Source organism: Pan paniscus, chromosome Y (assembly GCF_029289425.2).
Source record: "Pan paniscus chromosome Y, NHGRI_mPanPan1-v2.0_pri, whole genome shotgun sequence".
In the NCBI taxonomy this organism is placed as follows: domain Eukaryota; kingdom Metazoa; phylum Chordata; class Mammalia; order Primates; family Hominidae; genus Pan; species Pan paniscus.
In genome coordinates this window covers 30,922,183-30,994,271 of record NC_073273.2, presented here as the reverse complement: position 1 = coordinate 30,994,271, position 72,089 = coordinate 30,922,183, and the positions used below count along the sequence as shown (strand labels likewise).

The 72,089-nt window shown below is 41.0% G+C and overlaps 2 long non-coding RNA genes and 2 pseudogenes across 2 annotated transcripts; 1 reads left to right on the top strand and 3 right to left on the bottom strand.

The window, feature by feature from the left end:
* Positions 1–12,763: 12,763 nt before the first annotated feature.
* Positions 12,764–34,046, bottom strand: LOC129395591 (uncharacterized). The gene is made up of 3 exons (XR_008622943.2): positions 33,949–34,046; positions 23,876–23,966; positions 12,764–16,028 (listed from the first exon to the last, which is right to left on the bottom strand). It is a non-coding gene; the product is annotated as an uncharacterized LOC129395591 (long non-coding RNA).
* A 572-nt stretch (positions 34,047–34,618) lies between these two features.
* On the top strand, positions 34,619–41,159 carry LOC129395592 (uncharacterized). The gene is made up of 2 exons (XR_008622944.2): positions 34,619–35,561; positions 37,161–41,159. It is a non-coding gene; the product is annotated as an uncharacterized LOC129395592 (long non-coding RNA).
* A 3,703-nt stretch (positions 41,160–44,862) lies between these two features.
* On the bottom strand, positions 44,863–47,995 carry LOC129395697 (C-terminal-binding protein 2-like; annotated as a pseudogene).
* Positions 47,996–51,053: 3,058 nt separating this feature from the next.
* Positions 51,054–51,996, bottom strand: LOC129395634 (keratin, type I cytoskeletal 18-like; annotated as a pseudogene).
* Between the last annotated feature and the right edge of the window lie 20,093 nt (positions 51,997–72,089).

Sequence of the window (72,089 nt, the reverse complement as noted above, 5' to 3'; positions counted from 1 at the left end):
AAAATTAAATAACTTGCTCCTGAACGACTTTTGTGTGAATAATGAAATTAAGCCATCAATCAAAAAGTTATTTGAAACTAATGAAAACAAAGACACAATCTACCAGAATCCCTGAGTCACAACTAAATCAATGTTGAGAAAAAAACTGACGGTGCTAAACACTCACCACAAAACGTAATAAAGATCTCAATTTAACCACTCAATATCACAACTAAAAGATCTAGAAAATGAAGAACTATCCAACTCCAAAGCTAGAAGAAGACAGAAATAACCAAAATCAGAGATAAACTGAGATTGGGACACACACACACAAAAACTAAAAGATTAATGAATCCAGGAGTAGGTTTTGTTTTAAAAGTGGAGTACTAGCTAGACTAATATAGAGGAAAAGGGAGAAGATCCAAATAAAGACAATCAGAAACAACAAAGGGGATATTACCACTGGCTCCTCAGAAATGCAAATAAACATCAGAGAATATTATGAACACCTTTATGCAAAAAAACTAGAACACCTAGAACAAATAGATAAATTCCTGGACATGTACACCTTTCCAAGACTGAACCAGGAAGAAATTGAATCCTTGAACAGACCAATAACATGCTCCGAAATTTAATCAGTAGTAAATAGACTATCAACTTTAAAAAGCCCAGGAAAAGACAAATTCCCAGCCAAATTCTACTGGATATGCAAAGAAGAATTTGGTACCATTCCTAATGAAACTCCTAAAAATTTGAGGAGGAGCATCTTCTTCCTTACTCATCCTATGAGGCCAGCACCCTTCTGATATCAAAACCTGGAAGAAAAGCAAAAGAATGAAAAATTTCATATCTTTGATGAATACTGATGCAAAATTTCTCCATAAAATACTGCCAAACCAAATCCAGCAGCACAGGAAAAAGCCTATCCACAACAATCAAGTAGGCTTTTTCCCTGGGATGCAAGTTTGGTTCAACATATGCGAATCAATAAATGTGATTCATAATACAAACAGAACTAAAGACAAAAACCTCATGATTATCATAATAGATGCAGAAAGAGCTTTTATTAAAATTCAAAACCCCTTTATGTTAAAACTCTCCATATACAAGGTATTCAGGAAACACGCTTTGAAATAATAAAAGCCATCTATGACAACCCCACAGCCAACATTTTACTGAATGGGTGAAAGTGGAAGCATTTTTCTTGGAAACTGGCACAGACAAAGATGCCCTCTCTTACCAGCCCTGTTCAATGTAGTAGTGAAAGTCCCGGCCAGAGCAATCAGACAAGAGAAAAAAATAAAGGGCATTCAAATAAGAAGAGAGGAAGTCAAACTGCCCACTTGCAGATTGTATTAGTCAGTGTTCCGTGTTTATGGATTGGAAGAATCAATATTAAAATGTCCATGCTACACAAAGCAAGCTACAGATTCAATGAAATTTCTGTAAAAATACCATTGACATTCCTCACACAAATAGATAGAACAGCTCTAAAAAATCTTAAATTTATATAAAATCACAAAAGACCTAGACTAGCCAAAGCTATCCTGAGCAAAAAGAATAAAACTGGAGGAATCCCATTACATAACATACATTATTACATTACATAAAATTATACTACCGATCTGTAGTAACCAAAACAGCATAGTACTGGCATAAAAACAGACACACAGAAAAATGGAGCAGAATAGAGAACCCAGAACCAAAACCGTCTATCTACAGTGAACTCATTTTTTACATAGATACCAAGAAAATACATTAAGAATAAAAAAATCAGTCTCTTCAATAAACAGTGATGGTAAATCTGGATATCCATATGCAGAAAAATAAAACTAGACCTCTACCTTTTGCCACATGCAAAAATTAAATCAAAATGGATTAAATATTTAAATGGAAAACCGCAAACTATAAAACTTTTGAAAGAAAACTTTGGGTAAACTCTAAAAAACCTTAGATTAAGAAAAGATTTCTTGAGTAACACCTCACAAGCACAGGTAACCAAAGCAAAATGGAAAATTTGTATCACACCAAATTATAAAATTTTGCACAGCACAGAAAAGAATCAACAAAGTGAAAAAAACAACCCACAGAATGAAAGAAAATATTTTCAAACTACCTATCTGAAAATGCATTTGTAACCAAAACATAGAAGGAGCTCAAATAACTCTATAGAAAATAAAATCTAATAATCCTATTTTTAAAAATAGGCAAAATATGTAAGCAGACATTACTCTCATAAAGACATGCAAATGGCAAATAGGTATATGAAAAGATGATTAACATCATGAATCATCAGAGAAATGCAAATCAAAATTACAATGAGCTATTACCTCACCCCAGTTAAAGTGGGTTTTATCTAAAAGGCAATAACAAATGCTGACAAGCATGTGGAGAAAAGGGAACCCTCGTATGCTGTTGGTGGGAATGTAAGTTGGTGGAACCGCTATGGAAAGCAGCTTGAAGGTTCCTCAGAAAACTAAAAATAGAGCTTCTATACAATCCAGCAATTTCACTGTTAGGTATATACCCAAAAGAGAGAAAAATCTGTGTATCAAAGTGATAGCTGTACTCCTGTGTTTTTTGCAACATTATTCGCAATAGCCAAGATTTGGAAGTAACATAGGTGTTTATCGACAGAAGAATAAACAAAAAAGTGGTACATATACACAATGTGGTGCTATTCAGCCACAAAAATGAATGAGATTCTGTCATTTATAACAACGTGGGTTAAACTGAAGGTCATTATATTAAGTGAAATAAGCCAGGTATAGAAAGACAAACTTCACACGTTCTCACTTATTTGTTAAAGTTAAAAATTAAAACAATAGAATTAATGGAGATAAAGAGTAGAATGATGGTCACCAGAGGCTGAGAGAAGTAGTAGAAGGTTGGGAGTGTGGAGGTGGGGAGGTGGGTATGGTTAATGGGTATAAAAATATAGTTAGAAAGAATGAATCAGTTCTAGCATTTGACAGCACAAGGTGACTCTAGTTAATAGTAATTTAAGTGTACATTTTAAAATAACAGAAATTGTATAATTTGGTTATTTGAAATCCAAAAGTAAATACCTCAGGTGACGAATACCCCATTAACTCTCATGTAATTATTACACATTGTATGCCTGTATCAAAATATTCTATATACTACATAAAGGTATACACCTACTATGCACCCAGAAAAACCAAAAATTAAAAAATTAGGATATACTTTAAGACAACAAATACTATTACTAGAGATGAAGATAAATTATAATTAGAAGGATAAATTAATGAGGAAAATAAATTAACATATATGAATGTAACAAAAGTTCACAGAAATACATGAAGCAAAACTGACAGAAATAAAGGCAGAAATGGTTGCAACAATAGTTGCAACAATAATAATTGCAAGCTTCACTTCCCCACTTACACTATTGGGTAGAAGAACTGGACATAAGAGAAACAAGGAAATAGAAGACATGAATAACATAAACCAAATAAAACTAGAGATATGTACAGAATTCTTCAGCCCAAATCAGAATATATGTTCTTCCCAAATGCCACAGAACATTCTCTAGAATGGAGAATATGCTGCATCATAAAACAAACATCAATAAAGTTGAAAGATTGAAATAATAAAATGAATGTTTTCTAATCACAAAAGAGAAAATTAGAGACCAAAAAAGCAAGAAATTTGGGAAACGCAAACAAGCGTACATTAAATGACACACTCCTAAATAATTAATGAATAAAAAAATTTACAAATAGTGTCAGAAAATATTTTAAGATAAATAGAAATTTAGACAAAACATAACAAAATTCATGAGACTTAGTGAAAGTTGAGCTCTGAGGGAAACAGCAGAATTACTTTATAAAAAACAAAGAAACCTTAAATTAATAGTTTAATGCTTATTGAAGCATTTAAATGAAAATGAACTACCTAGTTCACCTGGAGCAAATACTATCAGTGGGGTCAAAAGATAGTCATGCTGACAATCGTAGGAGGAAATACTTGGAAACAAGACACTAAGAATTAGCATTGTGATAGTACTCCTTGGAATCTAGAAAAAAAATGGGGATGCTCTAGGCTAGACAGATGCTCAGGAAAAACGCTAAAACCCTAAGCTCCCACCTGTTTGTCTTTTAATCTCTGCATGAGCAGAAAGTATAGGCACAAGCAGAGTTAGGACTTTATGGCACACATACAGATTCCAGATGAAAGGATCAGAAGATTCATATTTTGAGAGGGCTACAATATCTGGAGTCTTGCTGTCCTATTAAAGTTTAGTGAAACTATGTTGCAGATTCGCATTGCTCACTTCTTCCAGCAATCCAGTAATCTAGTAAAGCTTGATTTTGCCATTTGAATCCTCTGATAAATGAAGTCAGCCTCTACCTTGAGGGACTTTTTGGGATGTTGGAGTTATGGCCACCATGACATGACTATTGGTTACAGTAATTTGTAAGTCAACAATGAGCTTGCTACAGAGCTGTGAAACTGAATTCTGACCCCTGTGGGAGGTCGTTAGCTTGATCTTTCTGTTTTGAGATGGGTCAATTTGAACTCTATGAAAGACGTCAGGAGGCCACTTGGTAAATAGAAATAACATATTCTAGAAGGAAATTAGACTAAAATAGAAACAACACTAAAGTAAAAATTAAAATTCATATTTGGTAGAAATTTTATGCCACCTTCCACTATCTCAAGCAAAGTTTCTGACTGTGGGACTCCCCAGTTTACTGAATATTTTCTAAATGTCTGTTCCTGGTTCACTAATGGGCCACGGAAGATGACACCTCATGGTGTTCACTGGGGTGGTGTGGGTGTTTTGATCTCATTGTCAGCCAGTGAAGAACCTGAATCAGGGGTGATTACTTCACTCAATTGTCAGAACTGAGAGTTCTGGGTTATTGCCACATTCTACGTGTTTAGGCTTCCACATTGAAAATGATTAACTGTCTAATTAAGAACATCTTCTTTGGGGCTGCAAACTGAAATTTATCTTAGCTGCTGATCTAATTGTCAGACCATTAATTTAGAAGTTCACAATTAGCGTTATGTCTCCAAAGAGATGAACAACAATCAAGCCTAAATCAATGTCCACTGCAGAGCTCTTCACTGCATGCCAGGTTGGTGGTTCTTGGTGAAAGATGATCTATGTGTCCCATGGTTGGGGAAGTCCCAGACCATTTCCAGCAGAATGACTGCCTTAGACTTTTGACCCGTTATCTGAAGTATTGGTCACTACTGTTGACACCTTTAGCATAAAGATCAGCTGACTCCAGCCACATTATGTGTTACTTGAAGCTAATCCATGTCATCTTTTAGATATTTAAGACCACTTAAATTATCTCTCTCTTTTTTTTTCTTTCATCACCAAATCTATTAAAATGAGCCAATAGTCTCATTTTAACTTATTTTTCTCATCTGTGTCCACCGCTGTTGGTTAGGTAATGTGTTGATTAAATGGTTTATTAGTCACCTTCTTTGGTCCCAGAAGAGATTATCTCCTGCTGACTTCGTCTACGATATAGATAACATTGTTATTGAGTAAAAGGAGCTCACTTCTTGAAGTGCTAGAAGCCAATACTATGACACCAGGTTTTTAAGAGAAAGCAATTTTATAATGAAACGTGACTCTCAAGCTCAAATCTGTCTCTCTGTGTTGGCTTTATGGTAATAATATTATTAAAAAAGACTTATGGGGTGAATTCTGAGATTAGTCGGTGATTAGTGGAAGGAAAGGGACAGTGGAAAGTTCTCAGGCGAGGACTGATCTCTTGTTGCCTCCTCGTGGATCTCATGTGCAAACTGAAGGGGAGTTGTGATGAAACACGTAGTGAAAATTCAGACTGTGACCTCAGCAAGGTGATTCTGCTGAAACACCATTTGGCCATATTGATTCCACCAATTTAAGCCAGTTTGTTTATTTCATAAGTAGAGGGAGTTTCAGTGTTTTGGCAAGTTCAGTTTTTCTTTTTTTTCTTGTCTGTTATTCTGCAAGCTCAAGATTTTCTGTTAGATACTGGCTTTCTTTTAACTCTGCAGAAGAGTTGCAAAATGATTGGGGCTATAGGAATCTATTTTCCAAATTTGAGGTTCCACACTGACATTCCTGGGCAAGATGTGTTTTCTCCTAACTGCAACCTCCAGGCAGCCTGGTTTGTATGACATCTGATTAGCAGCGCAGTCAAAAAGGGGGTTATGGAACTCTAATTTAGTTCTGATTATGTTGTATATAAACATTCTTGTCTCCATTACAACTGACTCTACTACATAAAATGTCTACAACAAAATAGAAGGGGATCAGATAAAGGTACAATTATAATTATTGGAATGGATCACATTAATTCTGAGGATATAGAAGGGGAGCAACAACCTGAAACCAGGGGAGTGAACGACTTAGACCTCAGGAGCTATGGGAAATGGATAGGCATGAATAACCTCTTTTCTTTCTGAATTACCCCTGGCACACTCCAGAAAAGAGTCTAGCAATAATTTTGGGATATGATGAGAGTAGGGTTAGTTAGACCAGATGGAAATGCAAAGACTAGGTTTATTTTTTCCATTCCGTCCCCCATATCACCCTTAAGAATCCTTTGGGCTGGGCATGCAGCTAACACCTCTAATCCTAGCACTTTAGGTGACCAAGGCAGGTGGATAATGAGGTCAGGAAATCGAGACCATCTGGCCAACATGGTGGAACCCAGCCTGTACTAAAAAATACAAAAATTAGCCAGGCATGGTAGCACATGCCTGTAGTCCCAGCTATTTGGGAGGCTGAGGCAGGAGAATTGCTTCAACCTGAGAGGCAAGGTTGCTGTGAGCTGAGATCATGTCACTGCACTCCATCTTGGATGACAGAGGAAGACTCCATCTCAAAAAAAAAAAAAAAAATCCTTTGGAATTATTCCATTTCTCTGCAATGTAGTAATGAAATTCTAGTGAGAAGCATGCGTTCTCAGTGCCCAGTTGTCTGAGGCCACAGTTGAGTTGCTTCAGGGAAAAAAAAAAAACACACACACACAAAAGCAAAAGCAAAAACAAAAACAACAAACCCTATTGCTTTTGATTTTTCTAAAAAGATTAAATGCCCCATGGTTTAGATTAAGCTGGATCTACAAAAAATTGAATTCATCTTTTATTTTCTCTGTGAACAGAGGCTCCTCCTTCTGTTTTTCTACCATCTAGGGGTGAATCTATATTTGTCAATATTGACATAAATCGGAGACATAAATCATGTAAAAACCCTAAACAAGCCTTCAAGATAATCTGAGTCTTTCTCATTTCTCTTCTCAATTGTGTCATCAGAGAGAACTACCTGAGATGAAGTCTCTCAGGAATAGTTAGAACATTGCACTTCTAGAGAAGACGGTGAGACAGGGCAAGACTAACAGTGAGAATCAAAGCTTCTTCTCAATCTTTCAGTGTATCTGTTTCTGGTAGATGAATCCAGAAAAGATTCCAGAGCCAGGGAAGAGCTATTTGAGAGGGTAGAATCACTGTAGATCAGAGTACTAGGTCATATGTTTATTAGTCACCTTCTTTGGTCATATTCTCAGTGCTAAGCCTCTGATAGGGTTTCAGAGTAATGTATGCCTGTGAAAACCTCTAATTCCATTTGAAAGATGAAGCTCTGGCTCTAGGAGAAGTCTCCTATCTGATAGAACATCATGCTTCTGTGGGCATGAGATTCTGTGCCCTTCCTCAGCAGACACCACTGACTCAATAACTGTTGAAGAATCATGCATAAGGCCGGGCGCGGTGGCTCACGCCTGTAATCCCAGCACTTTGGGATGCTGAGGCGGGCGGATCACGAGGTCAGGAGATCGAGACCATCCTGGCTAGCACGGTGAAACCCCGTCTCTACTAAAAATACAAAAAATTAGCCGGGCGTGATGGCGGGCGCCTGTAGTCCCAGCTATTCGGGAGGCTGAGGCAGGAGAATGGCGTGAACCCGGGAGGCGGAGCTTGCAGTGAGCCGAGATCGCGCCACTGCACTCCAGCCTGGGCGACAGAGCGAGACTCCGTCTCAAAAAAAAAAAAAAAAAGAATCATGCATAAATTGGCCTTCTTTATCATGAATGTCTTAAATAATAAAACAGAGAAAACCTATTTATCCATGTTCAAATTGAGTAAGAGTGTAAGAAACTTCACAGAAATTGTTACAGAAGGAAACTCTTGGGCTCTGTCCATCCCCAGAAATCTCAAAATTCTGGCAAAATCTATTATAATTAACCTTATCAGAGCTTGATTTTTTTTTTGCTCTATATATTTACCTTTAATTGGACTTTAATTTTGTTATGTGTTTTAATTATTATTTTTTTTGATGGAGTCTTGCTTTGTCGCTCAGGCTGGAGTGCAGTGGTGTGATCTCAGCTCACTGCAACCTCCATCTCCTGGGTTCACACCTTTTTCCTGCCTCAGCTTCCCGAGTAGCTGGGACTACAGGCGCCTGCCACCACACCCAGCAAATTTTTTGTATTTTTAGTAGAGACTGGGTTTCACCGTATTAACCAGGATAGTCTTCATCTCCTGACCTTGTGATCCACCCGCCTTGACATCCCAAAGTACTTGGATTACAGGCTTGAGCCATCATGCCCGGCCAAGATAAACCATTTTTTAACCTTTGTTAAAAACATCAAATTCCCATACCCCAAGTATTAATAATACTGTCCACTGCAATTGTTATTGCTTAGTAACTTTTTGCTATGGTCTGGATATTTGTGTTCCTCACTCTCCACATTCATATTTAAAAACTTAATCCACATGTGGATTCAGTGTGATACTATTAGTTATTGGAACTTTGAGAAAGTTATTAAGTCAGGAGGGCTGCATGCTAATGAAAAAATAATAGTGCCCACGTGAAAGAGGTTGAAAGGAATATTCATGCCCCTTCTGCTGTGTGAAGACATAGCTAGAAGGTACTACTTGTGATGAACAGAACTTCACAAGCAAGAGCCTCAGAAAGTTGTTATACAGCAGAACATCTTTCTCTCTTGAGAGATTCTGGCCAACAGTGCTGTATAGTGGACTGTTTTTAGAATGGGAGTGTTTGGTTACCAGAGTTCTTAGTACTGTTAGGGCCTTTCACCAAAGAAATGAGGTCACTTCTTGAAGGTATTATTCTTCTTTCAATAACACCTACCTTCCTTCGATAAGACCTACTCAAAGGCTTTTCTGCACTGATGACTGCTCACCAATCTCTCCCAAGTCATCTGATTACTTGTGCACAATTATGCAAATAAAGCACCTCCTGCACCAGTCCCTGAGGAAATGGAATGTGGCCAGAGCCACAGGCTTGAGGATACAAGCTGAGTTAAAGTCTTTATGTTTAATGTATTAATTCTGTGATCCCAAGTATGTCATTGTGCCTCTCAGGGGCTCCATAGTCTCACATCCTGCACAGTGGGGATTATGGTGGCATCCAGCTGCAAGGGATCTCATGAGATATGTATAAAATGATATGCATGACTCTTGGGGGTTGATATTAAACACAGCTACTGCATAAACTTAGAGAAAGAAACCACAAGGGATGGGACGTTGCGTGAATACCTCTCAAACACGCCTGGGTTTCATAACTTGAATCTTGAGAAAGTCATGTCTCCTCTTGAATTTATTTTTCAAACTCCACCATGAAAACATCGAAATTGAATACAATTTAGATGTTGTTATTCTTTGGCCAGAACAACAACAATAACAACAACACACATTGTAATACCTTCTCGTTATATTTAGAATCATGCCCATTTGTCTCACCTTAGCATACGTCGTGAACAGCCTTCATGACGGCTCATAACAATTTTTATTTCCAACTATACATACACATGTGTAAACAGTAAGTTGTTACTGACTCACCTCATGTCAGTAGAATACATTTGAAAATAGGGAATGTCACTTCCAATATTTAATTATGAAAAGACTGTCACTTGCCTCTTACTTTCTCTCTCTTGTGTTTTTGTTTCCTTCCTTTTTTCCTGTCTTTCTCTCTGTCTGTCGCATACTTTGCTCTGGAGAAGCGAGCTTCAATGTTTTGAGCTTTCATTTTCACAGGCTTGTGTGACAGAGAATGGAGAGAGTGCCCTGAGCAAAGACAGAAAGAAACTAAGACCTCAGTCAAAACAATAATGCCACAACTAACCAGATTGAGCTCAGAAGTGCATCCTTCCCAGTCCAGCTTTAGTTGACACACAGCTTCAGTCTCATGAGTGAGAGGTGACAGCATGCTGGCAGCCCTCACAGCCCTCGCTCACTCTTGGAGCCTCCTCGGCCTTGGCGCCCACTCTGGACGCGTTTGAGGAGCCCTTCAGCCCACCGCGGCACTGTGGGAGCCCCTTTCTCAGCAGGCCAAGGCCGGAGCCGGCTCCCTTAGCTTGCGGGGAGGTGTGGAGGGAAACGCGCGGGCGGGAACCGAGGCTGAGCTCGGTGCTTGCGAGCCCTCGGGAGTTCCAGGTGGGCGTGGCCTCGGCGGGCCCCGCACTTGGAGCGGCCAGCTCCAGGCAGTGAGGGGCTTAGCACCTGGCCCCGCCAGCCCCAGGCAGTGAGGGGCTTAGCACCTGGGCCAGCAGCTGCTGTGCTCGACTTCTCGCCAGGCCTTAGCTGCCTCCCCGCGGGGCAGGGCTCGGGACCTGCAGCCCGCCTTGCTTGAGCCTCCCCTCTGCCAAGGGCTCCTGTGCGGCCCGAGCTTCCCCGACGAGCTCCACCCCCTTGCTCCATGGCGTTCAGTCCCATCGACAACCCAAGGGTTGAGGAGTGCCGGCACACAGCGTGCGACTGGCAGGCAGCTCCACCTGCGGCCCTGGTGCGGGATCCACTGGGTGAAGGCAGCTGCGCTCCTGAGTCTGGTGGGGACTTGGAGAACCTTTATGTCTAGCTCAGGGTTTGTAAATACACCAATGGACACTCTGTATCTAACTAATCTAGTGGGGACGTGGTGAACTTTTGTGTCTAGCTCAGGAATTGTAAATGCATCAATCAGCACCCTGTCAAAACGGACCAATCAGCTCTCTGTAAAACAGACCAATCGGCTCTCTGTAAAATGGACCAATCAGCAGGATGTGGGTGGGGTCAGATAAGAGAATAAAAGCAGGATGCCCGAGCCAGCGGTGGCAACTGCCTTGGGTCCCCTTCCACACTGTGGAAGCTTTGTTCTTTTGCTCTTTGCAATAAATCCTGCTACTGCTCACTCTTTGTGTCCACACTGCTTTTATGAGCTGTATCACTCACCATGAAGGTCTGCAGCTTCACTTCTGAGCCAGCAAGACCACGAACCCACCAGAAGGAAGAAACTCCAAACACATACGGACATCAGAAGGAACAAACTCCAGGCATGCCGCCTTTAAGAACTGTAACACTCACCGTGAGGGTCCGTGGCTTCATTCTTGAAGTCAGTGAGACCAAGAACCCACCAATTCCGGACACATGAGGACATTGTGGTAGACCCATTCAACTAAGCTGTGTCAGTATTTGTGGCCAACAGAAAATATGACATAATGCATATTTGGAATTTTAAGCCACTACACATTGAGCTAATGAGTAGAATTAATTTTTCGAATTTTATTGACAGATTGCTCCTAGTGTATAAAAGTGCAATTTAATACTGTGCATTTATCTTGTATCTTGTGACTTACTGAACTCATTTATTAGTTCCAGTTGATTTTTGTAAACTCTTTAAAAATCGTTGCATATAAGTTGATGCCATTTACAATAAGTTTATTTTATAAATTTAGAATTGTTTTATTTGTTTTTATTATATAATTTCTCTGCCTAACACCTTTAGTTCAATTTAGTACAGTAGCAAAAGTAGCCATGCTTATCTGTTTCCCAGACTGTGAGGCAAAGCTCCTAGTCTTTCATCAGCAAGTTTAATATTAGTGGGAAACTTTTATGAATCCTTTTTAGTAGTTCTAGTGAGTTTTTTCTTCCTAGCATGTTAAGGATTTTATAATGAATCAGTGTTATTTGTATCACAAGCTTTCCTGTTTTTATTAAAAGGATCATTTTATGTTCTTCAGCTTATCAATGTTGTGTATTAAATTTTTGGTTTTTAGATATTAAGCCATTTCATTTGTAAAAAGATTGTACTTGGCCACGGTGTATAATTACTTTTATGTGTTTCTGTATTTAATTTACTAGTACTTTTTTAGAATTATGTGTCTTTATTCATCAGCCGTATGTACCCATATTATTCCTAACACATGTTGGGTTTGTCTGTCTTTGGTATAGTAATATTGGCCTCATAAAGTAATTAAGGGTTGTTTATCTCTTATCTATGTATGGTGTGTATTTGTAAAGGATTGGTATTTTGTTAAATATTTTGTATAATTTAATAGTTAAAATATTTGACTCTGATTTTTCTTTGTGGTAAGATTTTTACAATAATTTAATCTTTTATTATAGGTCTTATATCTTCCACTTCTTGAGCTTCATTTGTTAAATTGGGCCTATCAAGTTATTTACTTCTAATTTGTAACAATCCATGTTTCCAGATCTAGGCAGCTGGCATGCCTGTTATGTGGGATAATGTAGATTTGTGAAAGTTTTATGTATTATGTGGGATAATGTAGCTTTGTTACAATCAATAAATAGCCACGTTTTTCCTCTGCTTAAGGATTAAGACTATAATTTTTATACTTCATACTTGCATGCATTGCCTGAGTCAAAAAAGCTATTACATCTAAAAGAAAACAGTGAAGCATATCATTTGACATGAAGTTTTATCAAAATGACACATTAGCCTACCCCCTTTTTCACAAATATTTAGAAAAGAATAAATTTAAATAAGATTACAAAATAATTTAGTAAATAAAGAATAGTACAACCAATAAAATTTTAATGAATCAGGGTTATTAGTACTTAGTAGCCCCTACAATGTTTTAGAAACTATTCACAGTCATTTACACACATATAATTAATAGCTGAGTCTAAAATATATAACACAGAAATTTGTTAATAATGACAAATTGAAATATTTACAATTATATTAAATGACATTAAGACCATCAGAAATCAAATGTTTAACATACAGTAACTAAATAAAGACAAGTAATGATAACTTTATTCAAAAGTTTGATTACTAGCAAGAGAGAAAAATTAATAAAATTTTTCAGCAGTGAACCAAAGATACACACTGTATGACAGAGGGGGAAAATAAATGGCAAGGGTTTAGGCCTAACGATATCATTCATTTTATGAGAGCAGAAATTCAACAGGTCATATCTTTTAGGACACTAAAATGACAGTAGAAATTCTAAATTGTACTCAACAAGTAATATTTAGCCATGCACAAATTTTGTTTCTTTAAATTAATTTATAAAATAAATAGAAGATTCCACGAATTATTTTTGTGAGGTCAAGGACATACTAAAAGGAAGCACAGTGACTAGAGTCAAAAGACTTGAAATAAGATAAGTCATTCTATCAACTTAATGTTTTACAAAAACAGTAGTTCTCTTTGTATCTAGGTCAGTTCTGTTCACTGCAGTTAAGTATATATTTTCAAAAAGGCACATAAAATTTTAAGTATCAAAAGAACTACCCTTTACAAGTGACTATTACTACATATTTGAGAGAGTTGTTTTGATGAAGAAACGGAATATCTCATAAGATGTGGTTGTATGCTGCCCAATGCCTATGAAATATTCTACTCATGTGTGCACTGCATATTTGTGCTTTAAGAAGAAAAGGCTACATATTTTTTAAATATTTTAGTGTAGACAAGTAAAAGTTCTCAAGAAGTTACAAGAACCATGAAAATAATGAATACAGTTTAAAAATATATAAGCACTTGATGAAAGCTAAAGTAAATCAAGAGAATAAGCCAGAGAAGTAATCAAACTGAAAAAAAGTGGTCCCTTCAGATACTGATAGATTACAAGGATGTCAAGTCTGTGTGCTGTCCACCTTCCTCCAAGGGAAAATGGAATAAGCACAGAAATAACATGACTACAGACATCTCAAATGTGATATTTCCCAAATATTGGAACCAAGTTAAAAACAGAAGAACACAAGTAAATAAAAAGAAATTTCTGAAGAAAAACTAGGCCACCATTTTCCATATTAAAATAGCATATTTGAATCACAGCTCGGTAGAATGTAAAGAATAAAAAAATTAAGAAAATGTATAGGTGAAACACTAAACAGAGATAAAAAGATTAGTAAAGCTGAATAATGAATAGAATGAATATAACCAAATATAGTAAAGAGAGATGACATATTATAAGATATAGTTTTAACAAGATAAAAGCTGGGATGAGACGCTAAACATGTTAATTATTTCATTAGAACAAAAAGTATGAATGAGGCAGAGTAAATAAGCCCAGCCAGATCCAAGATTTGGGAAAAGAAAATCTTTCCCTCTATGGAAGCAGCCACAAGTATACATTGCAGAGGGCCCAGATCAGAGAGGAATGAGAAGTGGTTGCCATTCTTGCAATCAGTGTTATGTGTTTTCTTGCAGCTGAGGTTTATATAACTGTTCTAAGTCCAGTAAATTGTCTATAGTTGCACAGCTATTAAGAGGCTGAGACGGCAGTCAGGACCAACTCTGCTAAATGTTCATAAACTACTCTATCTCGTGGAACTTCTCTGGATCTTGGAGACTCTGGAGAGTGACACTTCTGCAAAAAGAGGCATAATTTATTTGAGATTTTTATCCATCTGTTATTATCCTTTACCATTAGGAACAATCTCCTCTGAAAAATGCTTCTGAACCACCTTAGAAGGTCTTTTAATAGTTTGGGAAAGTGGGGCAGGGCAAGGTGGCTCACGCCTGTAATCCCAGCACTTTGGGAGGCTGAGATGGGTGAATCATGAAGTCAGGAGATCAAGACCATCCTGGATAATACGGTGAAACCTCGTCTCTACTAAAAATACAAAACAGTAGTCGGGCGTGGTGGCAGGTGCCTGTAGTCCAGCTACTTGGGAGCCTGAGGCAGGAGAATGGCATGAACATGGGAGGTGGAGCTTGCAGTGAGCCAAGATAGCACCACTGCACTCCAGCTGGGAGACAGAGCAAGACTCCATCTCAAAAAAAAAAAAAAAAGTTTGGGAAAATGGCTGAGGGTTGAGGTTAGAAATCCAAGGTAAAACATTATGTTATTTATTTTACATCATAGAAGAAATCTGAAAACACATAGAATGCATTCCACTATTCATAATTTTTTGAGTAATTTCAGGCTATGTTTTTGACATAGACTAAGTTAAATTACTGTGCCAGAGACAATTTCATCTCTAAAAGAAAGTGACATAAAAATAGATCTGCAAAGATACATTTTCTCCTGCTGCAATTTAACTAAACAGCTGAGTGCATCTTCAAGTTGTACTTTGAGTTCAGTAAGATAAATCTGTTTTTTAAGACTCCAAATCTAGCACTAACAATGGGTCAAATCCCTGCAACAGACATGAAAATCACAGAGCTAATGCGTTCCTCATCCTGAAATTCTCGCTGCCAGCACAGCAGTCTGAAGTTGACCTGGGTCAATTGAGCTCAGTTGCGGGGAGTGGAGTCCACCATTACTGAGGCTTTAGTAGACAGTTTTCCCCTGACAATGCCAAGGAGGCTGGGAGGTCTGGGTCAGGTGCAGCAAAGTGGCTGTGGCAGACTGCTTCTTTAGATTCCTCCTCACTGGGCAGGACATATTTGAAGGAAAGGTAACAGCCCTAGTTAGAGGCTTACACAGAAAACCTCCATCTCCCTGGGACAGAGCACATGGGGGAAGGGGCGGCTGTGGGTGCAGCTTCAGTGGATTTCATCATTCCTGCCTCCCGGCTCTGAAGAGAGCAGCTGATCTTGACTAGAGGGATTCTGCCAGCACAGTGCACCAGCTCTGCTAAGAGGCAGACTGTCTTCTCAAGTGGGTTCCCCATGACTCCTGACTGGGAGAAACCTCCTAACAGGGGTGGACAGACACCTCATACAAAAGTGCTCCAGCTGGCATTGGGCGGGTATCCTCTTGGGATGAAGTTTCCACAGGAAGGAGAAGGCAGCAATCTTTGCTGTTCTGCAGCCTTTACTGGTGATACCCAGGTGAACAGGGTCTGGATTGGACCTCCAGCAAACTGCATTGGACCTGCAGAAGAACGTTGCTGTTAGAAGAAAAACTGACAAACAACAGCAACATCAACAGGAAGGACCCACCGCCAAAAAAAACCCCATCCAAAGGTCATCAGCCCCAAAGTAGATAAATCCATGAAGATGAGGAAAAATCAGCACAAAAATGCTAAAATTTCCAGAAACCAGAATGCCTTTTCTCCTCCAAATGATCACAACCCCTCTCCAGCAGTGGCACAAAACTGGATGGAGAATGAGATTGAAGAATTGACAGAAGTAGGCTTCAGAAGGTGGGTAATAATAAACTACTCTGAGCTAAAGAAGCATGTTCTAACCCAATGCAAAGAAGCTAAGTATCTTGATAAAAGGTTATAGGAACTGCTAATTAGAATAACCAGCTTAGAGATAAACATAAATGGCCTGATGGAGCTAAACAAAGGCTTTAAGATATATGGGACTATATGAAAAGACCAAACCCACGATTGGTTGGTATACCTCAAAGTGACGGGAAGAATGGATTCAAGCTAGAAAACAAACTTCTGGATATTATCCAAGAGAACTTCCTCAACCTAGCAAGACAAACCAACATTCAAATTCAGGAAATACAGAGAACATCACTAAGATACTCCTTGAGAAGAGCAACTCCAAGACACATAATCCCCAGACTCTCCAAGGTTGAAATGGAGGAAATAATGTTAAGGGCAGACAGAGAGAGAGGTCAGGTTACCTACAAATGGAGGCCCATGAGACTAACAGCAGATCTCTCTGCAGAAACCCTACAAGCCAGAAGAGAGTGGGGGCCAATATTCAACATTCTTAAATAAAAGAATTTTCAACTCAGAATTTCATGTCCAGCCAAACTAATCTTCAAAAGCAAAGGGGAAATAAAATCCTTCACAGACAAGCAAATGCTGAGGGATTATGTCACCACCAGGCATGCCTTACAGAAGCTCCTGAAGGAAGCACTAAATATGGAAAGGAAAATATGGTACACCACTGCAAAAGTACACCAAAATATAAAGACCAATCGATACTATGAAAAAACTGCATCAACGAATGTGCAAAATAACCAGCTAGCATCATGATAACAGGATCAAATTCACACATAACAGTATTAACCATAAATGTAAATGGGCTAAATGCCTCAATTAAGAGACACAGACTGGCAAACTGGTTAAACAGTCAAGACCCTTTGTTGTGCTGTATTCAGGAGTCACATCTCACATGCAAAGACACACATAGGCTCAAAATAAAGGGAAGCAGAAATGGCATATGAAAAGCAAAAAAAAAAGCAAAAAAAAAAACAAAAAAACAAGACAAGGTTTCAATCCTAGTTTCTTATAAAACAGACTTTAAACCAAGATGAAAAAAGACAAAGAAGGGCACTGCATAAAGGTAAAGGGATCGATGCAACAAGAAGAGCTAACTATCCTAAATATATACCTACCCAACAGAGGAGCACTGAGATTCATAAAACAAGTTCTTAGAGACCTATAAAGAGACTTCGACTCCCACACAATAATACTGGGAAGTTTTAACACCCCACTCCCAATATTAGACAGATCAATGAGACAGAAAATTAACAAGGATATTCAGGATTTGAAATCAGCTCTGGACTAAGTGGACCTAATAGACAACTACAGAACTCTCCATGCCAGACAAACAGAATATACATTCTTCTCCAGGCCACATAGCACATATTCTAAAATTGACCACATAATTGGAAGCAAAACACTCCTCAACAAATGCAAAATGATGGAAATCATAACAAACTGTCTCTCAGACCACAGTGCAATCAAATCAGAACTCAGGATTAAGAAACTTACTCAAAACCGCATAAATACATGGAAATTGAACAACCTGCTCCTGAATGACTACTGAGTAAATAACAAAATTAAGGGAGAAATTAAGTTTTTTTTGAAACAAATGAGAACAAAGAGACCATGTACAAGAATCTCTGGGACACAGATAAAGCAGTTTTAAGGGGGGATATGCTGGCACTAAATGCCCACAACAGAAAGCTGGAATGATCTAAAATCGACACCCTAACATCACAATTAAAATAACTAGAGAATCAAGAGGAAACAAATTCAAAAACTAGCCGAAGAAAAGAAACAACTAAGATCGGAGCAGAACTGAAGGAGATAGAGACAAGAAAAACTGTTCAAAATCAATGATTCCACTAGCTGGTTTTTTGAAAAGATTAACAAAATACATGGACCACTAGCTAGACTAATAAAAAAGAAAAGAGAGAAGAATCAAATAGACACATTAAAAAATGATAAATGGGATATCACCACTGATTCCACAGAAATAAAAACTACCATGAGAGAATACTATAAACATCTCTACACAAATAAACTAGAAAATATCGAAGAAATGGATAAATTTCTGGACATGTACACTTTCCCAACACTAAACCAGGAAGAAGTTGAATCCCTGAATAGACCAATAACAAGTTCTGAAATTGAGGAAGTAATTAATAGCCTACCAATAAAAAAACACTGAGAACCAGATGGATTCACAGCCGAATTTTACCAGAAGTGTAAAGAGAAGCTGGTAACATTCCTTCTTAAACTATTCCAAACAATTGAAAAGGAGGGACTCCTCCCTAATTCATTTTATGAGGTCAGCATCATTCTGATACCAAAACCTGGCAAAGACACAACCGCAACAAAAATCTCAGGCCAATATCCCTGAGGAACATCGATGTAAAAATCCTCAATAAAATACTGGCAAACCAAATCCAGCAGCACATCGAAAATGTTATCCACCATGATCATGTCAGCTTCATCCCTGGGATTCAAGGCTGGTTCCACATATGCAAATCAATAAATGTAATCCATCACATAAACAGAACCAGTGACAGAAACCACAGGATTTTCTCAATAGATGCAGAAAAGGCCTTTGATAAAACTTAATATCCCTTCATGTTAAAACCTCTAAATAAACTATGTGTTGACGGAAAAAATCCCAAAATAATCAGAGCTGTTTATAACAAACCCCTAGCCAATATCATACTTAATAGGTAAGTGCCAGAAGAATTCCTTTTGAAAACCAGCACAAGACAAGGATGTCCTCTCTCAGCACTCCTATTCAAGATAGTATTGGAAGTTCTGGCCAGGGTAATCAGGCAAGAGAAAGAAATAAAGGGTATGCAAATAGGAAGAGAGGAAGTCGTACTGGTACCAAAACAGATATATAGACCGAAGGAACAGAACAGAGACCTTAGATTGCAGGGATATGGAGGAAGCTGGAAGCCATCATTCTCAGCAAAATAACAGGAACAGAAAACCAAACACCACATGTTCTCACTCATAAGTGAAAGCTGAACAATGAAAACACATGGACACACGGAGGGGAACATCACACATCGGGGCTTGTCAGGGGGCATAGTGAAGGAGAGCATTAGGACAAATACCTAATATATGTGGGGCTTAAAACCTAGCTGACAGTTTGACAGGTGCAGCAAGCCACCATGGCAAATGTAAACCTATGTAACAAACCTGCACATTCTGTGCATGTATCCCAGAACTTAAATTATAAATAAATAAATAAATCTCCAGCAAGGAAGGAAACCAGAGAACAGGTTAGAGTCCTGCTATTCACATCTGAGTACACAGACTCAGTCCCCAACTCTCTTATTTTTATTCTGCCAGCTATGACCTGAATATGAACATAACAGACACACAAGAGTTCCAACACCTGACAATCTGCTTCTGCCCAAGAAGAGTGCCCTCCCTTTTGTCCATACGGCAACTCATGGTACTGAGAAGTGGCATGGGGCTGCCCAGATGAGATGATGAGAGAGGCCTGCCCTGGATGGACCTGTCCTGGGCTGCTCTGTGTTATCTGTAGGTGCACCTGGCCAATGGCCAGGGGTATCAGGAATGAGGGCTGAGTTGATATCTGTGTTATCAGACAAGGTTTTTACACTGAGCCTTTGTAAGGCTAGAACTCAGAATTATCAGGGCACAATGAAAGGACATCTCACTCTCTTGAGCATCTCTCACCAACAGAGGTGAATACAGAGCTGTCTCAAGAATGTGGGTTCCTGGTTTCTTAACTGCTGTGGGGTTCTGTCACCAGGAAAGTGTGTTAAACTCTTCAAGGTTCCATCCACTGGGCCCCTTCTTTCTGTAAGACCTACCCAAAGGCCCTACTATGCTACTGATTGCTCAGTCTCCTCTTCCATGTGAACTCTTTATTTGTACACAGTTATGCAAACACAACTTCCCCTTAATTCCCTGGAAAGGCCTACATGCAGCCTGGGTTCCAGGATATGAGACAGCTGGAACATAACCTTGTTTTTCTTATCATCTCTAGGACCTAATAAAAGTCACTCTGTATTTGAGGCTTCCCCAGCCTCCTAGCGTGCACAGTGGGGATAATGTTATCTACTTCCTAGGGAATGTATCAGAGGTATATAAGATAAAACATAAAAATCGTTGTGTGGTTTCACCTGTAAATAACACACACACTTAGAGGTGGAAGCATTAGGAGAATAGGTGTGAGGTAGCATGGGCCACAACTCAAGTAGGCCTGGGGTCTAGCAGTGTAATCTTGGGAAAGTCACTTCCCCACTGGGCTTCAGTTTCATTCTGAAACTGAAGTATGAGGTTGAAATTAAATGTAGATATCATCCTCTGGCATTGATATTGTTTAGCTGTCTGCCCCCACACAAACCTTATTTTGTATTATAACCTCCAGGTGTTAAGGGAGAGAACTGAGGGGAGTTGATTGGATTATGGGGACGGGTTTTACTCATGCTGCTCTTGTGATAGTGAGTTCTCACGAGATCTGATGGTTTCATAAGGATCTGGTATATCCCCTGCTCTCACTCACTTCACCTGTTGGCCACCATAATTGGAAGTTTTCTGAGCCTCTCCCACCCAATCTTGAGGAACTGTGAGTCAATTATCCTCTTTTCTTTATAAATTACCCAGTCTCAGGTATTCCATCATTGCGGTATAAGAATGGACTAATACAAGCATTAAACTTTCTAGTGCCTTCTTATTATATATAGAATTATATCCATGTGCCTTATCTCACCTATGTTGGGGAAAGCCTTCACAAAGTCTCCCAGCACTAGGTGGTTAGTGACTCAGTTTGTAATTAAACAAAATGGCCTACTGCTTGATGTCAGTAGTATGGCACTTGGGTTTTGAGAAAAATGGCATCTTGTTGTAGGTTGGCCAACAGGAGATAGAAGTCCAGCTCAAATCGGTTTTCTTACATAGGCTTTAAGGTGTTGATTAAAAAAAGCTTAAGAAGTGGGCTCTGGATTAGGAGGGGATTGCTGGAAGAAAAGTAGTAATATGGAAAGTCATGAGACATGCACAGTCAGCTCCTCTTGCTTCCTCACAGGTCACATGAATATTCAGGGAGAGTTAGTATGAAACATGCAGTGGAAATTTGGGCTCTAACATCAGCAAACTCATTCTCCATGGACTTCAGTTGACCATATTGGTTCCAACAAATTCCAGCCAATTTTTAAAAATCTTATAAGCAGAGGAAACGTAAGTGTTTCAACAAGCTGTTTCTTATCTTTCATTCTAAATATCCAATTTTTAAAGTCTTTTTTATTTTTTTTTTTGATAGTTTGGAGGCACAAATTCAGCTTTTGTCGAATGGAATACACAATAGTGTATGACTTTTGTATTAGTTCAGGCTGCTATACCAAAGAACCATGAACTAGACAGCTTATAGACAACAGGATTTAATTTCTCACACTCCTAGGGGTTAGAAACTTGAGATCAGGGTATTAGCATGGTTGAGCTCTGGTGATGACTCTTCTGAATTTCAGACTGCACACATCAAGTTTTATTCTCATTTGGTAGGAGACAGACATCCCCCTGGGGTTTCTTGTATAAAGCCAATAATCTCAATCATCATGGCCTCAACCTCAGGAGTTAATTACAACCTATCTCCTTATAGCATTACACGGGGGGTTACAATTTTAATACAAATTATTGTAACTCTCAAGATTTTTTTTAAAGCTGTCATTATTCCTCCTACTGGGTTTTTCCTATTTGCTTCCTCAGTCTTTCCCTTTCTTTCTGTCTCTTTTTGTGTGAACCTGTTTGCCTAATTCTGTCTCTCAATTGTATTCCTCGAACAGAGGAAGCAAGCTCCAATGCTATGAGATGCTCTATGTACAGACGCACATAACAAAGAACGGAGAGAGTGCTCAGGCCAGTAGACAGAAGTAAGGTCATGCTCTCAGTCTACACTTAACCCTGCCAATTTTCACAAGCATGAGCTTAAAGTCTGATGCTTTCCTGGTCCACCTTCAGTTGAGATCACTTCCGCAATCTCATAAGGGACGTGAAGGCAGAGGCAGCTAACTAAACTGTGTCCAGATTCTGGTCCACACAAATTGTGATATAGTATATACTATTGAAAGGTGCTAAGTTTTAGGGCCATGTTGTCAGAAGGAGCAGATATCTAGCCTCATCTCCCGAGCCCCAGGATTCTCCATGCCTCTGCTTATCTCTTCCTCAGGCTGTCTGTACCATATTGGTCCCTTTCTAATCTCTGCCAAACTCACACCTGTAAGACTCTTCACCAAGGGTGGCTTCTCGCTGACACATTCTTGTGCAGAGATGCCTCCCTGTTGTCATTCTCATCATGGATTAAAGATCACCTCAGTGAGGCCTTTGGGTACCCACATGCAATGACTTTGCAGCTCTTCTCAACATTCTACTTTATATGATAGTCCTTGCTCTTTTCTTTTATATATACTTGCTTTAGTGCTTTTGTCGAGCTGTCTTCAGACTGTTCTGTCCTCAGAGGGGCATGCAGCCATGATGTAATCATTTTCTGTGCTACATGTTGGGCCCACCAAGGTAGCTGGCAAAGGGTGAGTGCAAGGGAAAAGAGATTGGCTAAGTGGGCAATGTGGAAACTGTCGATAATAACATGAGGTGTGTGACTCTTACTTGCTCCAGCTGCTCCGGCAAATCTCAATAGGCACCAGAAACACAGCAGGCTGTAACCACCTCAAGGCCATCACTAACACTGCAGCCCCATGCAGGAACATTATGGAAAAAAATCAGGTACCATTTTTTTGCGTCCTCAAGACACTGACTCTTTAGAGTTCCAGGGGACAAAGGAGCAGGATCAGAAGGCTCCAAGTACAATGAGTGACCTTGGAATCCTCCATTGCCCTCTCTTTGCCTCCACCATTTGGGGTGTGCTATTTACTCATGAGGCACCCTCCCCTTATCCAGGGAAATTATTTAAAACGACTTTCAAATGAGGAGCTCGAAAACCCAACAGGAACTGGCATTTTCCCGTGACTTCAGAGTCAGGGTCCAGTGCTGTGGCACGTTTAGCTCTATCCCATCTTTATCTACCCAAAATCCCTCTGGAGTGGCCATGCCTCTGCGTGATTTGAAGGGCCTCAGGGAGTAGAAGCATTTTTGCAGAGTCTCAGAGCAAAGAGTCTTAGTTCACCAATGAAGAACCAAGGCTGGCAGACACTTATGAGTATGTGAAACAATCGAGGTTACCCACTTCGAGCACCCCTATTTATGAGGAAGAAAACAGTCTTTTCTGTAGCCATTGTCTACATTAGGCTGAGGTGGAGCATAGCTCGTTTTACTTCCAGCTCTCCACAGAGGTGGATGCAGAACCACAGTCCTGTCCTCTTGAAACCGACCTGGAGAGGACCTCAGGTGAAGCACAACCCTGGAACTGCTCATTCTCTGTGCCCCTGGATATGTATCTAGGGAAGCGGATGCCCTTGCCTTATGGCACATCTGTCCACCCAGCTATTCATTTGTAATACATGGCCTTTAATACTTTGAAGTGAATTTATTTTCACCTAATTTGTTGAGAATTTTTATCATAAAGCGATGTTACCTTTTGGAAAAAAGTTTTCTTCATCTATTTAAATGTTATGCTTGATCCTGGGTCTGTCATTCTGATCAGAAGCTGACAGGTGCATCCATTCCTAGAGAAGAGCATGAGAACGTCAGATCTCACGTTCCGTGAACATGACCTGCTTATGATGTCCACTCTCAGTGTCTGACTCCCTGAAGTAAATTGTGGCCCAGGAACTGTCATCTGCTGTCTTCACTGAATTATGCCAAATGTCTGAAAACTGCATTATATATACGTGATGAATAAATAAGCCCTAACTACAACCTCTTTAGCTATGTCTGAGTGTGCCTGGGGCACACTCAGAGAGATAACAGGATCTCTCTGTTTCAAGGACAAAGTTCAGCTAACAGGAAGCTCAAACGCCCTTTACAAATGTAAGAACATGTTTGTTTTCTATATAATTGTCCAATTATAGAGGGACATGAGTCATTGTGACATGAAAGACCTTCTGGGGTGAAAGAAGAGAAAAAAAATAATAAATACAAACAATCAGAGCATGCCCCAGCAGCCTTTCCACAAAGCCAAGCATTAGGGATCCACTTTTCATGTTTTATGCCATTCATTTCTCACAAAAACCATATAAGGTTGTGGGGGAAAGTTAAATATTCAATTTGAATTCAATTGAACATGGACAAAAGCAATGGTCACTAAGTCCCAGAACAGGTTGCATGAGCCGCTTGAAGCATTCGTCCAGCACTGTTTTGGAGAAGTATCTGTTTCAATCTATTCCTATATGTTATTGAAAAACAACAGACAATTGCAAAAACAAGTTAACCTTTTCATGTTCCTTGAGCCCAGTTGTGAAGAGCCCTCGTGACTGGGCCTCATGCCAAACAACTCATTCCAAAAAGAGCTAGGGCCCTAGGCCACGCCGAAAGTTCATAAGACCTCTTCTTGTCTGTGCACGGATGGGTGACCTACTCTGGAGTCGAGGCTATTGCTTCCCCGTCTGGTAATGAATCCTCTGCAGTCTGGTAAACGTAAATATGTATATATGTTTCCCTTCTCCCCTTCCCATTGCAATTTGCTTATTATAGCTGCACTGCCATTTGCATGAGATAAGGCTTGTTTACCCTTAAAGGTTTTTTTGTGTGTGTGTTTTCTTCTCCCCTTGCACGTCTCTCGTACAGAACAGAGGCTCATTTTACAATTCTCTATAGAGAATTGCAACTGCAAATTGAGGCTGATAAAGATGCACTGGTATCCTAAGACACAGTTAGTAGCTGGCAGAGTCACCACTGTGCCTTGGAGAAGACATATGCTCAACTACTACACAGCTGGTCCAGAAACTATAGAGTGGTGGGGAAGTCCTGGTAAAAGTTGAGAAAAATGTTAAAGAAGAAGAGAGTTTGACCCTGGAAGGTGCTGTCAGGGACTTTGTCAGCTTCTCCGTTGTGCCTGGTTTGGCGCATTGGCATCATTCACACCTCTAGGTTCAGAATAGACTCATTTCCTCTTGGGGAGGGGACAAGACCTTTCATGGCAAGACCATGAAACACCAGAGGCCTGGAATGTGGAGCTCAGATCAGGAAATCCCCATCCTTCAGAGATTTGGGCATGTGGAGGACATGGGTGTTTATGGTGAAAAAGATTTTAGGCCTCTGATATCAAACTTAATGTGCAGGTAGAGAATAATTAAACCATGAATACATTCAAGGCCTTCACGATATCATATCAGCTGTAAGATAACAGCACCCACTTGTATTAATAATCTTTATGAAGAACATTATCCCAGAGAATTCTCAAAAAAACATTCTCAGTCTACAAATGAGAAAACAAGGCTCTGTGATGTCAAATGGCTGCTCAGAAAAACACAGGTAAGAATGAGAATCTTCCACGGTGAGGGTTGCATGAAATTCCCTTTAAGCTACCTGAGGCTCTATGTCTGTCCCTGACATAGAGGAAAGGGCATGGGGAAGCCTCACTTTCTTTCTATTTTAGAGACAGGGCACAGGACAAGATACCCTAAGACAACCCTTTTGACTTAAAGCAACTTAACTGGGTCTTTTAAAACCTTAAAAGGAGTCTTGAGAAACAACTACAGCAACCCCACACCTGACAAAGGTGTCAGTGCTCGGGGACTCCAAGGTGAGAGAAACCCCTCAGAGGGCCAAGGAATTGAGCAGGTTAACTGAGGGAACAGAAAATCCAAATAGGTATAAATCAACTGAAAGGTAACTCAAATATATCAGTTGAAAAATTGAAATAGAAACATAATTTTTTGCCACATAGATAGCAGATTGACAAAAAAATTAAAAGAATGTTAACATCCAAGGGGGTCTGGATACACAAAAGTAGATAAATTCAGAAACTACTATTTACAGTATACCTTTCACAACCCTTTTGGAATATATTCCGGCTTTACCTATTAAAACTTTACACTTTCCCACTCTTTCACTGAGTAATCATTTTCCTGGGAGACTATAATCTACAAGGGATTAGTAAATGTTGTGAGCTAGATTGCATTCCCTTCCTAAAAATTATATGTTCATGTCCTAACACCTAGTGCCTCAGAACGTGACTATATTTGAACATATAGCCTCTGCAAATGTAGTTAAGTGAATTAATTGGGGTGCATCCTAATTCCAGATGACTGGAGCCCTTATTAGAAGAGGCAGGAAGGACAGAAAAGCACAAGAGAAGATCTTGTGAACACAGAGATAGAAGATGATCATCTACAAGCCAAGGATGGAGACCTCAGAGAAACCACACAGCCAGTAGCTTGAGGTTGGATTTCTAACTTCCAGAATTGTGAGACATTCCATTTTTGTCGTTAAAGAACTTCAGCCTGTGGTACTGTATTACGGAAGTCATAGCAAACTGTTACAGCCTATTAGGACACAGATAAGATATTCCCTGTAGCGGCCAGGCATGGTGGCTTACACCTGTAATCCCAGCACTTTGGGAGGCCAAGGCGAGTGGATCATGAGGTCAGGAGATGGAGACCATTCTAGCTAACATGGTGAAACTCTGTCCCTACCAAAAAAAAAAAAAACACACACACACACAGAAAAAAAATTATCTGGGCATGGCGACAGGCGCCTGTAGTCCCAGCTACTCAGGAGGCTGAAGGAGGAGAACGGTGTGAACCCAGGAGGCGGAGTGCAGTGAGCAGAGGCTGTGCCACTGCACTCCAACCTGGGCAACAGAGCAAGACTCCGTATCAAAAAAAAAAAACAACAAAAAGTATATTCCCTGTAACATGGCTAAAGTGGAAATAGAATTTACTATGTCAGGCTCAACCAGTATTAAAAGGCTAAATTACTGAGGGAAAGGCTCCACTTATGGAATCTTATGAAGACATATGAGGGCAAATCTCCTGTCCTGATGAGGCTATAGAGGTGGGCTCTGGGAGACACATGTATAGAGTCTCATAAGACCTTTTTGCATAACTCCCACTTTTTGGGTAAAACCTCTCTCTGGTAACAGTGTGAACTTCTAAGACTTAGAGAAGGTCTGGCAAGGCAATGAAGCTGCCTGCTACAGGAAGTATCTGGGGTGGGTAGATATAACAATAAAAATAATAGCAACATGCAAAGATACTCACAACCTAATGTAAAGTAAAAACAACACAGAAGTGTTTCTTTTGACATTCCTGCAAGCATATGACTGGTTACTGTGCACCTAAGTTGCCATTATGGACTAATGGAGGCCAGATTCCTCTGGGAAGGAACTGTGGGTACTTAATGGAGAAAGCCCTAAACGGTTTCTGGGGAATCCTCACATTTGGGTCATGGTCCTGGGCTTCCCTGGTCTTTTCCATTTGGAGACCTCTCTGTGCCCACCTTGACTCCAGACTAGCACGGGCCATGGTTGTTGGCATGGTGCACCTGCCTTTTGTTCAATGAGATAGAGTAGTTGGACTCATCAAACAGCTCCTCAGGGATCTCCTGAATAGAGTTCTGCAAAGAGAGTGCCTGGAAGCCTGGCCAAGAGGCATCAATGGCATCCTGGCTTTCCCCGCAGAGGAAATTCCAGTTAGAAAGTCTACTCCCCATATCAGGCACATAGGAGCATTTGCATAGACCTCCAGCCAGGGAGAAAACAAGATGACAGCTTGAAGCCTTAGAATAAACATCTGAACAGACAAAGGTGATCCCCAGCACTCACCTTCCCCTCCTGCCAGCTGTAACCTGTGGTGTAAATTTGACAGGATTTTAGCCTCCCAATATATGGAAACCTGCTCCTGTCAAGAAAGGACCCATTATCTCTTTCTTTCCCACGAGACGTGGCGATGAGGAGGGGTGTGTGGCTACCGAGATGATATCAAAGGTGAGGCCTGGCCTGGATAGGCCTGCCATGGATGGCCTTGTGTTATCCATGGGTAACCCCTTCCAAATGGCCAGAAGAGCCAGTGGTGCAGAATGAGCACTGTCTCCATCATAAAAATAAGTTTCTCAGTTCAAGCCTTCCTGAGATGAGAGCCTCAGAAATTCAAGACATAGTAGGAGAACATCTTGCTGTCTTCACACTCTCCTTAGTAAATACAAGGTTGTCTCTAGAATGAGGGCTCCAGGTTACCAGAGTTCTCAACTTCCTTTGAGTTTGTAACTAAGGAAGTGAGGTCACTTCGAGATTCCATCACCTGCGCTCCTGTGTGGGAAAGGCACGAGGGGAAAAGAAAAGGCACCCACAATAGTTTTAAGGATAAACAGCCTTTATCCCAAGTGTATGGCAATGCAGACATGATAAGCAAATAATATAATAAGCAAATTGCAATGGGAAAGAGAGAAAGAAAATATATATATGTATATTTATATGTATATTTTATATATATATACATATATATGCATCTATATATGTATATATACACATTTATATACATATATATATGTATATTTACACTCACCAGACTATGGAGGATTCATTACCAGATTGGGAAGCAAAAGCCTGGGCTCCAGAGTCGGCCACCTGTCCATGTACAGAAAAGGAGAGGTCTCATGAAACCTCGGCACAGTCTGGAACCCTAGCTCTTTTCGTAATGAGTTGTTTGGCATGAGGCGCAGTCACAGGTGCCCTTCACAACTGGGCTCAAGGAACACAAAAGATCGACTTGTTTTTGCAATTATCTGTTGTTTTTTCAATCACTAACGTATAGGAATGGATTGAAAGGTTTCTCTGAAACAGCGCTGGATGAATACCTCAAGGGGCTCATACAACCTGTTCCAGGACTTGGTGACCATTGTTTGTGCCCATGTTCAATTGAGTTCATATTAAATATTTAACTTTTCCTCCACCTTAGATTCCCAATTCTCAGAACCATGTCCACCACCACAGGGCCTGGCTGGGAATATTGTCACTCATAGAGTTTAGAAGATGCAATGCTGGTCAGTGGTGATGCTAGGGTGTTGGATGAGGACAGCTGGGACAGTCCCTCCAGGTTGAGGGAGGAGTTGGCCTCTCTTGCGGGGTCCTTGGCATGTCATTGCCCCTTTGGGCCTCTGTTTTCTTATGTGGAAAATGTAGGAATGATGAGCCTGTTGGGCAGGCCTCACAAGGCGATCATGGGGCTCAGGGAGAAAGAGAATCTGAGGGTGCTTGTGTCTGGCTCATCCTGAGAGGGATGACGGTGACAGCAATCATGACAGCCACATGAAACCGAGGTGTTAAGAGGCCTTGTGAGGTAGTTGGTTCCCACCACACTTTCCAGTTGAGGAAAGAGCTCAGGGAAACCCGACTGCATGCCCAAAATGACACATCCAGGGAGTGTTGGACCTGGGAGGGAGTCTAGAGTCAGAGCTCACTGGAGGTGGTCAGAGCACTAGACAAGCTGACTCAGGCCACTTATCCGTGTCCAAGGTTAGTGTGGCTGAGGCACAACTGAAAGAAGCATATTTTCACTGACCTTGTCCCTCATCCTAGCAGATGGAGACCTATAAGTTGTCTACCCTGTAGCGGAGCCCCAGAGAGCCCAGATGAAGCTGTGACAGCAGAAGGTGAATGTACCTGTAGTGGGGAAGGGCTCCAGGGTTTCAGAGAACAGAGCTTATTTCTCCCAGCTGGAGACCTCCAAATCAAAAAAGCAGAGGGGCTTTCTACTCCAGCCCTTTTCTCCTGGGGCTGCAGTGCCTAAAACACCTTCATTAGACAGACCAGAGGAAGGCCTGGGAGAGCTGGGCTCCCTGTGGCTTTTAAAACAGGTGGAGCCAGGGACCACATGACCTTGTGGCTTATTAAAATCCCACCAAGGAGGTAATTATGGTGAGGTTAATGGCCATAGAGGACAGCTAATGGAAAGACATAGAGAATTGGGAAAAGAGAGCTGAGGGTTTTCAGCTACTCCAAGTGGGTAACCTAGGTAGAGGGCGCCAGGAGGCAGGGGTTTATAAGATTTCAGGGGACAGGACTTGGGTGGGCACCTGAGAGCAGGTGCTCCTCACCACTACCACTCTGATGGTGCAGGTGTCATGCCCTCTCTGGAGACATTCCTCACTGACCTGGTGATGCTGGACATTGCCATGAAGGAGTGTGTGGATGTGAGTGAGCCTGGAGCAGACGGGTCAGGGACCAGGATCCTGAGGTCTGGGAGAAGAGAGTCTTGAACTGAGTTCCTAGATCTCAGTCCTTGCCAAAATTTCTTGCAAGGGCCTCACAGCCCTCCCCACCCCGTAAACAGGGTATTTTACTCATGAGTGATGGAGGCTGAACAGCAGCCATCAGTCCCACTCCCTGAGTAGTGAAGCTGCAGAGCTGCAAGGCCTCTTTTGTGCACATTCTCTGACCCTGGTGGCTCTGTTGGTGGTGAAGCTTGGAAATCCCAGGAAATGGAGGCTACTCATGGACCAGCGGACCTTTCTGATGGTCTTTGGCTTTCTGTCTTCCAGAGAAATATGATCAAAACCCAGAAAAACACAAAGGTGAGCAGTAGCTGAAGTCCTCACTTTGCGGGAGGGTGGAGGTGGAAATCAGAAATCACCCTGGGCAGGACATTCCCTGGTCCCGTCTTCCACATCTAAGATTTATTGAAAGGGAGTAATACACAGAGAAGGAGGAGACCTATCCTAATGCAGGGTGCAGTCCGGGGAGTGAAGTTGATGACAAGTTCCTAGAGGGAGGGCTGTTTACATTCAACTCTGAGAACAAGTTAGGGCTGCATGATATTGGAGGAGAGGTGACAGCCTCTTAAAAGAAACACCCCATAGACCAGCCCTGCTCCCTTCTTCTTTTATAAGGCCCCTACAGAGTCTCTCACCCAGGCCCTGTCAGCATCCTGTCTTTCCCTCTGTCTCCAGAAGATTAAAGTCCTCCAGGAGATGCAGCGGTTCCAGATAGCTGGAAACAATCATCATCTTCAGACTCAAGAGGAATTTCTGGCTTGGTTCCAAGCCTGGAGCAGCACAATCAGAATAAAAGGCAAAGACCTAGCAGATGAGCAGAGGGCAGGAGGGGAGCCTGTCTTGCCGCCAGCCTCACACAGCCTGTGGCCATGGTTCCCTGGCCGGCATCAGGCCCTGTTGCAGCTGGACCCCAGCTGCTGGGGAGGAACTGGGGGACCTGAGGTGTGGCTTCTGGAACCTCACAGCTGTCACTCTTCTCTGAAGTTGCTATCCATGAAGAACAGGCTGTGATAAAATCTCAGAGCCCTTAAGTGCCTGTTGTTGGAATTGCTTTCATGGTTCACTGAAGTTTGTACTAAGCATGGGCTCTGGAAGTCAGGCTGCTCGAATAGGGTCCCAGCCGCACCATTGACCAGCCCTGCGAGTGGGGCAGAAAGCTCACTGCTCTGGCACTTGAGGCATCACGTCGTAAATTTAATGCACCCAATCCCCTTTTCACTGTTACCTACCTTTCTCTATAATCACCATGACCTGATCTCTGCTAGCATTTTTCTTAAAATGGATAAACATATGTTATATAGTATACATTATTCTTCCTCATGATTTTTTTGCTATATTGTATGTTTCCACTCATAAGAGATATTTAGAGCAGTTAAGTTCATAGAAACACAAAGTAGAAGAGTAGTTCCCAGGGACTACACAAAGGGCAATGGGAAGGGAGTGCTGTTTACTGGGTACAGATCTTCAGTTTTAAAAGATTGAAAAAAAGTTCCTTATGAACGTGGACAATCGTTGCAAAACAATGTGAATGTATTTAATTTCTTTAAACTGCACACACACAAAACAATACTAAAATGGTTAATTTTATGTATTTTCATATTTTACTAAAATGTAAAAACTACTTTCTAAAATGAACAGACTATAGCTGCTTGCAAATGGTGGGTGAATATCACAAATGTAATGTTGCATAAAAGACAGTAGACATGCCAGCTTGGGCAACATGGTGAAACCCTGTCTCTACCAAAAACACAAAACAATTAGCCGGGCATGGTGGTGCAAGGCTGCGGTCCCAGTGACTCAACAGGCTGAAGTGGAAGGATATCTTAAGCCTGGTAGGCAGAGGTTGCAGTCAGATCATGCCACTGCACACCAACCTGCAGAAAAGAAAGAAAAAAGAAGAGAGAAAGAAAGAAGGAAGGAAAAAGAAAGAAAGAAAGAAGAAAGAAAGAGAAAAAGAAAGAGAAAGAAAAGAGATAAAGAAAGACAGAAAGAAGAAAAGGAAAGAAAGAAGATAGAAAAGGAAAGAAAGAAAATAGATGTACAAGTATACATACTATATAATTTCGTTTATATAAAATACTACAATCAAATAAAACTGAGGTTCTGACTTCCACTAACTGTGGAGTAGCTTGTTCAACTCTCACAAATAACGATGATGAAACTTGAATAAAATATATTATTTTAGAAAAACGCCTATGCATAATACATATATGACATATGTGTTTAACAAGTGAATGAAGATTTCAGCTATGCCCACTGTAGCGGAGATAAGCATTGGTTTGACACTAGCCCAATGAACCCTGTTTATAAAACAAAAGTCTTCAAGGTAAAACAACAAAATCCAGAGTTTCTATCTATAATTGTCATTTATAGTTTCTAGTACACAATTTTAAAATCCATAAGACTTGTAAAGAAACGTGAAAATGTAATCCATACACAATATCAAAAGCAGGCAGTAGAAGCTATCCTAGGATGTTGCAATCAGCAGACAAGAATTTGAAGGCAGTTTTTATGAATATGTTCATGGGGAAAAAAGAAAATATTCTGTTCATAAACAAACAGATGTGGAACTTCAGCAAAGAAATGAACTTATATATAAAAAAAAAATAGATAAGGAAATGAAAAAAAATTTTGAGTTTGTCCACAGATTTAAAACAGAAGACACAGCAATAGAAATTATCAGTCTGGGGATAAAAAAGTACAAAAAGTTTAAAGGAAATGAACAGAGTTCTCGAGACCTGTGGAATGATTGAGTCTAAGGAGAAGGGAGAGACAAAAAAAAAAAAAAAATTAAATAGGGAACAAAAGCAAATCAAAAACTAATAGCGGAATACTTCCAAAAACTATCCAAATACCTAAATATTTATATCCAAAAGGTCAATAAATACAAAACAAAATACAAATAAAACCACAGCAAGGCCATATCGTGGTTTATGAAACAGTCAAGGCAGGAATTTTGCTTGACTTGCTATGATTTCTAATTGCTACTATTTATGGATACTATGGAAATAAATAGTAAATAGAATGGAAGATAGGTTATTCTCAGAGTTTTTTTTTTTTCTTTTTTTGCAAAGATGACTGTTATTAAAGGTAGATGACTTTCCAGCTGTCGAAAGGGGCGTGGCAGGGGAGGGGCGAGGAGAAGGGTCGGGGCTGAGGGAGGGGCCCTGCAAAGGTCTGGGCGCGCCCAGCTCTCCGCGAGCAAGCGTTATGGCAATGCTGGGCAGGCTGTCGGAAGCTCCCGGGCTCTATCTTGTCAGAGAAAAATCAAACTTCAGGCACACAGTCGTGCAACTGGCACGTGGGGAGACTGTGTCACAATTACAAGTGAGACCACCTGCCCTGGCCATGCTGTCTCCTCGCACGCAGAAGTTTGGGAACAGATAGGCTCCCCACAGCAGGGAGGAATTGCACTGGAAACATGGAGGGGCGGAGGAGAAGATGAAATTTTCCCCGTAGTGTTGGAACTGTAGTCTCAGAGAAGATGAAACTTACCCCGTAGTGTTGGCACTGTAGTCTCAGATCCACTCCCAGCCTTTTTGTCGCGACAGTCGGACTATAATCCCAGCATGCGCTGGGCTTAGGGGCGGTGCCCAGCCCTGGAGGAAAGGTCAACAGGGTGGGTTCCCTGGCATGGCATCCTGGGAGTCATAGTCCTTAAACGGTTTCCAGCACGTCGATCGCAAGGCTACCGAACTACAATCCCGGGATGCACAGGGATTGGGGCGGTGTTTAACGCGCCGGGTGGGGGGGGGCGGGGGGAAGGATAGAGAGGCGCGTCCCTGGCCAGGCATGCTGGGAGTTATGGTCTCTTAACGGTTTCCAGCGATTGGGCCCCGGCCTGCACACTACAATCCCAGCAGCCACCGGGCTTCGAGGCGGTGTGTAGCACTGGAGGGAAGGATAGGGAGGTGCGTCCTTAGCCAGGCGTGCTGGGAGTTATGGTCTCTTAACAGTTTCCAGTCCGTTGGTCTCAGGCCTACCTGACTACAATCCCAGCATGCGTTGGGCTTGGGGGCGGTGCGCAGCCCTAGAGGAAGGATCGGGACGGCGGGTACCTCGCAAGGCATCCTGGGAGTCATAGTACTTTAAGTATTTCCGGCCCATTGGTTGCGAGGCCAACGGACTACAATCCCAGCATGCGCTGGGTTTGGGGGTGGTGTGTAGTATGGCAGCGAAGGATAGGGAGGCGCGTCCCTAGCTAGGAGTGCTGGGAGTTATGGTGTCTTAACGGTTTGCAGCCCATTGGTCGCCGACCTGAGAACTACAATCCCAGCATGCGCTGTCTGTCCTCCCCCGTGGTGCGCAGCTCTGGAGGAAGGGACAGGGCGGTGTGGGCCTCCGCCTTTCCTAAGCGGTGCCACCCCATCGCCAAGGGAGTCCGGAGAAGGACTTGAGGGGCAGGTCTGGCTGGGCGATGAGGACGGTGTGACGCTGCGAAGTGCACCTCCCTTGCTCAAATCGGAGGGGTCTGGTCCTCACTGAACAGCCCGCTGAACATCTCGGTGTCCTCTCACATACACACCCGCGGGGGGTTTCCAGAGCATCGCACCTCTTCCAGCCCAGGGAGCCGCCTGCTGTGCTAAACTCTATGGGAACTGAGACATCCATCTGCTGCGTGGCCCACCCGTGCGCAACTTCAGAGCTTTCAGGGGGTGATGCAGGCTGTGGCTCCTTCGCGAAAATGTCACCCTCTACAGCGCCTTTCCTGTGATATAGAAGTTGACGCGTGAGAGAGAGTATTTATTGGGTTACCCAGGATCTGCTAACAGCAGAGGAGAAAACCACAATTTCCAGGCATCATAATCTACCTAAAGATGATGGTTTAGATGTTTTACAGTTGAAATCACCAGCCTCACCTCAACTGAGTCCTGACTGACGAGTGTCTCAAAAACACAGTTGGTGACCTGATCCCTCAGGAACAAGTGGTGCTGCAGCTTTGAGGGGATGCCTTTCAAGGTGCAGAGCACTTGGGCAGCATTGGAAGTCATTCATGTTTTACATCTCTGCTTTGGATGGAAAGTTGATCACCCACAGCCGTTGGGGATGTACCTTAATATGCTGGGGCTTATCCGTTAAATTTTTCTGTCTAGACAATGAAAACCCAGGTAACCTCTTAATAATTGACGTCCCTAAGTTCCTTATGTCCTCAGGATGGTTCCTTTTGTTCCCAGATGTTACCAACTTTCATGATGCATCTAATCTGTACAAACCTGTGTATTACTCTATGTGAAAAGATACTTTGTTCAAATTACATGTTCTTATAATTTTCACTTGTGATTAGTGAGTATGGGACACTATTTAAAAAACCTGAAAAACCTCATCATAGCAATTGAATCGTGTTACTGTACTTTATGAGGAATTAACCGCTTTAGGATTAATTACACATGGGTTCATCAGCACATTTGTAAAGAAAGGAAGAAAAACTGTATGGCCTTTATGAAATTGGAAAAATAAAGAACTATATATAGGGAGACCACAGCACAATACTAGGGCCCTTCTCTTATTTTAAATAGACTCTATGGGGTCGAATGCCTGCATTCCTAACCTGTCCTGCAGTATTGTCATTCTACTCTTCACTGTGTATTTATGTGGGGGTTTCTGAATTCACTGGTCCACAGCGTGGGGATGTTGTAACATGAGCGTATCCGTCATCTGTCACCTTAATAATTAATGAAGAGAAGAGCCTTGAGATCTGTGTTCAGATGCACTGCTGCTGAGTATGTGCCTGCAAAGACACTGCCCACAGCGGTGGTCTCAGAAAGCTGAACCTGATGCCACCACAAGCTGCTGTTCACAGATCTCGGTCCTCCTTGTGATTTGAGTCTCCTGCTTAGATTTATGGTTGTGAGCCTGCTATGCTCACCCCATTTATGGTAGTATCTTTTGTGTTGCCTTTTCCATTCCATTTGTTTCCTGGGAACTCACTGTGTAGCTGCAATTCGGAGAATATGTCGGATTCCACCCCCCACTACCTAAGTCACTGTACACTGGTCACATTTGTGTCATGTTGTCAGACTCCACGCTCTTCCTCTCTAATGGAATTTGTTGAAGAAGTATAGTTACCTGTAGATCTCCTCAGTGTAATGTGGCTGGGATTCATTATGAAGCTGGGCATGTTGTCCTTGGCCTCGTTGACATTATTCAAAATACCTTTCCCATATTTTGAAGTTTGATACTATTTTGTTAATGTGAACACTTGCCATAGCAGGCTTTATTAAATATCTTTGTGAATTTAACTGTCAAAACAACTTATGAAGTAGGCACATGATCCCCATTTTACAGGTGAGGAAACTAATGTTCCAAGATTTTGCGTAATTTAATTAACTTTACACAACTTTCTGGTGCATTTTGAATCTTAAGTTGGATCTCTGCCTCCACAGTGTGTGGGCTTACCTCCTTTTCTATTTTGTGCCTCTCTGCTAGCATCTGCAAGGGTACATGTTTTATTTTTAGTACATCTTTTACTTGATGGTAGGAAACTTGACAAACAGGTCCTCAGTGGGAGAGAAAACTCACTGGAATTTGTCCTTCTCTCTGCTTCTTCTTACCCTGGCAGGTGAGAGAGTTATCAAGTGAGATGGAGCAGTGGTAGATCCTGAACAGTCCTCACCTGGAATATTGGTTATTATAAAAAAAATAGTCCTCTCACTTTTTACAAGTGTAATTTCTTTGCCTTAAAGTTTTGTCTGGGCTTTCTCTTACAGGTTCCTGTGAATGAAGTTGCAAATATTGATGAAGATAATACTACTGCCTTGCTGTCAAACAGTAACAGTCGCCTTTTTTTTGTATCTCCAATTATAAATGCAATACATACTGTAAAAAGAAAAGAACACATCATAAATATCTTTATAAAGCAAAAGTCTTGGCTGGTGGCCAGGAGCAGTGACTCATGCCTATAATCTCAGCACTTTGTGAGGCCGAGGTGGGTGGATCATGAGGTCAGGAATTTGAGACCAGCCTAGCTGACATGGTGGAACCCCGTCTCTACTAAAAAATACAAAAATTAGCTGGTCTCGGTGGCGGGTGCCTGTAATCCCAACTACCCACGAGGCTGAGGCAGGAGAATCACTTGAACCCAGGAGGCGAATGGTGCAGTGAGCCAGGATCATGCCACTGCACTCTAGCCTGGGCAACAGAGTAAGACTCCATCTCAAAAACAAAACAAAACAAAAAACTTGGTTGGCATAGTGGCTCAATCCCAGCACTTTGGGAGCCCAAGGCAGGTGAAATGTTTGAACCCAGAAGCTCAACTCTAGTGTGGGCGACATGGTAAAACCCTCTCTCTACAAAAATACAAAAATTAACCAGTTGTGGTGATGTACACCTGTATTCCCAGCTACTAGGGAGGCTGAGGTGGGAGGATTGTTTGAGCCTGGGAGGCCAAGCTTGCAGTGAGCTGTAATCACACCACTGTGCTTCCATGTGGGCAACAAAGTGAGACCCTGACCCAAAAAATAAAAATATAATAAACTGAAAGTCCCCTTTATTCCCTTCTCTTCAAACTCATTTTTTTTTAATTTGAAAAAACTGTTAAGAGGTTGTTTTTTATTCTTCTGGCTAAGTTGTATAAATTTCTTTTTTTTTTTTTTTTTTTTGAGACAGAGTCTCACTCTGTCACCCAGGCTGGAGTGGTGTGGCACGATCTCGGCTCACTGCAAGCTCTGCCTCCCGGTTTCATGTCATTCTCCTGCCTCAGCCTCCCGAGTAGCTGAGACTAGAGGTGCCCGCCACCACACCCGGCTTATTTTTTGTATTTTTAGTAGAGACAGGGTTCCACCGTGTTAGCCAGGATGGTCTTGGTCTCGATATCTGGCCCATTGATCTGCCCACTTCGTCTTCCCAGAGTGCTGGGATTGCAGGCATGAGCCACCACGCCTGGCCTGTTCTATAAATTTCTAAGTGATACACATAAAGTTTATTTTTAAAATTACACTATATTTTTTAAAATTTACTTTTTCTCCAGGTGTATTCTATCTATCTATCTATCTATCTATCTATCTATCTATCTATCTATCTATCTATGAAAAGGCCTTGTTCTGTCACCCAGACTGGAGTTCAGTAGCTCAATTATGGCTCACTGCAGACTCAAACTCTCAGGCTCAAATGATTTTCTAACTTCAGCTTCTGAAGTAGCTGGGAGTACAGGTGCATGCCACTATTCCTGGTTAATTTGTAGTTGTTTTTTGTTTTTTTTGTTTTTTTTCTTTAAGCAGGGTCTCACTCTGTCACCTGGGCTGGAATGCAATGCACAATCACAGCTCACTCTAGCCTTGACCACTCAGGCTCAGGCAATTCTCCTGCCTCAGCCTCCTGAGCAGCTGGGACCACAAATGTGTATTAGCACACTTGGCTGTTTATTATTATTTGTAGAGACAGGGTCTCCCTATGCTGCCCAGGCATGTTGTGAACTCTTGTGCTAAAGCAGTCTGCTACCTCGGCCTCCCAAAGTGCTGGAATTACAGGTGTGAGCCACCACAACTTACCCAGCCTTTTTACTTTATGTAAGAATAGCATCAGTGTATTAAAAACATAATGGAAATTATTTATGGTGTCTTTTCAATTCTTATGCATTAAAGTTCTCTTATTAGAGCCTTTTATTAACGGTTATAGTGTATTTTCTGTAAAATTTTACTGTCATACACTACATGCCAATGATTCAAGATACCGGAACTTCATGAATGCACAGTCACAGTAGAATATTTTAGTTATCTAAGAAATATTTTTATAAATGATATATCAAGTTTATATGCAAGATAGCTGGGTCTAGTAGCAGGTGCTTGCAATCTCAGTGAAGGCTGAGGCAGGAGAATGGTTTGAACTCAGGAGGCGGAGGTTGAAATGAGCTGACATCTCGCCACTGCACTTCAGCCTGGGTGACAGAGCGAGACTCTGTCTCAAAAAAAGAAAAAAAACTTTGCCTGCAAGATTTTATGAGTAAGTATGTTTCTTACTTTTCTTTACAATTCCATATTACTGTCTCGATTATTTAGAATAGGTTCCAGGGAAGCAGTTGATTTCATTTTGCGTTTTACGTATGTATTATAATTTTGGATGCTATAATTTCCAACTCTGCCTGTACACTTCAAGTCAATGTGGATTTTTTTTTTAATAGTACAAACTGTTCATAGATTCACCTTCATAATGTTAAAAGCAGTGGCAGCTCCTGGTTTAAAAAGGGAACAGTGGAAGCAGCAGGCCATTTTATTTAAAATTGCGTTAGATTTTTCAGATGGATGATAGTTAAGATCATTAAATCCCATTACTGCTTCTAAGATTTCCACAAAATAACACATTAAATCCTCAGTCCTAAGCAATCACGACAGAGATTCAAAATTGCCTCTTAATGTCAAGGTAAACAGCGCAGTTTCTTCTCTTGCAATAAAGGTACATCATTTGATATACAAGGGAGCATCGCAGTCAGACACTTACAAGATCGTGCTGTAGAAATAACTTCCATGTTTTCATCCGCCATGGGTATCCTCACCTCTGTCTCCCATGCACTAACACTATCAGTTTCCTCATGTGTCCTTTCTACTTTCTTTGAAAGAGGATGCTGATTGCAGACAATACATGACAGAGGCATTTCAAATCAGAAAGGAGTTTCTTGAGATATACATGATTTTAGTTTTAAGTAGAATTTCCTGAAGGGTTTTAGTTACAATACCACGTTCAAGAGGATGGTGGTGAAACTCATAGTAAACGTTTGGCAAAACATAGATTATGGGGTAGCCATCTCCTAGAAACACTTCATCGGGGTTTATATATGACATGTGAAATATCGTAGGTTTAATCCTGGCACAGAACCAAAACTGAGTGCATTTCACTTGAACAGCTGACCAATCCCCAGCACAGGTCCATATCAAGAAACGGAGAAGAAAGAATCCATTTAACCCCAGAAACGTTTTCATTTGCCCAAATTGAAAAACAAATTTCACTCAGGCAACTAATGTTGGGTTTAATTAAAATATAAATCGGTCATACGTTTTCAAAATTAAATTATATGTGTGTGTGCTTGTCTCTATAAATATGTCCCTAACTTTGCTCATGGCTTATCTTCCATATTTTTTGGCTGATTTTCAGTGGTTGTTTTATCTTGTGTGGATGAATAGTCATTGTAATAGTCTTAATTTCACAAGGTGTTTAATTATAAATCTATACTTCCTTTGTGTGAGAGAAAATCTTTTGTGAACAAAATTTAATTTTTGGAAAGCTTTATAAGTCCATATTTTTTCTTTTAAAAATCGTGATTGTGGTAAAAACACATAATGTAAAATTTACCATCTTAATTCTTTTTAAGTGTATATTTCGTTAGTGTTAAGTACATTCACATAGTTATGCAAAAGATCTGTAGAACTTCTATGTCTTGCGAAACTAAAATTAAATTCCTTTTAAGACAACTGCCCATTTTACCATCTCTTCAGCCCTTAAGAAACACCATTCTAACTTTTTTTCCTATGAGTTTGTCTGCTTAAGATACCTGATTATTAATGGAATCATAGACTGTCACTTTGTTCCTGGCTTATTTCAGTTAACATGATGTTCTCAATAATTATCATATAATGTGACTTTTTAAAGACTGAATAATATTCTACTTTATGTATGTGTCACTTGTTATTAATCTGTTCATTGGTCAAGGGACATCTGGGTTATTCTGCCTTTTGGCTTGTGTTAGTAATGCTGCAATAAATTTGGGTGTGCAAATATCTCTTCTGGATCATGTGTTGTATATTTTAAATACATAGCCAGAATAGGGTTTGCTGGATTGTATAATGATCTTATTTTAAATTTTTTGAAGAGCTTTCATACTATTTTAAAAATAGGTTTGAGGTGGTAGATTATTGTGACTTTGCTTTGCATTTTTCTAGAAGAGAGATGTCGAGTATCCTTTTAAATGCCTAGTCATTTCTATATCTTCTTTGGAGAAAGTCATTTCAAACATTTGCCATTCTAAATCAAGTTACTAACTTTTTTTGTTGTTGAGTTTTAGGAATTTATATATTTTGAAAATTAACATCTACCAAATATGTGATTAGAAAATATTTTTACTTTTTTTTGTTACATGTATGTGTGTATGTATGTATGCACATATATAACCCTATACAAGGCAGGGTTTTCCTATGTTTTCATGGCTAGTCTCAAACTTTGGCCTCAAGTAATTGTTCTACCTTGGCCTCCTAAAGTTCTAGAATTATAGGCATGAGCCACCATGCCTAGCTTTCACCCACTTATTAGGTGACATTTGTATGCCACTAAATGTTTTATTTGATGTGTAGAATAGTTGAAGCTTAATGTAGTCCCTTTTTTTGTCGTTGTTCTTTTCCTTGTTGCATATGAATTTGATGTCAAACTTAAGGGAAGAGTTTTAAGACTTATGTCATAAACTTTTCCTCTATGTTTACTCCTAAGAATTTTATTAGTTTTTATGTTTAAGTATTGAATCCATTAAAAAAAAACTTTTCTTTTTTTATGTGATACAAAGGAAGCATCCAACTTTATTTTTTTCTCTGTAAATATTCAATTTGGAAAATTCTTTGTTAAAGAGATTCTTATTTTTCTATTGTGTGATCATGGAAAGCTTATGGAAGAGTATTTTATCACATATGCAAGGGTTTATTTCTGGGATCTCTATTCTGTTTCATCATCTATGTATCTGTTTTTGTGGCAATACTATATTTTTTTTTATTTTCGTAGCTTTGTATTATGATTTTAAATCAGAAAATTTAATAACTCTTTGTTCTTTTTGAAGGGTGTTTGGCTAGTCACATTTCCTAAGCAACCTTTATAATTATACACAAAAATTCTGCAAAAAAAATACCATTGGGATTTTGACAAAAATTACATTACATTTTTATATCATCATGAGTAGTAATGACAACAATTTTTTTTTTTTTTTGGAGGTGGAGTTTTAGTGAGTCACTGAGGCTGAAGGGCAGGGGTGTGAGATGTGCTCACTGCAGGCTCTGCTTCCCAGGTTCAAGCAATTCTCCAGTCTCAGCCACCAGAGTAGCTGGGAATACAGTCATGCACCATCACATCTCGCTAACTTTTGTATTTTTAGTAGAGATAGGGTTTTGCCATATTCACCAGGCTAGTCTCAAACTTCTGCTCTCAAGTGATCCACCCACTTTGGCCTCCCAAAGTCCTGGGATTACAGGCATGAGCCACGTGCCGGCCCTGACATCTTAACAATATTAAATCACCTGACACTTCAGCAAGACTATAGAAAGGTTTTGCTTAATTTCCTCTTATTTACGTATTTGCCACATTTTCTTGCTTTTGAATTCTAGTTTCATTTACTTTGTATGACTTCAGTTTTCTTAAATTTAATAAGACATGTATCCTAACAGAATGTACCCTGTGTGACTTAGAATATCGCAGATTTTGCTCCTTTCAATTGGAGAGTTCTGTAAATGCTGGTTGGGTCTATAGTGTTCAGGTTTGGCTTTCTTACTGATATTACATCTGACTATTCTAGTCGTTATTGAAAGTGGAGTCTTGAAGTCCACCATTGTTGTGTTGCTATGTATTTCTTGCATGACTTCTGTCAATATTTCTTTTACATATTTGAAAGACAAGAATCAATTGAACCTGGGAGGAGGAGGTTGAACTGAGCCTATCGCGAGATCGTGCCACTGCCCTCCAGCCTGGGAGAAAGAAACTCTGTCTCTAAAAAAAAAAAAAAAAAAAAAACAGAAAGATGTCAATGCTATTTATAGTAATATAAAAATTTAATGTAATTTTTGTCAAAATCTCATTGGTATATTTTTGCAGATTTTTCAAATTATATACATATATGATTTATAAATTATTGTTATAGATTCCTTGAAAGTTAATCCATCTCACCATTACATAATACCAATCTGTCTCGGCCGGGCGGGTGCAATGGCTCACGCCTGCAGTCCCAGCACTTTGGGAAGCCAAGGCGGGTGAATCATGAGGTCCAGAGATCGAGACCATCCTGGCCAACAAGGTGAAACGCCATCTCTACTAAGAAGTACAAAAATTAGCTGAGTGTGGTGGCGCATGCCTGTAGTCCCAGCTACTCAGGAAGCTGAGGCAGGAGAATCGATTGAACCGGGGAGGCGGAGGTTGCAGTGAGCCGAGATAGTGCCACTGCACTCCTGCCTGGTGACAGAATGAGACTCTGTCTCCAAAAACAAAAACAAAAACATAATACCAATCTGTCTCTTGTTCACATTTTTGATTTAAAATATATTTTGTTTAATATAATTATGACCATGGCCCTCCAATTGTAGCTACTCATTGCATAAAGTACATTTTCTTTATACTGTTACTTTCAACTTATTTGAGTTCTTAGAGCTGAAGTGACTCTTGTAGAGAGCACATTGCCGGATCTTCTTTGTTCTTAATACATTAAATTATTTATTAACTTTCTTTAAGGTATTTAGCTTTTTATATTTGAAGTAATTACTGCAGTTAATGAAGTTACTTTATTATTTGTAATTGTGTTCTGTGTTTCTTGTAGATGTGTTATTTATCATTTTTTCTCTTACTTCTTTATTTTTGTTTGTTGATTTTGTAGTGACATGATTGAATTTCTTTCTCATTTGCCTTTGCGTACATTCTACAGGTTTTTTTGGTAATCATCTTGAGAAATAAAGACTTCATAAATCATCTTAAAGTTATGACAGTATATAACAACTATATTTCAACTGAATGCAAAGTTGTACCTCTTCACATCCCCACCGTTTTATTAATATCACATATTATCTTTTCTTATTCTCTATGAACACACATTTATGCAGATTTTTGCTGCATTTTTTAAAGTCCATGGCAATATTTTGAAAATTTTGTGCACCATCATTATGACAGTAGAGATTTCTTTACCTGTTTATATATTTACCTTTAATATAGCACTTTCTATTTTCATGTGCTTTTATGATGCTGTGCAGCAACATTTCATTTTTTGACGTGATAGAGTTTCTTTAACGTTTCCTTTAGGACTGTTCCAGTGGTTAGTAACAGACTCAACTTTTATTTATTTTGGAAAGGTTTAGTTTTTTTATTTCTGAAGTGATATTATTCCAGTTGAAGGTTTTTGTTTGGAAGTATTTCTTCTTGTTTAATTACCTTGTCATCTGGGGATTTCTCAGCTACTTTTTAAAAATAACCGCTTTATTACTTTTCTCCTGTATTGTTTTTGTAAGATAACAAAAAATGTAAATATTTATATTTATAAATATAATAGTCCACTTGATGGTGTGCAGTACGTCCTATACTTTTTTCTACATTCTGTTTAAAAAATTTGTTTTTATCACTCAATATTTATAACTACAATGTCATTAATTGTGTAATTTTTTTCTCCTTTATTAGTCTGCTTTTGTGAGTGTTGATTAAATTTTTAATATAGTTATTATGTTCTTCAGATTCACAATTGTTGTAGGTTTTTAAAAATATTTTTATTGATATCTCATTTTCTTTATGTATCACTTCTTCTAATATTCTTTTGTTATCTGTGTTCTGTTTTTGTTCATTAAACAGTTTTTTTCTAATTACATTTTATTGAAAACTGCACTGAATGCTAAATGTCCATCTTTACAATAAACAACTACAGTAATGGTAACTCGTACTACACTACAACAAAACGTACTTCTGATAGCCATTATTTTTCTGTTTGGGACAATTTAAAAAATTTTTCTTTTCTTACAAAAACGTAAATGTACCTAATCAAAGCATCAAAATAGGCCATCTTTTTAAACAAAAAGACAATGATTCACAAAAGACTATGAACAGAACATGTAACTAATTGAGGCAAATCTAATAGAATTTGTTAAAATCAGTCACATCCAATACATCTGAAGTGTTCTTGTATAAAACACAACGTGAAGAAAAGAAGACTTTATCAATGTCTTAAAAAGTGGGTTTGTTCATAGAGCATCTGACAAGTTACCATTAAAAGTGTTTCCTGTGACATAAGAAAATGCAATATTATTTTTCTTGAACCCTTTTAGTGCAAGGGTTCAAGAAACCTTGAACCCTTTCCACTCAATAAAATAGCAGAGGATCTGAAACTGAGAAAATATACTTCATTACAAACAGCTTGTGAAACTTAATACTTTTTTTTTTTTTTTTTGCTTGCATTATCGGAGGCTTTTACTGAACTTGCAACCGACTTGCCTGCTCAGTATGCAGTTCAGATATGAGAGATGCTTCTCTGTACAGGGGCCGGTACTGTCTTCAATCCTATGGGTGCGGATGACTAACACAGGCACATAGTTTACTCCACATTTTCTAGTAATGTGATCTTCCTATTAGCAAAAAGCGGTAAACAGTCCCTGTAGACTGAAGGGACTCAAGTCACAAGATGGGGATTTCCTCCTCATGGTTTTTATTTTGATGTTTGAAGTCTTGATGCAACATTCTGAGCAGGGTGTTCCGGACCTGCTGTGCCCAAGGGACTGATAAAGCAAAAAGTTCTATTTATTCTTTGTGATTTGACGCACAGATGAAAAACAACACACAATAACGGAAGTTGGTCGTTAATAAATCACACTCTAGTCTTTCAGAGCTTCCGTAAGCAGACGACATCTTCAGTTTTCTAGCTCTTGTAGTTTTAGCACTGCAATACCAATGAGCCTATGTCCAGAATCAGCTAAAAAGAGCGTCAGATTCTTTTTCTCTTAGTTTATCTATTTTTCACTGTCTCTTGTTCCCAAGTGTATCTGAATGATTACCTTCCGGCATTGTCTGTTATTTCTCCTTGGCGTACTCTCGATTGTCCCCGTGTTTGACGGCTGGTTGGGAGAGGGCGCTTGGGAAGGATGTTCCACTGTGGGGAGTTTGTGAGTCACCGGGATGCCTCCAGGGAAGATCCCTTCCATGGATGCGGGAAGTCCTCCTGGAGCCACCCCCACGATGCCTGGATGAATTGCTTGCTGGTCTATTTCCCACCAAAGCACAGATATGACAAAAAATTCCTTGTTCACACAGTTTCTTAAGCTTCCTGGGATGCGGCCTGTGATGGCTCCGCAGATCTCCGTGGCAGCTGTCTCCCTCATCTCCAGTGACACCTGCTGGCTGTAGCAGGCAGTGTGAGGAGTGCAGATGAGATTGGGGCCATCTTTCAACGGACCCTGAGCAAAGCTAAAGGGCTGCGACTCATTCACGTCGAGGATTGCCCCTCGTATCCTGCCCTCCTTGAGGGCCTGTGCTAAGGCTTTCTCGTCCACCAGGCCACTACGGGCTGCATTCACAAGGAATGCTCCCTGCCTCATCTGCTTTATGGTAAAGTCATGGATAAGGTGGTGCTTAAGTTCGTGGAGACTGCAGTGCAAGGAGATGCAGTCGCTCTGCTACAGCAAATCCTGCAGGGTGTAGACCCTCTGCATGCCCAGGGACTGCTCGATCCCATCCTGCAAGTAGGGGTAATAAAATATGACGCTGAATCCAAAGGCTGTGGCTGGAACTGCGAAAGCCTGCTGCGTGCGACCCTAGCCGATGAGGCCCAGCGTCTTCCCACGAATGGGGGCCACTCCCGAGGCCACCTCGCAGATCTGCTCCGTTCTCTGAACCCGCTTGCCTTCCCACAGTGCCTGGTACAGCCATGTGTTCCTCCGGTACATGTTGAGGATGTGGCAGTTGGTGGAATTTGCTGTCTCTTCCACGGCTGCGGACGGGATGTTTCACACAGCAATTCCAAGCTCGCTGGCAGCCTTGATGTCCACGTTGTCATAGCCACTGCCCACCCCCACGATCACTCTCAAGGCCTTGAAATTTGCCAGATCCTCCCTGGTGAGGTGATGGTGTGGTACATCATGGAGCCCACGGCTCCGTTTAGAACTTTCTCGTGGATCTCCTGCGTGGACTGCATCACAGAAGGCCACGGTGGCCAGGTCCTTCAGGATGGGCATGTACACAGTGCAGTCACGGCCGACCAGGAACGCGGCCAGTGAGCGGGGGCTCAGGGGGTCTTTCATGATCTGGCGGCGAATTCCTTCACAAATTCTGTCCAATCGCTGTCTCTTGACTTAGCGCTTATCGACAAGGGCCATTCTTTACGGAACTTTGCAACTCTCAGCTCAAAAGGCAAAGCAGTCCTCTAAGAACTTAGGGGAACTCGCAGGAGTCTGTATGCATGATGCCACTATGAACCCAATATAAATTTGTTCACAAACTCTATAGTTCACACGATGGGCTGTCCGTCTTTTTAAGGGAATATAGCTTCATTGATTCAAAACCATTTAAGGTGATGAAACCCATTTGCTTGCAACTCAGCCACCATCGCGCAGTCAATCAAAAAATCTCACCACGACCCTAGGTCTGGAGCTCCTGGAGTCCGCGACCGCTGGGGGTGGAGGCGGCTTCGTCCTGGTGCAGCCAGGTGCCTGCTCCTGCTCTGAGACTTGGGCGTGGGTTGGGGGTCCACCCGGGTGTCCTGCATGGTGTCGAGTCTCCTCCCTTGCGGGGGCCCTGCGGACCGGAGGAGTGTCCATGTCATTAAGGAGCTTTGATAATTATTTTGATTTTTGAAATTATATAATGCGAATACAACAAAAACAACAAAGAATAAACCTACAAATTTTGACCTTTAAAAGTCAACAAATATTTTTAAAGGTCAATATTTGTAGGTTTATTTTATTTCTTCATTTGGGACATGTTTTCGTCCTTTTCTGTATGCCCTGCAATCTTTTGATGAGATTCAGAAATTTATAAAACAACTGTGTAATGTAGTATGTACAAACTTTCTTACTACAAGATAATACAACAATCAGTGAGGCTGTACATCCTGGTGCTTCATTAACAGGGTCCTCAATGTGTCTTCTGTGGGCTTGTGTGTGTATTTTTAAGGTAAAGATATTTTTTCCCATTGTTTTCCAGACACGGTAGTCTTTTGCTTCCGCAGTTGATTGCAGTGTTTGTTTCTCTGAGGCTGTGATAAGCATGGAACTTCTCTTCTCAGCAGTCATAAGTTGTCATTCTCATAACTCTGCCATTTCCTTTAGCATTCCCTGTTGGGGGAGACAGAATCTAGTCATCGGGGTAGCCCAAAAAGCCAAACCTTTGAATATATGTTCCACTGTTCTCATTCTATACTGAGGGAGATACTGAAAGTTGGATGTTTTCTCTTGAGCCCAATTGCTGTTCTGGGAAAGAAGAAGGGATGTGGTGAATATAAGCCAGACCTGGTTGCCTTGTACAGCAAGCTTTTCCAACCCGCCTTGTTTTGTTTTTGTTATGGCTCTGTTTTGTGTTAGGTTTTTAGCAGCCTGCAGCAATGGTTTTCAGGTTCTGTCTCTAGTGATAAGCAGCAAAGGGGAATGAGGAAAGGACCTTACTGGCTCAACCAGAAACAGAAGCTAAGAACTCATGGCTGTAGTCTCCCTTGGATGCCCCATTCTACAGTAAAGGAAATATCTTTGGAATGTAAAAAGAGAGAATAATAGGCATCACCCCAATAGGAAAGAATGAACAAATAACAAAGATGAGAGGTGCAAAGGCCAAGGAGAAAACCTTTAAAATGTGGTGTTGGAAGTTCTGCTTCAAAGAAATTGGTTCTGGAAAATTCTAGATTTACTTCTTTTGCCTCCACAGATGGGAATTTCCTACCCTTGCTTATTATGCTCTTCAATCTTCTAAGGCTTCTCCTGTTCATCCTCTAGCATTCCAGGGCATTCACAGTGACAGCCAAAGTTCTCCTCTTCTTTCTGTTATTCCTGTGAAGGCCTTGTGGTCTAAGTACTTTTCCATTGTTTTTGGGATCTGAGGAAATCTGCACATTTTGTGAGACTTCCATGTTAAGCTGTTTTGTAAAAATCTGTGCCTCATGTCAGAAGTTTGTGAGAGTAAAAGTGCAGGCATTGGGGTTTGGTTCACATATTTCAGAAAGTCCAAGGACAAAGGTTTCTTCTTCATAATTTTCAGTCCTATGATTTCAAATGTGATCCTGCAAAAAAATTGGAAAAAAAAATTATCAGAGCCCAAAGCACCTTAGCACATATGATAAAGTTGAATCTTCTATTTCACTTTATTCTTTTTTTCATCTCTGGTAATGTAGGTCAAAATGTTTTCTTTCCCTTAGTAGAAACTAACTTAGAAATGTGAACTCTCTATGCCAAACGTCTCACCTGTGGAATAGTTTATTGTATCTACTCATCTCAAAGAAATTTTAAAGAACTTGATGCCATAGAAAAACTTGGAAACTTGCCAGGAATAGAACAAATTCTTAATTGTCACATGATTTCTTAATGAGTTATTTTATTAATTAATCTTATATGAAGCTTAGTGGGACTGTGATCTGTACGTTTTCCCTGTCCTGTTTTTGTGTATGTCAAATTAGCCTATAATTTTAGCTTCGGGGGTTTCAGAATAGCATACTTGAATTTATGTGTTATACAGAAAGTGAAGTAGATAGTATGCACATCACATTAAGAAAAGTTTTAGTTTGTGTCTAAGTTCACTGCATAGAAAAACTTATCATTAGTGTTTCCATTTACTTTCCTCAACATCTATCTGAATGATAGTATAATTTATTTCTAATTGCTTATTATATTGTAGTGTTCCACAGCATATTTTACAATATTCATGTTTTTCCCATATGTAAAAATGTAAGGCTTTTCTTTGCTTTTATAAAAATAAATTATTGGCCAGTGCTGTGTCTCATGCTTGTAATCCCAGCACTTTAAGAGGCCGAGATGGGTGGATCACAAGATCAGGAGTTCAACACCAGCCTGGCCAACATGGTGAAATCCCGTTTCTACTAAAACTACAAAAAATATAGCCGGCCAGTGCGGTGGCTCAAGCCTGTAATCCCAGCACTTTGGGAGGCCGAGACAGGTGGATCACAAGGTCAGAAGATCTAGACCTTCCTGGCTAACATGATGAAACCCCATCTTTACTAAAAATACACAAAAACTTGCCAGGCGTGGTGGTGGGCACCTGTAGTCCCAGCTACTCAGGAGGCTGAGGCAGGAGAATGGCGTGAACCCAGGAGGCGGAGGTTGCAGTGAGCCGAGGTCTCGCCACTACACTCCAGCCTGGGTGACAGAGCGAGACTCCGTCTCAAAAAATTAAATAAATAAATAAATAAATAAATAAATAAATAAATTATAGCCTTTGCATTTGTATAAAAAGAGGAGTAATATATTAAGAATATAATAAAAAGTGTCTCTAATATCATTGAAATCTCTATTAAAATTTTCTTCTAAATGCTCTTTATGGGAGATTATAATGTATTTGTTGTGCAATTTTGTTACTCTAACCATATGCTAATAATTCAAAATCTGATCTTTCTGGGTGCCCAGTTATGGTTGAACATGCTAGTTACCTAGAAACAGTCTTCTTCCGTTGTATGCTTTGTTTATTCAGTATTTCACAGGTTAATGTTTATTTAATTTTATTTTCTAATATTATATATTCTTGTATTTCCTTGTTAGGATAGGCTGCCTTACATCATTTGTGTTTTTAGATTCTGCCTATATATTATAATTTTGCACGACTATATTCAACTGTGTACAGTTTCAAAGAGTGTAGAAAATAAGTCAAATGTGAATCAACCATATGTCTATTGCCAACATAATTCTCTGTTCATTTGCCTGTATAAACTTTACTCATACTTTATTTATGACTTGTGTATTTGTTTTATTAGTTGGTGGTCAATTACTTTTTTAATCCTCTCTGGGTGCGTAGTTGTGGAAATTGTCTTAATTTCCACTTCTATGTATTAATGATTCTATATTACTTTTGTGTGAAGGAAACACTTCTGTGATTTGAAGGTAATTTTTTTGACCTCTGAACTTTTTACTGGCCTCCTGCTCCCCAAAGGGACCTTGCTTCTGCTGGCTCAGCACCTCAAAACGTCGGTGTTACTGGTCTCAGACACCACTTTGCCGTCCATTATCCTGCAGGGGTGTTCTTTTGGATGTTTTTCAGGTATTTGTTGCTGTCCAGAGCATCGCCAAGATTGAAGTTCTCCCCGTCTTCTAGCAGGCGGCAGTAGGTGGCAATCTCAGCCTCCAGCTCGACCTTGATGTTCCACAGGTCCTCGTGCTCTTGGGCCTGGTGCCTCTCTTCCCGGGTTTGGGTCAGCTCTGACTCCAGGTGCAGCAGGATCCTGTTGAGCTCCTCCATCTGCATCTACCTCCCTCAGGCTGTTCTCCAAGGTGGCCTTCAGATATCTCATTGAGTCCAGGTCTATATCCAAGGACTGGACTGTACATCTCAGCTCCCTGAGCATCCTCTCGGCAGCTCCGATCTCAGTGGACTGCATGGTGAATACTGTGGTGCTCTCCTCAGTCTGCCGGCACCAGTACTTGTCCAGCTCCTCTCGGTTGTTCTCAGCCATCTCGTCATATTGGGCCTGGATGCCTGCCATGATCTTGCCAAGGTCCTGAGACTTGGGGACATCTACCTCCATGGTCAACCAAGAGCTGGAAATCAGGTATTATAAACCTTTAACTTCCTCCTCATGATTCTTCATGAGGAGCAGCTCTTCCTTGAGGGCCTCCATCTCTGTCTCCAGCAGAGGCTGAGTGATACTGGTGTTATCAGTAATGTCGCTCTCCACAAACTGGCATATGGCCAGCTCTGTCTCACACTTCAAAGTCATCAGCAGCAAAATGATCATTTTCAGTCTGCAGGATGATGCAGGCACTGTCTGCAGAATTGGCAAAGATTTTTTTATTAGTCTAGTTTTCTGTCCTTATGCCAGTAACAAACGATTTTGATTACTGTAGATTTCTAACATGTCTTGAAATCAGGAATTGTAATGCTTCCAACTTTCTTTATGTGGTCCCCTGAAATTCCGTATACTTTGGGGAGTCACATTCTCTGTTTCTGTCAAAAATAATCTTAAGAATTTCATAGGGATTGTATTAAATCTGTAGCTCACCTTGGGTGTTATAGACACGTTCAAAATACTAAATTTTCTAACTCTTGAACAAAAACATGTTGAAGAGTAAATTGTTTAATTTTCATGTATTTGTGAATTTTATGAATTTTCTTCTGTTATTGATTTCTAGTTTTAATCCATTTTGGTCAGAAATTATAGTCTGTAACCTTCAGTTTTTATTATACTTTAAGTTCTAGGGTACATGTGCGGAACGTACAGGTTTGTTACATAGGTATACATGTGCCATGTTGGTTTGCTGCACCCATCAACTCATCATTTACATTAAGTGTTTCTCCTAATGCTATCCCTTTCCTAGCCCCCCACCTCCAAACAGGCACTAGCATTTGATGTTCCCTGCCCTGTGTTCATGTGTTCTCATTGTTCAACTCCTACCTATGAGTGAAAACATACAGTGTTTGTTTTTCTGTCCTTGTGATAGTTTGCTGAGAAGGATGGTTTCCAGCTTCATCCATGTCCCTGCAAATGACATGAATTCATCCTTTTTTAAGGCTGCGTAGTATTCCATGGTGTATATGTGCCACAGTTTCTTAATCCAGTCTATCACTGATGTACATTTGGGTTGGTTCCAAGACTTTGCTCTTGTGAACAGTGCCACAATAAACATACGTGTGCAAGTGTCTTTATAGTAGCATGATTTATAATCCTTTGGATATATACCCAGTAATGGGATTGCTGGGTCAAATGGTATTTCTGGTTGTAGATACTTGAGGAATTGCCACACTGTCTTCCACAGTGGTTGAACTAATTTACACGCCCACCCACAGTGTAAAAGCATTTTATTTCTCCACATCCTCTCCAGCATCTGTTGTTTTCTGACATTTTAGTGATCCCCATTCTAACTGGTGTAAGATGGTATCTCATTGTGGTTTTCATTTGCATTTCTCTGATGACAGTGACGATGCACAATTTTTCATGTCTGTTGGTTACATAAATGTCTTCTTTTGAGAAGTGTCTGTTCATATTCTTTGCCCACCTTTTAATGGGATTGCTCATTTTTTCTTGTAAATTTGTTTAAGTTCTTTGTAAATTCTGGATGTGAGTCCTTTGTCAGATAGGTAGATTGCAAAAATTTTCTTCTATTCTGTAGGTTGCCTGTTCGCTCTGATGATAGTTTCGTTTGCTGTGTAGAAGCTTTTAAGTTTAATTAGATTTCATTTGTCTATTTTGGCTTTTGTTGCCATTGTTTTTGGTGTTTTAGTCATGAAGTCTTTGCCCATGCCTATGTCCTGAATGGTATTTCCTAGGTTTTCTTTTAGGTTTTTATGGTTTTAGGTCTTTATGGTTTTAGGTCTTACATTTAAGTCTTTAACCCTTCTTGAGTCAATTTTTGTATAGGGTGTAAGGAAGAAATCCAATTTCAGTTTTCTGCATATGGCTCGCCAATTTGTCCAGCAACATTTATTAAATAAGGAATGCTTTCCTCACTGCTCGTTTTTGTCACATTTTTCAAATATCCAAAGGTTGTAGATGTGTGGTGGTATTTCTGAGGCCTCTGTTTTTTTCCATTGGTCTATATATCTGTTTTGGTACCAGTACCATGCTGTTTTGGTTACTGTAGACCTGTAGTATAGATTGAAGTCAGGTAGCATGATACCTCCAGATTTTCTCTTTTGGCTTAGGATTTTCTTGCCTATGCAGGCTGTCTTTTGGTTCCATATGAACTTCAAAGTAGTTTTTTCCAATTCTGTGAAGAAAGTCAGTGGTAGCTTGATGGGGATAGCATTGAATCTATAAGTTATCTTGGGCAGCATGGCCATTTTCATGACATTGATTCTTCCTTTCCAGGAGCATGGAATGTTCTTCCATTTGTTTGTGTCCACTTTTATTTCATCAAGCAGTGGTTTGTAGTTCTCCTTGAAGAGGTCCTTCACATCCCTTGTAAGTTGGATTCCTAGGTATTTTATTCTGTTTGTAGCAATTGTTGAGTGGGAGTTCATTCATGATTTGGCTCTCTGTTTGTCTGTTGTTGGTGTATAGAAATACTTGTGATTTTTGCACATTATTTTGTATCCTGAGACTTTGCTGAAGTTGCTTATCAGCTTAAGGAGATTTTGGGCTGAGACGATGGGGTTTTCTAAATATACAATCATGTCATCTGCAAACAGAGACAATTTGGCTTTCTCCTTTTTCTAATTGAACGTCCTTTATTTCTTTCTCTTTGCTGATGGCCCTGGCCAGAACTTCCAATACTATGTTGAGTGGGAGTGGAGAGAGAGGGCATCGTTTTCTTGTGCTGGTTTTCAAAGGGAATGCTTCCAGGTTTTGCCCATTCTGCATGACATTGGCTGTGGGTTTGTCATAAATAGCTCTTATTATTTTCAGATATGTTCCATCAACACCTAGTTTATTTAGAGTTTTTATCATGAAAGGCTGTTGAGTTTTGTTGAAGGCCTTTTCTGCATCTATTGAGATAGTCATGAGATTTTTGTCTTTGGTTCTGTTTATGTGATGAATTATGTTTATTGATTTGCATATGCTGAACTAGCCTTGCATCCCAGGGATGAAGCTGACTTGATTGTGGTGGACAAGCTTTTTGATGTGCTGCTGGATTTGGTTTGCCAGCATTTTATTGAGGATGTTCGCATCGATGTTCATCAGGGATATTGTTTTTTTGTTGTGCCTCTGCCAGGCTTTTGTATCAGGATGATGCTGGCCTCATAAAATGAGTTAGGGAAGATTCCCTCTTTTTCTATTGATTCGAATAGTTTCAGAAGGGATGGTACCAGCTCCTCTCTGCATCTCTGGTAGAAATCTGTTGGGAATTCGTCTGGTCCTGGACTTTTTTTAGTTGGTAAGCTATTAATTATTGCCTCAATTTCAGAACCTGCTATTGGTCTATTCATAGCAATAGCTAATAATTCTTCCTTATTTAGTCTTGGGGTGGGGGTGTATGTTTCCAGGAATTTATCAATTTCTTCTAGGTTTTCCAGTTTATTTCCGTAGAGGTGTGTATACTATTCTCTGATGGTAGTTTGTATTTCTGCGGGTTTGGTGGTGATATCCCTTTGTCGTTTATTACTGCATCTATTTGATTCTTCTCTCTTCTCTTCTTTATTAGTCTTACTAGCGGTCTGTCTATTTTGTTAATCTTTTCAAAAAACCAGCTCCTGGGTTGATTGATTTTTTGAAGGGTTTTCTGTAACATGCAATTTTTTTTTAATTCTGTTAAGAATTTTTTTTTGCCTAATATTTATTTTTAGGACAATGTTTTATGAGCTTTTGACAAGACTGTGAGTTTTGTTGTTGTGTAGAGGGGTCTCTATGCATCTGTTAAATCTAACTGCTTTATAGTATTTTCATGTCCTCTGTTTTCTTTTTAATATTCTATCTGGCTTTATTATTAATTACAGAACTGGTGTATTAAAATATTGTTCTCAGTATATTGCAGTTTTTTGTTTATGTTCTGACAAAATGTTGTTGGTTTATTTTTAAAATCCTCATGTGAGGTGCATATATATGTGTGTGTATACATAATTAGATAAATACAATTATATAAATGTATATAATTGTCCTAGGTTTCCAGTGAATAAACTCTTTTATTAGTTTGTCCTTTGTTTTCTTTGACAGTTTTAACTTACAGTATATTTTATAAACTAAGACAGTCATTTAAAAAGTATTTTGCATAATGTAATTGTGACATTGTCTTCATTTGTTTACGATTTGCATAAAATTGTTTTGATGCATCTTGCCACTTTTAGTCTGTTTTTGTTACTATATAGTATGATGGCTCATATCTGTCATCCAAGCATTTTAGGGGATTGAGGTAGGAGGTTCACTTGAGGCCAGAAGTTTGAGACCAACCTGGGAAACACAGCAATGCCATGTCTCTAAAATAAATAAATCAATAAATAAATTGAGCACCCTGTAGACAGATGTAGTTAGATTTTATTTTATTTTTTATCTCTGTACTCAATTTATGACTTTTGGTTGAGAATTTTAGTTTGTGAGTAGCTACATAATTTCCTGCATTTGAAGGAATTACTTTTGACACTTTGTGGAGTAAAAGTTAAATATTAAATTTGAACTCAATTGAACATGGACTCAAACAATGTTCACCAAGTCCCAGAACAGGTTGTGTGAGCCCCTTGAAGGCTTCATCCGGCTCTGTTTCAGATAAATTTCTATTTCAATTGATTCCTATATGTTAGTTATTGAAAAACAATAGATAATCAAAAAAACAAGTTGACCTTTTTGTGTTCCTTGAGCCCAGTCGTGAAGGGCCCTCCTGACTGGACTTCATGCCAAATAACTCATTACAAAAAGAGCTAGGGTTCCAGACTGCGCCAAAGCTTCATGAGATCTCTCCTCGTCTGTGCACGGATGAGTGGCCAATCTGGAGCCCAGGCTGTTGCTTCACAGTCTGGTAGTGAATCCTCCATAGTTTGGTGAGTGTAAATATATATATTATATATATATATATATATATATATATATATATACACACACACACACTATATATATATAATATATATACACTATATATAATATATATATACACAATATATATAATATATACACTATATATATAATATATACACTATATATATTATATATACACTATATGTATAATATATATACACTATATATTATATATACACTATATATATAATATATATACACTATAAATAATATATATACAGTATATATAATATATATACACTATAGCTATAATATATATACACTATAGCTATAATATATATACACTATATAATATATATTCACTATATATATTATATATACACTATATATAATATATATACACTATATTTAAAATATATATACACTATATATAATGTATATATACACTATATATATATAATATATATACTTTCCCTTCTCCCCTTCCCATTGCAACTTGCTTATATATTTGCTTATTATATCTGCATTGCCTTTTAAGTGGGATAAAGTTTGTTTACCCTTAAAGCTATTGTGTGTGTGTGTGTTTTTTCTTCTCCCTTTGGGTGTTTCCCGCACAGTACATTTTTGGCGTCATGAACAGGATTCAAAAGCAAAAGCGTGCCATTTTTTTGGCAGCAGAAACCAGACAGGGAGCTCAGGAACTTCCCATGTATTCAGATGGAAACTCCTCCAGTTCTTCCCCTTGGCCTTTGACTGGTCCAAGGGAACTGGCCTTTGTGAAAATTGGGAATCTATATTAGTGCATTTTGAATCATTGGCTGTGCGTGAGGTGCGGCAGGGAATCCCAGTTGGTAATTGGAATGCTGAGGGAATTTCCCAGCATTGATGATGCTTGCTTATGGCTTATGAGTTAAAGTGTCAATATAGGGACTGGTTGCTACAAGAGAAATGTAAGCTGGAAAAGGAAAATTTTAATCTGACTTCCAGACTGGCCCTGGCCCCATGCCAGGCCTATGTCTTGACTGATCAGGCTCAAAGCTACCAGCCTATTGCAGAAAAAGCAGCTGTCCCAGTGGCCCGGTCAGGGTAAAACTGAAGAACTAGTCAGTTTTCAGGGCTTGGAGAGGGTAAAAACCCAAATCCTGTCTCAAGGATGGGAAGTTAACTCTAGTAAAATTCAATGGCCTGCACAAACTGTAAAGTTCTTGGCATCCTATGGAATGCAGGGAAACGGTCCATTTTACCAAAGGCTAAGGCTAAAATACTAGAATTTGCAGCCCTACCACTGAAAAGGAGGTCCAAAATTGTAGTGGCTTGCTTGGATTCTGGAGACATCATATTCCCCACTTGGGTAACATTTTACAACCTCTGCAGGCAGTCACTTGAAAATGCTATGAATTTCACTGGAGACAGAAAGACAGCCTGGCTTTTCAGTAAGCCAGACAAGCGGAGCAACTGGCCCTGGATCTATGGCCCTTATAGGATGGGTCAACAGAACTGCAAGTAACTGTCCTAGATCAACATGCTTATTGGAGCCTTAGGTAGAAACAAGATGGGAAGAAGATACCTTTGGGGTTTTAGACCCAGAAGCTGCCAGAGGCTGGCAAAGCTTATATTCTCTTTGAGAAGCTGTTGTTGGCCTGCTACTGGGCTTCACAGGAAACAGAACACCTTTGTTTCAATCATGATGTTCTTATGAGGCCCCAAATTCCTATTATGACTTGGGTCATGAGCTCCCTCAAAACTCACTGGATAGGGTACACTCAAGAAAGTAAATGGAAATGGTACATAAAAGACCAGGCTAAGCTGGAACCAAAACATGTATCATTTTTACATGAGGATGTGCAAAACTTGCCAGCTCAGCAAACAACTGAGCAAGTCCTGCAGATAGGGAAGGAAACCTTCCTTGCCCAATGGGGCAAATCCTTTAAAGTACTAAGTCCAGAGGATCAGAAACACGCTTGGTTACTGATGGTCCCACCAAATACATTGATGGTACTCGATGCTGGGAGGCTGTGGTTTATAATCCTGTTAAAAACATAAACATTTCTGATGAAGGGAGGGGTGTGAGCAGCCAGCTGGCTGAACTAGAAGCCATCCCCTGAGCTATTTAGGAGGAGGCCAGAGCGATTTGTTGCCTGTATACCGACTGTTAGTCAGCAGAAAATTGTCTTACTACCTAGTTGCCCAAATGACCATGAAATAAATGGTGAATTACAAATAAAGAGGTTTGGAGAAAACAATATTGGAAGATACCTGAATCCTGATGCACACTACCATTATTGCTGTTTTCCATACTGATGCTCATGCATCTCTGCTTTCTCTTGACAGACTAAACAGCAGGCAGATCGACAGGCGAAAATTTCCAGCATAAATGCAAACTTGAATGTGGGTGAATGTATTACAACACGTTCAAGCCTGGCAATGAGACACATTATAATGTATGGTGGTATAACTGATAATGATTACCGGGAAGAGTTATAGTTCACTTTACACAATACCACTCCACATTCTTTTGTTACAAGACCGCAGATGCAGGTTGCTCAATTGTCATTGGTACCTGGTACCTTGTTAACAATTAACCCCTGAGGAAATCTCTGCCTCAACAGAGGCTACGTACAGAACTGGGAAATTCAGATCCACTGGTATAGGTAGCTTAAATCCTGGAGCCAAAATATGGATACAGCCTCCATCAGAACCCGCCCCTAAGGCTGGTGACCTTGTAGCTATGGGAGCAGAAAATAAAGAGGTAGTACAATTTCCTAAAAATGAAAAACAATATCATGTTCCCCTTCATTTTTGTTGTTACAGAGAATAACCTGTCTGCTAGTATTCAGCACCTGGGTCATCTTGTCTGAGGCTGAGAATGAGTTCATCAACTGGGCAGCAACCACTGCAACAGAAGCCAACTGCAGTCAATGCTGGCTATGCATCGAATTGACAGAGGCCACAGGAAATGGACTACCTTGGAGAGTTGTCCTTGCCAATATTTCTGAATGGCTCTGTCACTACCAATGGGGCCAAAACAACAACACTTGCAATCCAACCTGGACTTCTTTGCTACTTTAATAACATCTTAATGCACTATAATTATAGTATAACCATTACTGTCCCCTGGGGGGCCCTCTGGGTATGCAGACACTATGGGTGGCTGTACCTGCCCCCATGTTGGATGGGGAGATTCACTTGGGGGTGCCATTAATTCCGTTCAGCATCTGGGATAATATTCCCCTCCCCAGTAATTTAGATGCTTACGAAGAGAGCTGGTTATGAACGTGCCAGACTCCCTGGTGGTGGAAACTTATCACAATATTCTCCCTTGCCCCTGGTACAATCCTGCTTCAGCAACAAATTAAAATATTAAGTCTACATGTAGAAAAAGCGCCTAAGATAGTAGCACTAGACTTCTGTTGTTATCAGAAGAATTTGCTCAGCTGTGTACTGTTGTGTTGCAAAATCGAATGGCATTAGGTATGCTTACAGCAGCCTAAGGAGGGCTTTGAACCTTGCTGCATACTGAATGTTGTGTGTATATCCCTGACAAGTCTCACAATATTACTCTCCTTGACCAAGACATGCAAGGACAAGTAAAACAGTGAGAATCTAACCGTCAGGACCCCATCATGGACTGGCTGTCAAACCGGCATTGGCGTTGGCCGTGGTGGGTGTGGTTTCTATTAATTGTGCTTTTAATTCTCCTCTGCTTTATCTGTAATCTATACCAGTTGTGCCTTCCCTGTATATCGGTAAAAATATTTTCCTGTGATTCAGTGTCAAATTGAGGCTGAATGAGGAGGAAAAGTTAAATATTAAATTTGAACTCAATGAACACGGACAGAAACAATGGTCACTAAGTCCTGGAACAGGTTGTGTGAACCCCTAGTGGAATTCATCCAGCACTGTTACTGAGAAATAGTTATTGAGAAACAACAGACAATCACAAAGACAAGTTGGCCTTTTCATTTTCCTTGAGTCCAGTCACGAAGGGCCCTTGTGAGTGGGCCTCATGTCGAACAAATCGTTACAAAAAAAGCCAAGGTCCCAGACTGTGCTGAAGCTTAATGAGACCTCTACTTGTCTGTGCAGGGGTGGGTGGCTGGCTCTGGAGCCCAGGCTGATGCTTTCCTATAGGCAAAGCCCAGGGAAGTGAGGAGAGTGACATCAAATAGTTGATGAGTCAAGAGATATGTCACAGACACTCCTGTATGCAGGGTCCAGACAGGAAACTTACATCGTTTTGGTGCTGAGCCCAGCAATATGTTACAATGTCTTCTGAGGGAAGAACCAAGGCAAAAAACTAATGTCCCTTTGGTGTTAAGCCCAGTGATATGTCACAATTTCCACTGCAGGAAGAACCTCGGCAGGAGAGAATAGTTACATCAGCTAGATGGGGCCCCCATTGATATGTCACAATCCCCACTTGAGCAGGAATCAGTCAGCAGAAGAAAGTCACATCACCTGAGTGATGGGTGCAGAGATAAGTCACAGTGTCCACTGTAGGCAGAGCCCAGGCAGGAGAGCTGCATAACCTGGGTGTTGGATCAGGCAATGTGGCTTATTTGGTAGGGCCCTGGCAGAAAAATTACAAAACATGGGTGCAGCACCAAGTATATGTTATAATGTCCCCTGCGAGCAGCACCAAGGCAGGAGAGGAGACTCGCATCACTTGGTTGCTAGGACAAGTAATCTGTTACAATCTTGTTAGTAGGCAGGGTGCACGCACTTTTTCTAGGTGGTGAATGCAGAGAGATGTCACAAGGTCCCCTGTGAACAGGGCTCAGGCAGTAGCCATCAATTCCCTAGGTATTATGCCCAGCAGTATGTCACAATATCTAAAATATGCAGCGCCCAGGCAAAAGAGGAGAGTCACATCATGTGGGTGCTTGTGTCCCATTGGTTTGTCACAATCTCTCTTTTTGACGGGACCCAGGCAGAAGAGGAGGGTCATAGGTGCTGGGTTCAATAATGTCACAATTTTATATATGGGCTGGGCTAGGCAGAAGAGTCAAGTCCCTCAGGAGCTGGGCCGAGATATATTTCACAGTTACACCTCCAGGAAAGTCCAGGGTTGAGACTGACAACCCTTCACATGTCCCATATCTAGGTGTGAGAGCAAACACATTCTGTATGTTGGGTCTAAATATACAAGTCACAGTCTCAATGGTGCGCTGGATCTGTGCATGGCAGCTTCAGTCTTTCCTAAGGACTGTGGCCCCTTAATGGAGTCACAGCCTCACGTGTTTACTGAATGTTAGTTTTAGAGTCGCTAACTCAAACCTGGATCGCATCCACTTATGAGAGTCAATTTTTCATCTTTCAACTGCCTCTCGGTGTGAGATTCGGAACCTCAACAGTGGGCTGTGTTCATGTGAAAAGATGACAGTTTTTACTCTCGGCTCAGAGTAGATATGAGTGTCACAATCTACCTTTGTTCTGGGCCCTGTCAGGACACTCTCTTCACCACATGAAGTCTTTATAGAGTCTGCATGAATATAACAATCCTCTCTGAAACCTTAAGCAGGCACGGACCCCTCCTTGTACCTTTAGCTTTAAGCCCTGGTATGACAGTCAACATCTTTCTAATTGGCAAGTTCCAAGTAAGAGTTCTTAACTGCCTATGAGCTGTGTTTAAAAATAAGTCACCATCCCACCTGTGGCTGGGTGTTCACATATGAAAGTCAGAATCCCCATTGTGGACTGTGTCTGCATGTGTAATTCAGGACCTCAAGAGTGGACTCTCTCCACGTGTGATAGAGACCATCCTGAATATTGGTGGGGTGTGCATCTGAGAAGCATAATCTCACCAGTGTGCTGAGCCCTGTGGTGACAATTTCTCTACCATAGTTTACACAATATGCATGACAGTGGTACTCCTCCATGTGACCTATCACTGGGTCTTGCACACAGGTGATGTGAGTCTCCTCTCCTGCCTTGGAATGCTCACAGGAGGCATTGGGACATACCACTTAACCCTATATTCAGGTTATGTGACTGTCTTTTCTGTGCTCTGTCCATGAGCTCTTGTGACATATTTCTGGGTCCAAAACACAGGTGACATAGCTCTCCTGTCTGAACTCTGCCTACAGAGGGCATGGTGGCATATCTCTGCACCAGTCACTAGATGATGTGACTCTATCTTCTGTCTAGTCTCTGCCTACAGGGTGAATTGTGACTTATCACCAGGCGCAGCATTTAGCTAATGTGACTCTTTGCTTTTTTTCAGGTTCTGCCCAAGGGGGAGATTGTGACATATCGATAGGTAAAACTCCAAAATGATTTTACTCTTTTATCTTGGCTCTGCCCTCAGAAGGCATTGGGATATATTGCTGAACAAGCACCAATGTAATGTGATTGTCCTACCTGAACCGTGCCCACAGAGAGCATAGTGACATATCTCTGAGCCCATGAACTATTTGATATGGCTCTATTCCCTTACCTGGGTTTTGCCCATAGAAAGATTGTGATGTATTTTTTGGTCCAGTGCTTAAATGATGTGATTCTCCTCTCCAGCCTGACACATGCCCACGGAAGTAAGAGTGACATCTCTGGGCCTAGCCCACAGGTGATGTGACTCTTATCCCTTGTTTCTTGTTTCTTGTTTCTGCCCAGGGGAGTCATTGTGATGTATCTCTGAGACTATTATTAGAATGATATGACTCTCCTGTTTTTACTGAGACCTGTCCACAGTGAGGATGATGACATATCACTTAGGCCAGCACATATGTGATGTGACTCTCTTCTCATGCATATGCCCTGCCTCCTGGGGTAATTGTGACATATAACTGGGCCCCTTCCCTAGGTTGTGCAACATATCCCTGTGATAATACTCTTTGTACCATTTAAGGGCTTTATATAATATAAGAGAGAGTGGTATTCCCCTCAGACCTTCATACAAAAGGAAAACTTAGGACCTACCTGTTTTCCAAAGCCTCACTATGAAAAACAATGTTTCTCTTAGTGGCAGGTTTGAGGTATGAGAGTCATTACACCTGTGAGCTGGCCAAGATATATTTTTCAATCTCTCCTCTGGGTAGGGAGGTAGCAGGAGAGTCACATCACCTGGATGCTTGGCCAGAGATTTGTCAATATCTTCCCTGATGGCAGGGACCAGGTAGGAGAGTCACATACCTAAGGCTGGGCCAGGGATATGTAACAATGTTTTCTGAGGTCAGAGGTTAGGAAGGGAGTCCCATCACTTGTGTGCTCACCAGGGATATGTTACAATCCCCTCCTGAAATCAGAGTATATGCAGCAGAGACAAATCACCTGAATATTGAGCTCAGTGATATGTCACTACACTCCCTGTGGGCAAGGCCATAGCAGGAGAGACACATCACGTGATTACCGATTACTGGGCCCAGTGATATGTCAGAATCTTTCCTGTGGGCAAGGTGCAGGCAGAAAGGAGAGTCACATCATCTGGCGTTGGAAGCAGAAATAGGCTACAAGGCTCACTGTGGACAGAGTTTGGGCAGGAGCCTCTAATCTCCTAGGTGTTAAGTTCAGTGATACGTTACAATGCTCCCTGTGGGCAGCATGAAGGCAAGAGAATAGAGCCACATCACCTACGTTCTAGGTCCAATGATATGTCCCAATTTTATTTGTGATCTGGGCTTAAACAGAAGAGTCTAATCACTCAGGTGCTGGACAAAAGTGTATATTTGTCACAATGCCACCTGGAGGAAGGTCCAGATATGGGATTAATCCTGCACATATTCTGGTTTTAGGCACGAGAGTGAACACCTTTTGTATGTTTGATCTAAGTACACAAGTCACTATCTCAATAGTGGACTAAACTTGTGCGTGGCAACCCTATTTTCTCTTGCAGACTTTGTCCCCTAATTGAAATCACAGCTTCCCAGGTGTGCTGACTCATGATCTCAGAGTCATCAACACATCTGTGACTCTCACATATGAGAGTCAATTTTTCAACTTTTGAAACTGCCTTCGGGTGTGGGATTCAGAGCCTCAAAAGCGAACTATGATCATGTGAAAGAACGACAATTTTTAATGTTGGCTGGGTGTGCATCCCAATGTCATTATATTACTGTGTGCTGAGCCCTATTAGGACTATCTGTGTTGCACCTGAGGGCTTTATATGTTATGCATGACAGTCTCAATTCTTTCAGAGATTTTCATGCTGACATGGACCCATGATCATACCTATGGCCCTAAGCCAATATATGAGTCAACACCTTTACAATTGGCGGGGTCCAGATAAGACAATCATCAACTTTCTATGCGCTGGGTTTTTAACGAAGTTCCCATTCCAACTCTGGACAGATGATTACATATGAGAGTCACAGTTCCAACTATAAACTGATTCATGTGTGCAATTCAGGACCTCACCAGTGGGTTCTGTTTATATGTGAGGGTGAAAATCATAATGGTCAGGAGGGTGCAGGGTGTGCATACGAGAAACAAATTTCACCTGTGTGCTGGGCCCTGTGATAAGAATCTCTACCACCTGAGAGCTTTCTGTAATATGTGAGAGAGTGGATGATCCTAGCGTGGAGACCCATGTTTTTTTTTTTCATTTCCCTAAGTGTAGCTAGGAGAAGCAGTATCTCTCCTATTGGCTAGTTTGACATATGAAAGTCATCATTGCACCTGTGTGTTGTGTTCCAAGATATATGTCATAATTACACCTGCGTATAGGAAGAGAGCAGGAGGGTAAAATCTGTTGGACGCTGGGCCAGTGATATGTCACTTCCCTGAGAGCAGAGACCAGGCAACAGTCACATTATCTGAATGCTCAGGCATCAGTATGTTGCAATCCACTTCTCAAATTAGGACCCAGGCAGCAGAGACACATCACCTGCATGCTGGATCTAGCAATATGTCACCATCCTCTCTGTGGTCAGGATGCAGGCAGAAGAGTCACATCTTCTTGGTGATGAATGCAGAAATATGTTACAAGTTTCACTGTGCATAAGATAGAGGAATAAACCTTTTATTCCCTAAGTTTTGGGCCCAGGGATATGTCACAATACCCAAAGTATGCAAACCCAGGAAAAAGAGAACAGTCACATCACCTTGGTGGTAGGGTCAGTGATATATCACAATGCCCTCTTTTGGAAGGGCCCAGATAAGAGTGGAGAGTCACATCGCCTAGGCAATGAATATAAAGGTATGTCATAATACCCCTGTTGGCAAGACTTATGCAGAAGAGTCACATCACCTATTTGTTCAACCCAGACATATGTTACCATATACCATGTATGCAGGGCCCGGGCAAGACAAAAGGATACATCACCTCAGTTTTGGCCCAGCAATATATCACAATACCTCCTAAGAGGAGGTAACAGACAGGAGAGTCACATCACCTAGGTCAGAGGAGCAGAGCTATATGGTAATGCCCTGTGTGTGTGGGCCCAAAAACAGAGGAGAGTTACATCACCTGAAGACTGTACCCAGCTATAAGTCACAATGATGCCTGTGGACAGCACCCAAGCATGAGAAGAGAGTACCATCATGTGGGTGCTGTGCCAGGCTGTATTTCAAAATCTCCATATTTCACAATATGGATAGGTTTCAGGGAGAAGAGGAGCATCACATTATCTAGTTGATGAGTCTAGAGATACGTCAAAATGACCCCTCTAGAGAGACCGGGATGCAGAATCATATGATCTGTGTGCTGGGTCTAGGAATAACCCACTCTCCCTTCTGTAAACATGGCCAAGGCAGAAGATGAGGGTCAAATCTGTTAGGTGATGGTGTGGAAAGATTTTACAAGGCTCCCTGTATGCAAGACCCAGGCAGGAGATTCCCTTCCCTCAGTTGCTGAGAACAGGAATATATCACAATGTGGGGCTCAAGCAGAAAACAAAAGAAACATCACCTATTTTCTGGGCTCAGAATTATGTCACAATCTCTCCTATGGGCAAAGCCTTTGTTAAAAAAGAAGAGTCTTGTCAAATAGTTGATGGGCCCAGAGATATGTCCCAATGCCTTATGTCACAAATTGCTGTAGGCAGGGTTCAGGCAGGAGACTCACTTGGGTGTTGGCCCCAATAATGTGTCACAGTGTTTTCTGCTTGTAGGGCAAAGTCAACAGAGTAATGTCACCGAGAAGTTGGACCCACCAATGTATTACAATCTCTTTCCAAACAATTCCTAAAAAACAAAAGAAGAGTAACATGAGCTAGGTGCTGGGCAAAGTGATATGTCACAATACTTTCTTTAAGCAGGGACTAGGCAGGAGAAGAAAATCACACCACACGGGTGATGGGCACAAAGATATTTCACAACATCCTCTTGGGCAAAACTCAGGAAGGAGAGGTAGATCATCTAGCTTTTGGATGCAGCAATATGTCAAAATGGCCATTGTGGACAGGGCACTGGCAGAAGAGTCACATAACCTGGATGTGGGTCCCAGCAATACATCACAACGCACCTGTGAGTAGCACTAATGCAAGACAGAAAACATACATTACCTAGGTGTAAGGCCAAGTGATATGTCCCAATGTCCCCTGTGGGCAGCACCAAGGCAGGAGATAAGAGTCACATCACCTAAGTGCTGGCTTCAGTGATATATCAGAATCCCATCTGTGAGCTGGACACAGGAAACATCTAAAACACTCTGGAGCTGGGCAGAGATGTATGTCACAATCCCACCTGCAGAAAGCAACAGGGATGACATGAACAACTTCACACATGTCCAGATTCCAAGTATGAGAATTTGTATGTGGGGCCTAAGTACGCCAGTCCCAATCTTAACAGTGAACTGGATTCATAAATAAGTCTTCTCTGGCTGAGAAGAATTTCTCCCCTTAGGAGAGTTACAGTCTCACAGATGTAATGAATTTTGGTTTGAGAGTCACCCACCTACCTGTGGACAAGATCCATATATGAGAGTCAATTTTCTTTCTTTCTTTCTTCTTTCTTTCTTTCTTTCTTTCTTTCTTTCTTTCTTTCTTTCTTTCTTTCTCTTTCTTTCTTCCTTTCTTTCTCTTTCTTTCTTCTTTCATTCTTTCTTTTCATTCATTCCTTTCTTTCTTTCTCTTTCTTTCTTCTTTCATTCTTTCTTTTCCTTTCTTTCTTTATCTTTCTTCTTTCATTCTCTTTCTTTTCATTCATTCATTTCTTTCTTTCTTTCTCTTTCTTTCTTCTTTCATTCTTCTTTTCCTTTCTTTCTTCTTTCTTTCTTTCTTTCTTTCTTTCTTTCTTTCTTTCTTTCTTCCTTTCTTTTTCTTTCTTTCTTATTTCTTTTGGTCCCTTGAGATGCAGTCTCACTCTATCTCCAGGCCAGAGTGCAGTGGGGCGATCTCGGTTCTCTGCAACCTCTGCCTCCTGGGTTCAAGCAACTCTCCTGCCTCAGCTTCCCAAGTAGCTGGGATTACAGGTACATGCTACCACACTCAGCTAATTTTTGTATTTTTAGTAGAGATAGGGTGGCCAGGCGCAGTGTCCCATGCCTGTAATCCCAGCACTTTGGGAGGTCAAGGTGGGTGGATCACCTGAGGTCAGGAGTTTGAGATCAGCCTAACCAATATGGTGAAACCCCGTCTCCACTAAAAATACAAAAATTAGCTGGGCATGGTGGCATAAGCCTGTAGTCCGTGCTACTCAGGAAGCTGAGAAAAGAGAATTGTTTGAGCCCGGGAGGCGGATGTTGCAGTAAGCCTAGATGGTGCCACTGCACTCCAGTCTGGGTGACAGAGCAAGACTCTGTCTCAAAATAATCATAATCATAATCATAATCATAATCATAATCATAAATAGTAGAGAGACGGGGTGTCACCATGTTGGCCAGGATGGTCTTGACCTCCTGACCTCATGATCCACCCACCTTGGCCTCCCAAAGTGCTGTGATTACAGGCGTGAGCCACTGCGCCCAGCCAGTTGTGCCCATTTTTGAGGATGGTAACTTTTATTGTCACCAGAGTGTGCATGAGTGTTACAATTTCACCTGTTTGCTGGGCCCTGTTAGGACACTATGTACCTCCTGTGGGCCTTGTACAGTATGCATTAAACATAATCCACTCTGAGGTCTTCGTGCTGATATGAACTTATGATTGTACCTGTGGCCATAAGCCCAGGTATGAGAGTCAACATCTCTCCAGCTGGATGGATCCAGATAAGAGGATCTTTACTTGGCCATAAACTGGGTTCAGAAATAAGTCACTATCCCAACTGTGATCGGATGTTCACATATGATAGTTACAGTTCCAACTGTGGACTGATTCAGGTATGAGATTTAGGACCTCCACAATCACCTCTGTTCCTGTGTAAGAATGACAATTCAGATGATTGGTGGGTGTGCACACAGAGAACACAATCTCACCTGTGTTCTGGACCCTGTGATGACACTGTACCATCTGAGTGCTTTATATGATATGCAAGAGTGTTTATTTTCTCTGACCTTCACAGTAAGAGAAGACCCATAATTTTGCAAGTTTTGTTAAGCCTGGCTATGAGAGAAAGTTTCTCTCCTATTGGTTGGTTTAAGGTATGAATGTCATCATCACATCTACGTGCTAAGCCAAAATATATGTAACAACTTCACATTTGGGTAGTCACGAAGCACGAGAGTCTCATCACCTGGGTCTGTGTCAGGGATATGTCACAGTCTCCCCTGAGGACAGGGACAAGGCAAGAGAGTCACATCCCTAGGTGTTCTGCCAGGGATATGTTCTTGCTCCCTCCTGAAAGCACGACACATGCAGCAGAGTCACCTCACCTGGGTTCTGGGCCCAGCGATATGTCACAATTTTCCCTGTGAACAAGGCACAGGCAGGAGAAACACATCACCTGTTTGCTGGGCCCAGAAGTATGCTACAATTTTTCTTGTGATTAGGGCTCAGGCAGAAATGAGAGGGATCACATTTTCTAGGTGATAAATGCAGAGCAATGTCACAAGGCCCCCAGTAGTCAGGGCCTTGGCAGAAGCTTCCTATTGTCTAGGCTATTGGCCCAGTGATACATCACAATAGCTAAATTATGCGGGGCCGAAGGCAAAGAGGAGGGTTGCATCGCCTAAGTGATGAACAAAAAGATATGTCATCATACCCAGGTGGAAATGGCCCATGCACGTGAGTCACATTACCTAGGTGATGGACCCAGTGATATGTCACAATACACAATATATGCAGGACACAGCCAAGAGGGGAGAGTCCAATCACTCAGGTACTGGGCCTGGTGATACATTGTAATCTCTCTTTGGTCAGAGCACTAGCCATAGAAGAAACTCACATCACCTCGATGCTGAGGTCAGCCATATGTCACAATGCCCCTGAGAAATGGGCCCAGGCAAAGAGTCACCTCATTTAGGTGAGAGGCTCATAGATATTTTGCAATGCCTCCTGTGGGTGGCGCTCAGTAAAAAGACAGTCACATTACCTACAGTCTGCCCTCAACGATTTGTAACAATTCCTGCTATGAACAGGCAGCAGTCAGGAGAAGGGAGTCCCATCACCTGGGTGATCAGTGCAGAGATATATCACAATGCCCCCTGTAGGCAAAGCCTAGACAAGAGTTACATCACCTGGGTGCTGGACCCAGCAATATGTCACAATGGCTCATATGGGCAAAGCACAGGACAGAGTCACATAACAAAGTGCCAGGACCAGTGAAAGATCAGGATACCCATTATGGGCAGTGCCAAGACAGGAGAATAGAAGCATATTACTTAGATGCTGGATTCAGGGATATATCCCAATCTCATTTGTGGGCTACACCCAGGCAAAAATAGCAAAACATTCAGGTGCTGGCTAGAGGTGTACGTCAGAATCACACCTGCAAGAAGGTCCATGGATGAGATTAACAATCCCACATAAGTGTCAGTTCTGGGTATGAGAGTGAACGCCTCCTGTATGTTGCATCTATATGCATAAGTCACAATCTCAATGGAGGAATGGATTTTTTCCATGAGAGCCTTAATCCCTTTTGAAAACTGACTTATCTTAGTGTAGTCACAGCCTCACAAGTGTTTTGGATCTCGGTCAGGGTGTAACAAACCCACTGGCAGACCATATCCACTTATAAGAGCCAACTTTCCAACTTTTGACTGCCTCTGGGTGTGAGTTTCAGAACCTCAATTATGGTCCATGTTCGTGTGGGAGAATGACGATTTTGACTGATGGCTGGGCTCAAGCAGGAGCCTTTCATCCTGCAGGTGTTGAGACAAAGGATATGACACAACACCTAAAATATGCTGGGTGCAGGCAAAAGAGGAGAGCCATATTAGCTGGTTGCTAGGTCCAGATATATGTCACCACCTCCCTTTTTGGCAGGGCTAAGGAAAAAGAGGAGAGTCAGAGCTAAAGAAATGTCATAAGGTCCCTGTGCGTAGGTGCTATGCATAAGAGTTGCATCACCTAGTCATTGAACCCAGCCATATATTATAATACACAATGTATACAAGGCCCAGGCAAGAAAGGAGAGTAATATCATGAAGGTACTGGGTCCAGCAATATGACACAATACCCCCTGAGGGGAGGCTCCAGGCAACAATGTAACATTACCTAAGTGAAGTGCCCAGAGAGATGTTTCAATGCCCCTGGTGGGTAGGATTTTGAAAAACGAGAAGTTATAGAACCTAGGGGCCAGTCCGAGCTATATGTCACATTCATCTCCAAGAAGGAGCCCAGACATGAGAGAAATGTCACATGATGTAGGTACTGGGCAAAGTAATATGTCACAATCCTTACTGTGAGCAGGCCCTAGAAGTAGAGAGTCACATAGTCTAGATCATGGGCCCAGAGGTATTTGACAATGACTCCTGTATGTAGGGACGAGGCAGAAGAATCACGTCACCCGTGTGCTGTGCCCAGTTATAAGTCACACTTCCTTCTGTGGGCATGACCCAGGCAGGGAGAAGTCACATCATCCCACTGCTAGACCCCGAGATATGTCACAATCTCTCTTATGGGCAACGCTCAGGTAAGAGAGGAGAGTCATATCAAATAGGTGATGGACCCAGAGGTATTTTACAATGCCTTCTGTGAACTCGATCCAGGCAGAAGATTCACATCAATATCAACTTGGTGCTAAGCCCAGCAACATGTCACAATCCCTTCTGTGTAAAGGGACCAGGCAGGAGAAGAGAATCACATTACCTGGCTGATGAGCACAGAAATATATCACAATGCCCCTGTAAGGCAGGGCCCAGACAGGGGAGTTACATCGCCTGAGTAGTGGACCCAGCAATATAACACAGTGTCCCATATGGGCAGTGTGCAAGCCGGAGAGTCACATAACCTGGGTGCGAGGCCAAGCTATATATAACAACGCTTCCTGTGGGCAGCACCAAGGCAGAAGAGGAGACGCACATCACCTGGGTGCAAGGTCTAGCGATATGTCAAAATGCTCACTGTGGGCAGTGCCAAGGAAGAAGAACAGAGTTACATCCTCAATATGCTGGATCCAGCAATATGTGAATATCGCATCTGTGGGCTGGGTCCAT